This window comes from Triticum urartu, chromosome 2A, assembly GCF_056163025.1.
Source record: "Triticum urartu cultivar PI428250 chromosome 2A, HENAU_Tu73, whole genome shotgun sequence".
In the NCBI taxonomy this organism is placed as follows: domain Eukaryota; kingdom Viridiplantae; phylum Streptophyta; class Magnoliopsida; order Poales; family Poaceae; genus Triticum; species Triticum urartu.
Window position 1 is genome coordinate 423,395,589 of NC_141874.1, and position 72,089 is coordinate 423,467,677.

A 72,089-nucleotide genomic window follows, 5' to 3' on the forward strand; every position below is an offset into this window, starting at 1 on the left:
TAGAAGCCAAGTAAAATAAAATTTTGCATAAACCGATTAGAGGCGTCTAACTTGGTTTTGCAGGATGTGCATGTGATGTGGTATAGCAATGCTCATATTCAATTTGATTGTGTATGAGATGACTATATGATGTAATTAACATGACCTGCGTGTCATGATTCGGCATGATGGCTGGAGCCATATGATTGCACTTTAATGACCTGCGTGTCAACCTTAAGTAATGCATTTATTTTATTTGCTATGGAGATAGTGATATTATCTGGTGCATCGATAAGGTGGTGGCAATCTTCGCAAAGGTGAACACCGACACGAATGCTGAAGACGAAGAAATACTTAACTTCTCCGTCAGAAGAGGCTATACCATATCATGCTATTATGAATTGCCTGAGATGTTTATCCCTCTTGATACACCCTTCTTGATTGCGTGGTAGTCGCTTTTATTAGGGTGATCTCTCAAACTTAAAATATCAAAGTAGTTAGTGTTCACCCAAGTGTAGCACCGTTTGAAATTCGTATCTTTTCAGGGTGCGCCATGTACACATGAGCACGAACGAATCGAGAGGAATGAGGCGGGTGAGGTCAGACCTCATAGCAAGATCACTTGGTTGTCTTTGATGTTTAGGTAGGAGAGTCCTGAGCTCGGAACACGCCCATCGAAAGATGAACAAGAATCACATAGAGATATGATCGGCAAGTTGGCCTACCGATTGAAATTCGTGTCATCAGTGATGAACCCGTCAATGGCATCGAATAGAAATATGGATCTTGAATCACCCTAAATCAATTATGAGAGATATTGATTTGAGTGGGAGCGCACTTTAGAATAAAAATGTTTATTCAGTAGTGCAAATTTCATTATAAACAATGTCTAAGTGAAACTTGTATTTTTCGTTGTAGATCAAATGGCTCCCAACACCGCGTTCAACTTAGGCCCGATGTTAGAGAAAGAGAAGTTAGCTACGACTGGAAACAACTATGCGGACTGGGTCCGTAACCTGAGGATTGTCCTCCGGAGCGCTAAGAAATTGTATGTGCTTGAAACTGCTCTTCCAGCTAAACCGGTGGTAGAGACCCCGGAAGATGAACAAAATGTCTGGGCCACTAAGGATGATGATCACAACTTAGTGCAGTGCCTCATGCTAGCTTGCATGAGTCCAGGGCTTCAAAAACGTTTTGAATTCCATAAACCCCGTGATATGATCCGGGAATTGGATGCTCTGTACAAGGAAACCGCAAAGTCTGAACGATTTGATATCATGAAGGCTTTGATGGAATGCAAGATGGCTGAGGGTAGTTCAGTTGGTGAACATGTGGTCAAAATGATTGGCTATTCTGAAAGGCTTAAAGCCCTAGAATTTCCACTTCCACCTGGCCATATGATGGACATGTTGCTTTCTTCACTCCCCCCGTCTTACGACGGTTTTGTCATGAACTACAACATGACAGGGATGGAGAAGACATCGGAAGAGGTGCTCGCCATGCTGAAAACTACAGAAGGAGGACTGCGGAAAAATCGCAAGCAAGTGTTGCTTGTGAATAAAACTGCCATTTTCAAAAAGAAAGGCAAGCCAAAGAAGGGCAAGGGCGCCGGTAAGACCGGCTCCCAAAGCAACTCTAAGGGCGGAGCCAAGAATGAAACTGAGTGCTTCTACTGCAAGGGCACAGGACACTGGAAGAGAAACTGCAAGAAGTATCTGGAAGATAAGAAGACCGGGAAAACCGGAAAAGGTATAATTGTCATACAAGTTAATGTCATTGACGTTTTGCTTGCTAGCGAAAATTCTAAGTCTTGGGTATTTGATACCGGATCGGTTGCTCACATTTGCAACTCGATACAGGGGCTTCAGAAGGTGCGCAAGCTGGCAAAGAATGAAGTCGTGATGCGCGTCGGGAACGGCGCTGGGATCGCCGCTCAAGCCATCGACATTATGCCTCTACGTCTCCCTTCAGGATTTATCTTAGAACTAAGTAACTGTTATTTTGTTCCACTGTTGTGTAGAAACATTATCTCCGGATCATGTTTAGTACACGATGGGTATTTGTACAAGTCTGAGAACAATGGTTGTTCACTTTATTGTAAGGATATGTTTTATGGATTTGCACCCATTGTTGGGGTCCTTTTCATACTAAATCTTGAATGTGGAAATGATGTCTTTAACGTGAATGCTAAACGCCTTAAGAAGGCTAATACCACCACCACTTTCATGTGGCACTGTCAGCTTGGCCACATCGGAAAGAAACGCATGCAAAAACTCCATAAAGATGGAGTTTTACCGTCCTTTGATTTTGAGTCATTTGACACATGTGAAGCTTGCCTGAAGGGGAAACTGACCAAGACGCCGTTCACGGGTCATCCTGAACGGGCGGGTGAATTATTGGAAATAATACATAGTGATGTATGTGGTCCAATGAACACAGGCGCACGGGGTGGGTATTTCTACTTCGTGACTTTTACTGATGATTTGACTAGGTATGGCTATATCTACTTAATGAAGCATAAGTCGGAAACCTTTGAAAAGTTCAAAGAATTTCAGAATGAGGTAGAAAATCATCGTAACAAAAATATTACGTTTCTGCGGAATGATCGTGGAGGCGAATATCTTAGTCATGAGTTTGGCCAACATCTAAGTGTCCGTGGAATCGTTTCGCAGCTTACGCCTCCCGGAACTCCACAAAGAAATGGAGTATCAGAATGACGTAACCGAACCTTGTTGGACATGGTAAGGTCGATGATGTCTCTTACAAATCTTCCGATATCTTTTTGGGGTCACGCACTAGAAACTGCTGCTCACACACTTAACAGAGCACCGTCTAAATCAGTTGAGACAACACCATACGAGTTATGGAACGGGAAGAAACCTGGTTTGTCGCATCTCAGGATTTGGGGTTGTGAGGTATACGTAAAACGTTTACAACCTACCAAACTAGATCCCAGATCAGACAAATGTTACTTTGTAGGTTATCCCAAGGAAACAATTGGGTATTCCTTCTACCACCCGTCCGATAACAAAGTGTTTGTTGCCAGAAATGGACAATTTCTTGAGAAAGAGTTTCTCGCCAAACAATTAAGTGGGAGGACAGTACAACTTGATGAGATTAGTGAATCTTCGGCAACAGTTGATATGGCTAAGGAACCGGAAGAAATTCCGCTAATTATCCCTGCAATTGAGCCTGAAGTTGTCGCATATGATGCGGAGACTTCAGACAATGTTGTAACTGAACCGCGCAGATCGGGTAGGGCTATCCAGCCACCTGAGTGGTTTCATAATGAAATCTTCATTCTTGAAGACGATGAACCTGCGCACTACAAGGAAGCGATGGTGGGGCCCAGCTCAAAGGAATGGCACAAGGCCATGAAATCCGAAATGGAATCCATGTACGAAAACCAAGTTTGGAACTTGGAAGAACTTCCTGAAGGCGTAAAGCCGATTGGTTGTAAATGGATTTTCAAAAGGAAGACAGACGCGGATGGTAATATTACTATCCACAAAGCTAGACTTGTCGCGAAAGGGTTCACACAAGTTCCAGGAGTGGACTACAACGAGACTTTCTCGCCCGTAGCTATGCTTAGGTCTGTTCGGATATTACTAGCAATTGCTGCTTATTTCAATTATGAAATATGGCAGATGGATGTCAAAACGGCTTTCCTAAATGGAAACCTCAAAGAGGATGTATACATGATACAGCCAGAAGGTTTTGTCATTCATAAGGATGCTGGAAAGGTATGCAAACTTCAGAAAACCATTTATGGTCTGAAGCAAGCGTCAAGGAGCTGGAACATTCGTTTTGATGAAGTGGTCAAAGAATTTGGCTTCATTAGGAATGATGAAGAATCTTGTGTTTACAAGAAGTTTAGTGGGAGCGCAAAAGCATTTCTAATCTTGTATGTGGATGACATATTATTGATTGGAAATGACATGAATTTTCTTAGCAAAATAAAAGACTCATTGAAGAAAAGTTTTTCAATGAAAGACTTAGGCGAAGCGGCATATGTATTAGGCATCAGAATCTATAGAGATAGATCAAAACGCCTGATAGCGCTTAGCCAAAGCACGTACATTGACAAGGTGTTGAAAAGGTTCTACATGGAGAACTCCAAGAAGGGCCTTCTCCCCATGTCACCTGGCACAGTGCTTTGCAAGAATCAGTGTCCTCGGACTCTCGATGAGCGAGTGCAAATGAATGATGTTCCATATGCCTCGGCAGTTGGTTCTATTATGTATAACATGCTATGTACAAGACCGGACGTTTCCTATGCGCTAAGTGTTAGCGGCCAGTACCAAAGTGATCCAGGATTGGAACACTGAGCCGTAGTCAAGGGTATTCTTAAGTACCTCAGAAGGACCAAGGATTTACTCCTTTTGTACGGAGGTGATGAAGAGCTCATTGTAAGTGGTTACACTGATGCAGGCTTCATGACTGACCCAGATGACTTCAAATCTCAATCAGGCTATGTTTTCATATTGAACGGTGGCGCAGTTGATTGGAAAAGTTCCAAACAAAAGACTGTGGCGGATTCTACGACGGAGGCAGAATATGTTGCTGCTTCAGAAGCCTCCAAGGAGGCGGTATGGATCAAGCAATTTCTTGAAGACCTTGGTGTGGTTCCTAGTGCCCAGGACCCGGTGGAGATCTAATGTGATAATAGTGGCATCGTGGCTCGGGCAAGGGAGCCAAGTTCGCACCATAAGACAAGACATATTGAACGCAAATATAAACTCATTCGACATCATGTCGAAGCGGGTTTAGTGAAAGTACGCAAAGTTCACACGGATCTAAACATGTCAGACCCGATGACAAAGCCTCTACCACGAGCAAAGCATGAGCAGCACCGGATAGCCGTTGGTGTTAGGGAAGCCATGTAACTGGATTATGACTCTAGTGCAAGTGGGAGTCTGTAGGAGATATGCCCTAGAGGCAGTAATAACAGTTATTTTGTATCTCCAAAGTTTGTAATGAATGTTTAGCTTCCATACTATAACTGCAATGATTCTCGAGTCTGCAATATCCACGAGGCTCGGAGGGAAACTCATGTGCACGTGTGGTATACTGAACGGTAAAATGTATTCCTAGTCTTGCCTCTAAGACTGGCTCATGTATTGCATGATGATCCTGTTTTCCTCATCATGGGCATGTCTATGCTGGCAATTCTGAGGCCGCGATGTTGGTAGAACACTTGTGTTGAATCGACCCAAATTGATGTTATGCTATGAGATTCTTTTCATCACAAGTTTATGGTTAATAACACAGAGATAGTTAATGTTTGCATAATTCCTTAGACCATGAGAGTGTCGAGTTCCTTCGTACTTGCGCGTCATCCGTAACTGGGTGGCTATTACGGCAGCTTACGGGTTCACGGAAAAGTATGGCAAGTAACGAGATAGCTCAAGATTGGGATTTGCTCCTCCGACGTTGGAGAGATATTCTCGGGCCCTCTCGGTGTTACGGTATCCATAATCGTCTGGCCAGACACCTTGTGATTTGATCACTGGGATGCCGGAACACGGAAACGAGAAAAGAGAACAATGCCGGTAACGAGGTAACTAGCATAGTGGACAAGTTGTTGATCCACGGGAATGCCAACATGTCTCACCTCGGGTATTTGTAACATATCGCGAAGCAACAGGAATAGCACACAGCAACTGGAGGTTCACTCGAATATTCATTCGTGTGGGTATAGGGGTCAATATGGGTGTCCACGGCTCCGATGTTGATCATTGATCGGAAGGGGTTCCGGGTCATGTCTATACTTCACCGAACCTATAGGGTCACACGCTTAAGGGTCATATATCTGTTGAATACTAGACAAGGAGTCTGAGAGAAAATCACCGAAAAAGTTTCGGACAGCAGAAAAGGTTTCGCAGAGAGAGGTCATCGGATGAGTTTTGATGAAACTGAAAAGTTGTTTCAGGGGATACCATTAAGTCAAATTGGTTTTGGCACATGCCTGATAATTCTTGGAGGGTGCCAGAATCATTCTGAAAGCTTTCTGGAATTTTCCGGGATAATAACCGGATAAGCTTCGGAGCTGCCGGAACCACTTCAGATGCTTTTCGCAGATGAAAATCACTAAACCGGAATTGTTTTGGAACGCATTGAAAATAATTTTGGTGGGTATTGGAAATGTTCTAAGCCCACATAAATATTTCCAATTCGAACGGACGCTGAAAAATGTCATCATGAATAGTGAAATGCACTGATTGGTTGCTTTTGGGGAAAATATCTAAAGGGGATCTTTCCAAAAGATCTAGGGATGACATGGATGGATTGGGAGGCCCTCATGGGGGCCCCCCAAGGGGTGTGGCCGGCCACACTTGGGGATCCACCTTGGAGCCCCTCTTGTTCCTTGGTTTTCACTCTTATGCCCTTGAGGAAGGACTTCATTCATGTGCATTTTGGGTTTTTGTGTTAAACTACCCTACCCCTTGGGATTTCCTATAAATAGAGGTGGAGGGGCAGCCCTCCACGATCATCCCTTGCTCTCATACACATGCCATGCATTATCTGGCTTCTTCTCTCCCTCCCACGAAAAGAGTTTCGTAGAGCCGTAAGGCTGTCTGGGTTCCGGCAGGAACTAGTTCTGTACGACGAAGCCCTGCCGGATAGCTGACACCGTATGTGTGCAACCCCATAGAGAGGTCGTAGTTTCGGTCTTTTACCCGAGGGGCTGTTCGAGTGTCCTCCCGAAGGGCTGTCCGAGTCTCCGTTCGAGTTTCGAGGGTCCTCCCGAAGGGCTATCCGCGACATCGTCCGGGGGACTGTCCGACCACCTCCCGAAGGGCTGTCCGGCGAGGGAGTACATCCTCACGGTTGGGAGGTTGTAAATCCTAGCTACGGGGATCTGCACCAACGATCTCCACCGACTCTTCTTCTGCTGCGGTTCGAGTCGGTACGGAACAGATCAAACCTTGTATGCAGTCTCCATAGTGGTCCTGGGCGTGCTCGCTATACCGAAATTTTTGTTTTCTGTCGTGTTCCCCTACACCCTACATCATAGAGTATTCTAACAAATCAAAAAAATGTGTGTCCCTCTCAAAAAGGTGTGTCTAGCAAGGATGATTGTTACAAACTAAAAAGCATACAAAGACTCAGATAATACACGAAGCTCCAAGCAAAACTCGTATCATGTGATGAATAAAAATATAGCTCCAAGTAATATTACCGATGGTCGGTGGAAGAAAGACGGGATGCCTCCGGGACATCCCCAAGCTTAGATGCTTGGGAGTACTTGAATATTTCCTTGGGGGTGCCTCGGGCATCCCCAAGCTTAGGCTATTTCCACTCCTTATTCCTTCATCCATCGTGATCTCACTCAAAACTTGAAAACTTCAGCACACAAAACTCAACAAAACCTTCGTGAGATCCGTTAGTATAATAAAACAAATCACTACTTTAGGTATTGTTGAAAACCCATTCATATTTTATTATTGCATTATACCTACTGTATTCTAACTTCACCATGGCTTATACCCCCGATACAATCCATATATTCATCAAAACAAACGAACAATGCAACAAAAATAGAATATGTCAAAAATAGAATAATCTATAGTAATTCGAACAATGACCATACTTCTGTAACTCCAAAAATTCTAAAAATTTAGGGCAACATGGAAATTTGTATATCAATCCTGCGTAAAAAAATAAAGAATTTTATCACACTCCAGCAAATCTCAACAATTCTGCTATTGGATGCAAAAGCTTCTGTCTTTGCACAGAATCAAAGCAACTATCATCCAAACCATCCCAAAGGCTTTACTTGGCAAAAACACTAACTAAAACACAAAAACACAGCCATAACAGTAGCATAATTGTGTGCACACAAATAACCCAGAAAAATATACAAGAAAATTAAGATAACTATTGGGTTGCCTCCCAACTAGCGCTATTGTTTTACTCCCCTAGCTAGGTGTAATGCATAGTTTCACGTGTTGTCATCCTTCAAATACTTTTCTAAGGACGTGTTCTTATTATGAGGCTTTTCAAAGACAATGAAACACATCATCCATGGGAATTTTAGCATTACTAAGTTGACCATCCTCGAATCCCTCTTGATTCCCTTTTACAATCCAAGAATATTGTTTATTAATACCATTGGTAACTTGTTGGATTATGTGTAAGGGAGGGACATCCTTTTTGGTATTCTCATAAAAAGTGTGATCATCGCGAAATAAATATCTCAACAAGTAATCACTATTGTATAAAATCTCATCTATCACTGGTTTTTCACGATTCATAACATACAAATCAAAGATCTCTCTAGCTTCTCGCACTATGTAATCAAATTCATTCATGAGGACAAGGGTAGCTATGTTCTTAGCTCTAGGATTTTTTATAACCGACAACTCATAAAATAATCTTTGCAACATAGGATGGATATAGATAAATCTTCTCTCGAGTTTAAGAATAACTGCAGAAATAGCTTCGGCATAATTTTTGGTTCTTTTAAGTATAGGAGCATCATCACAAGCCATAGTTCCAGTGCAATTAAAGAATTATTGGATAACAATTTTTCCTATACTATTCCCATGTCCCATCACAAAAGTTTTAGCATCTAAATTTCTATGAATTTCAATTTTAGGAGTTTTACCATCCTCACTTCTTTCCATACCAAAATCAGCCATGATAGCAGCTTCAAGCAAAAAGTAAACAAGCAAAAAAAGGCAAACAGAAAATATTTTTGTATTTTTGTAAAAACATTTTAGAAGTGGGGGAGATGAAAACAAGAGTCAAATGGCAAATAATGTAAATGCAAGGAGATGAAAGTTTATGTGTAGGTACTTGATAGATGTTGATGATATCTCCCCGACAACGGCGCCAGAAACTGTCCCTGCTACTTGTGAGCTGCGTTGGGATTTCCCTGAAGAGGAGAGGATGACGCGGTAAAGTAGGGATAAGTATTTCCCTTAGTTAAGAACCAAGGTTATCAATCCAGTAGGAGAACCACGCAACACCTCGTTAGCAGTACCTGCACAAAATAATAAATACTTGCACCCAACGTGAACAAGGGGTTGTCAATCCCTTGGCGGTTATTTGCAAAGATTAAATTTTGTAGTGATAGATAGATAAATAAAACACAAAATAAATAAAGTAAAGAAAAAAAATCAGCAAGGTATTTTTGGATTTTAATATAAGAGAAAAGTAGACCTGGGGGGCATAGTTTTCACTAGAGGCTTCTCTCTCAAAAATAACATACGGTGGATAAACAAAATACTTTTGGGCAATTGATAAAAAAGCAAATAATCATGACGATATCCAAGGCAATGATCATGTATACATGCATCACATCCGAGACAAGTAGACTGACTCCTGCTTGCATCTACTACTATAACTCCACACATTGACCCCTTTGCAGCATGCATCTAGAGTTTTAAGTTCATAAAGAACGGAGTAACGCCTTAAGCAACATGACATGATGTAGACAAAGTAAACTCACGCATGAATAAACCCCATCTTTTTATCCTTAATGGAGACGACACAAATACGTGTCATGTCCCTTTCTTTCATCAAGATTGGGCGCCGCAAGATCGAACCCATAACAAAGCACATCTCCCAATGCATGAAAAATCAATCTAGTTGGCGAAACCAAATCAATAGATCCGAGAGAAATACAAAGCTATAATAATAATGCATAAAAGAGTTCAGAGAAGACTCAAATAATATTCATGGATAATTTGATCATCAACTCACAATTCATCGGATCCCAACAAACACACCGCAAGAAGTGATTACATCGAATAGAACTCCAGGAACATCAAGGAGAACATTGTATTGAAGATCAAAGAGAGAGAAGAGGCCATCCAGCTACTAACTATGGACCCATAGGTCTGTGGTAAACTACACTCACACATCATCGGAAGGGTAGCAAGGTTGATGTAGAGCCCCTCCATGATTGATTCCCCCTCCGGTAAAGTGCCGGAAAAGGCCTCCATACGGGATCTCTCTAGAAGAGGAACTTGCGTGCCAAAAAAAGTATTTTGGGTGGCTCTCTGTTGGTTTCCCGATTTTAGAGAATTTATAGAGGTAGAATTAGGTCAAACGGGTGAACATGGGCCCCACGAGCCACCATGGCACGCCCACCTCCCTAGGCACGCTGTGGTGCCTCGTGGGCCACTCCTTCATCTTCTGGCCCTCTCCTAAAGTTTCTAGGGTCTCTTTTCTCCAGAAAAAATCTCCAAAAAGTTTTGTGGCATTTGGACTTCGTTTAGTACTGATATTCTGAAAAAACAAAAATAGGCAAAAAAAATAACAACTAGCACTGGGCACTAAGTTAATAGGTTAGTCCCAAAAAATGATATATAATTGCTTGTAATTGCATATAAAACATCCAAGATTGATACTATAATAGCATGGAACAATAAAAAATTATAGATACATTGGAGACATATCAGGGGCCAACAAGTGCTGGTGGCGCCCCTGGGCACGTCCCTCAAGCTTGTGGTGCCCTCGTGTATCTTCTGGTCTCTCCTCGAAGCTTCTAGGGTCTCTTTTGGTCCATAAAAAATCACCGTAAAGTTTCATTGTGGTTGGACTTTGTTTGGTATGGGTTTTTCGTGAAACAAAGAAATAGATAAAAGAATCAGGAACTGATACTGGGCACCAAGTTAATAGGTTAGTCCACAAAAATAATATAAAATGACATATAAAGCATACAAGAATGATAATATAATAGCATGAAATAATCAAACATTGGAGATACGTTGGAGACGTATCAGTGGACCCACACAGTCTAGGGGCGCACCCTACCCATAGGGCCTTGTGGAGTGACCATGTGGCTCCCTGTAGATGTTGGGAAATGTAGTAGAAAACAAAAAATTCGCCCTACAATCACCCAGGAACAATATGAAGATGCATATAAGGTTTCGATCAACGGTCGTTACCGACTTCAGAGTGCAATAGAACTAGATGAGTCAGTGTAGATTGTACTTGGAGTCCCTCGAACCATTGATGACGATCCCGCGAACCTCCCTTGAAGGATCCCTTAAACGGAAGACCGAAAGCACGACCTCTCTACTTGGTTGCAAGCGTACGGTATTCACGATCCGGCAGTGCTTCACCGTCCAGAGCTAATCATCGCCGGAGAATTAGAGTTAGGAGATTAGAATCACATCAGGCTTCTAATTATGAGGATTAGAGGAACTGGGTCTAGCTCTAATTAGTCATCCAGGACCAACTAGAACTAGAACTAGATGAATTAGAGGAGCCTCCAAAACTTGTGTAGAAATTAGGGCCAATAGCTCAAGAATATATAGGTTAGAGGGGGAATGAGGGGCTACCACCAAGGAGGGAAAGACCCTCCTTGGGGTGCCGGCCAGGGGAGAGGAGACTCCCCCCCCTCCAATTCGGCCTCCCCCTATGGAAAGGGGGTGCCTCCTCCACTTGGGCCCTTGTGGCCCAAATTGCCTTCCACCTCTTGGCCTTCTATGTCCCGTTGATATTTAATTATTTATAAAAGCTATCTCACAATTACTAGAGCCTTTTATATATAATTTAACATCACCAGAAATATTTTTCACCTATATATGAATTATCGGGAATACCCGGTATTGCCCGACAAACCCCAAAACCCATCCGATGACCCCGAAACGCTTCTGGTTCCTCTCGAAACTACTCTGAACATTAATGAAACAATTCCACAAATAAATCCTTGATACTCTCATCCTACTAACACTCAACATATCATGATTATCTTAAGCTTGTGACCCTGTAGGTTCGTAAATCACATACATGAACGAAACTCCTTCATTCAATGACCGATAACGGAACCATGGATGTCCATATGAATCCCTATGATTACACCAATGACATTCGAGTGAACCTTTGGTTATTTTGTGATGTTCCCTTTGTTTCGCGATAATTTACAAAACCCAAGGTCCATCGGTATCCTCTCGATTCATGCTCATGCTCACTATACTGTTGATCTCGTTGCTGGTTTTGTTCTTCTTTCTCGTTGAAGTGTTCTGGCATCCCCGTGACATAGTAACTTATGTCTGGCCAGAGGATGCTGGATGCTGTCATACCAAGAGGGCCCTAAGAATATCTCTCCATCGTCGGAGCAGCAAATCCCACTCTCGAGCTATCTAGTCCCTTGTCAAACTTTCTGATGAATCTGTAAGTTGTCGTTATGATCACCGTGTTATAGATGACGTTCGAGCAACCCCAAGTCCATCATATGGTAGGAAGTGAAGGAAATATGCCCTATAAGCAATAATAAAGTTGTTATTTTATATTTCCTTATATCATGATAAATGTTTATTATTCATGCTAGAATTGTATTAATCGGAAACTTGATACATGTGTGGACACATAGACAAAACACTATGTCCCTAGTAAGCCTCTACTAGACTAGCTCATTAATCAAAGATGGTTAAGTTTCCTAACCATAGACATGTGTTGTCATTTGATGAACGGGATCACATCATTGGGATAATGATGTGATGGACAAGACCCATCCGTTAGCTTAGCATATTGATTGTTCAGTTTTATTGCTATTGCTTTCTTCATGTCAAATACATATTCCTTCGACTAGGAGATTATGTAACTCCCGGATACCGGAGGAATACCTTGTGTGCTATCAAACATCACAACGTAACTAGGTGATTATAAAGATGCTATACAGGTATCTCCAAAGGTATTTGTTGGGTTGGTATAGATCAAGATTAGGATTTGTCGCTCCGAGTATCGGAGAGGTATCTCTAGGCTCTCTCGGTAATACACATCATAAGAAGCCTTGCAAGCAAAGTGACTAATGAGTTAGTTGCGGGATGATGTATTGTGGAACGAGCAAAGAAAATTGCTGGTAATGAGATTGAACTAGGTATGTAGATACCAACGATCGAATCTCGGGCAAGTAACATACCGATGGACAAAGGGAATAACATATGTTGTCATAACGGTTCGACCGATAAAGATCTTCGTAGAATATGTAGGATCCAATATGAGCATCCAGGTTCCGCTATTGGTTATTGACCAGAGAAGTGTCTCGGTCATGTCTACATAGTTATCGAACTCGTAGGGTCCCCACGCTTAACGTTCGATGACGATATAATATTATATGAGTTTTGTGATTTGGTGACCGAATGTTGTTTGGAGTCCCGGATGAGATCACGGACATGACGAGGAGTGTCAAAATGGTTGAGAGGTCAAGATTGATATATAGGACAATGGTATTCGGACACAGAAGTGTTCCGGAGGGTATCGGGTACTTATCGGGTCACTGGAAGGTGTTTCGGGTACCCTCGGCAATCCTATGGGCCGTATGGGCCTTGTGAAGGAACACACCAGCCCACAAGGGGCTGGTGCGCCCTATAAGGCTATAGGAGTAGGAAAGGAAAAGGGGGAAGGGAAAGGAAAGTGTGGATTAGGATTCCCACTTCCTTCCCTCACCCCCCCCCCCTCTTTCCTTCCCCTTCATGCATACATGGAAAGGGGACGCAGGGCAAGGCAGGGCCCCTAGGGGGCGGCGGCCAGCCCTAGGGTGCCCTTGGCTGCCTCTCCTCCCCCTCCCATCTATATATATGTGGGGAGGGGCGCCTAGAACACAGACCAACAATTGTTAGCCGTGTGCGGCACCCCCCTCCATAGTTTACACCCCAGTCATAGTTTTGAGGTGCTTAGGCGAAGCCCTGCGAGAATCACTTTGCCATCACCATCACCACGCCATCGTGCTGACGGAACTCATCTACTTCCTTGACACCTTTGCTAGATTAAGCAGGCGAGGGACGTCATCACGCTGAACGTGTGCAGAACTCGGAGGTGTCATACGTTCGGTACTTGATCGGTGGGAGCTAGAAGAAGTTTGACTACATCAACCGCGTTGTCAAACGCTTCCGCTTTCGGTCTACGAGGGTACGTGGACACACTCTCCCCCTCTCGTTGCTATGCATCTCCTAGATAGATCTTACATGAGCGTAAGGATTTTTTTGAAATTGCATGCTATGTTCCCCAACAGTGGCATCCGATCCAGGTCTATGCGTAGATGATATGCACGAGTAGAACACAAAGAGTTGTGGGCGGTGATCATCACACTACTTACCACCAATGTCTTATTTTGATTCGACGGTATTGTTGGATGAAGCGGCCCGAACCAACCTTACATGACCACGTTCATGAGACCGGTTCCACCGACAGAGATGCAACTAGTTTTGCATAAAGGTGGCTGGCGGGTGTCTGTTTCTCCTACTTTAGTTGAATCGAATTTGACTGCGGCCGGTCCTTGTTGAAGGTTAAAACAGCAAACTTGATAAATCACCGTTGTGGTTTTGATGCGTAGGTAAGAACGCTTCTTGCTAGAAGCCTGTAGCAACCACGCAAAACTTGCAACAACAAAGTAGAGGACGTCTAACTTGTTTTTGCAGGGCATGCTGTTATGTGATATGGTCAAGACATGATGTGATATACGTTATTGTATGAGATGATCATGTTTTGTAAAATTTATCGGCAACCGGCAGGAGCCTTATGGTTGTCTCTTTATTGTATGAAATGCAAACGTCATGTAATTGCTTTACTTTATCACTATGCGTTAGCGATAGTTGTGGAAGCAGTAGTTGGCGAGACGACCACGACGCTACGATGGAGATCAAGGTGTTGAGCCGGTGACAATGGAGATCATGACGATTCTTTGGAGATGGAGATCAAAGCACAAGATGATGATGGCCATATCATGTCACATATTTTGATTGCATGTGATGTTTATCTTTTATGCATCTTATTTTGCTTGGTATGGCGGTAGCATTATAAGATGATCCCTTAACTAAAATTTGAAGGTATGGGTGTTCTCCCTGAGTATGCACCGTTGCGAAAGTTCGTCGTGTTGAGACACCACGTGATGAACGGGTGTGATAGACACTACGTTCACATACAACGGGTGCAAGATAGTTTTTCACATACGGAATACTCGGGTTAAACTTGACGAGCCTGGCATGTACAAACATGGCCTTGGAACACTGGAGACCGAAAGGTCGAACGTGAATCATATAGTAGATATGATCAACATAGAGATGTTCACCATTGATGACTACTCCATCTCGCGTGATGATCGGACATGGTTTAGTTGATTTGGATCACGTACCATTTAGATGACTTGAGGGATGTCTATCTAAGTGGGAGTTCTTAAGTAATTTGATTAATTGAACTTAATTTATCATGAACTTAGTCCTGCTAGTATTTGCATATCTATGTTGTAGATCAATAGCTCGCGTTTAGCTCCCTTGTTTTATTTTTTGATATGTTCCTAGAGAAAACTAAGTTGAAATATGATAGTAGCAATGATGTAGACTGGGTCTATGATCTAAGGATTATCCTCATTGCTGCACAGAAGTATTATGTCCTTGATGCACCTCTAGGTGACATACCTGTTGCGGGAGTAGATGCATATGATATGAACGCCTGGCAAGCTCGGTATGATGACTACTTAATAGTTTAGTGCACCATGCTTTACGACTTAGAACCGGGACTTCAAAAATGTTTTGAACGTCACAGAGCATATGAGATGTTCCAAGATCTGAAATTGGTATTTCAGACTCATGCCCGTATTAAAGAGGTATGGGACCTCTAACAAGTACTTTGCCTACAAGATGGAGGAGAATGGCTCAGCCAGTGAGCATGTGCTCAGAACGTCTGGGTACTACAATCGCTTGAATCAAGTGGGAGTTAATCTTCCAGATAAGATAGTGATTGACAAAGTTCTCTAGTCACTATCACCAAGCTACTAGAACTTCGTGATGAACTATAATATGCAAGGGATGATGAAAAAAATTCCCAAGCTCTTCGCGATGCTAAAATTAACGAAGGTAGAAATCAAGAAAGAGCATCAAGTGTTGATGGTTGACAAAACCACTAGTTTCAAGAAAAAGGGCGAGGGACAGAAAGGGAACTTCAAGAAGAAGAACAAACAAGTTACCGCTCCCATGAAGAAGCCCAAAGCTAGACCCAAGCCTGAAACTGAGTGCTTCTACTGCAAAGGAAATAGTCACTGGAAGCGAAACTGCCCCAAATAATTGATGACCCACAAGTATAGGGGATCTATCTATTGGGGAACGCGGTAATTTCAAAAAAAATCCTATGCACATGCAAGATCATGGTGATGCATAGAAACGAGAGGGGAGAGTATCATCTACGTACCCTCGTAGACCGTAAGCGGAAGCGTTATGACAATGCGGTTGATGTAGTCGTACGTCTTCACGATAGACTGATCCTCAGTACCAAACGTACGACACCTCCGCGTTCAGCACACGTTCAACTCGGTGACGTCCCGCGAACTCACGATCCAGTAGAGCTTCGTCAGCACGACGGCGTGGTGACGGTGTTGATGAAGCTACCGACGCAGGGCTTCGCCTAACCACCGCTACAATATGACCGAGGTGGATTATGGTGGAGGGGGGGCACCGCACACGGCTAAAAGATCAATGATCAATTGTTGTGTCTCCAAGGGGTGCCCTCCTCCCCGTATATAAAGGAGTGGAGGAGGGGAGGGGCCGGCCTCCTATGGCGCACCCCATGAGGAGTCCTACTCCCACCGGGAGTAGGACTCCCCTTCCAAGTAGGAGTAGGAGTAGGAGAGGAAGGGAGAGAAGAAGAGAAGGAAAGGGGAGCGCCGCCCCCCCCTCCTTGTCCAATTCGGACTAGAGGGGGAGGGGGGCCACGGCTGCCCTGGCCGCCCCTCCTCTTCTCCCACTAAGGCCCATTAGGCCCAATATACTCCCCGGGGGGTTCCGGTAACCCACCGGTACTCCGGTATATGTCCGAAACCTCCTGAAACACTTCCGATGTCCGAACATAGTCGTCCAATATATCGATCTTTACGTCTCGACCATTTTGAGAATCCTCATCATGTCCGTGATCATATCCAGGACTCAGAACTACCTTCGGTACATCAAAACACAAAAACTCATAATACCGATCGTCACAGAACTTTAAGTGTGCGGACCCTATGGGTTCAAGAACTATGTAGACATGACCGAGACTCGTCTCCGGTCAATAACCAATAGCGGAACCTGGATGATCATATGGGCTCCTACATATTCTACGAAGATCTTTATCAGTCAAACCGCATAACAACATACGTTGTTCCCTTTGTCATCGGTATGTTACTTGCCCGAGATTCGATCGTCGGTATCTCAATACCTAGTTCAATCTCGTTATCGGAAAGTCTCTTGACTCATTCCGTAATGCATCATCCCGCAACTAACTCATTAGTTACATTGCTTGCAAGGCTTATAGTGATGTGTATTACCGAGAGGGCCTAGAGATACCTCTCCGACAATCGGAGTGACAAATCCTAATCTTGATCTATGCCAACTCAACAAGTACCATCGGAGACACCTGTAGAGCACCTTTATAATCACCCAGTTACGTTGTGACGTTTGGTAGCACACAAAGTGTTCCTCCGGTATTCGGGAGTTGCATGATCTCATAGTCATAGGAGCATGTATCAGTCATGAAGAAAGCAATAGCAATATACTAAACGATCAAATGCTAAGCTAACGGAATGGGTCAAGTCAATCACATCATTCTCTAATGATGTGATCCCGTTAATCAAATGACAACTCATGTCTATGGTTAGGAAACATAACCATCATTGATTCAATGAGCTAGTCAAGTAGATGCAAACTAGTGACACTCTGTTTGTCTATGTATTCCCGCATGTACTAAGTTTTCGGTTAATACAATTCTAGCATGAATAATAAGCATTTATCATGATATAAGGAAATAAATAATATTGCCTCTAGGGCATATTTCCTTCAGTCTCCCACTTGCACTAGAGTCAATAATCTAGTTTACATCTTTATGTGATTAGTTCACATCTCCATGTGACTAATACCCAAAAGGGTTTACTAGAGTCAATAATCTAGTTCACATCGCTATGTGATTAACACCCCAAGAGTGATCATGTTTTGCTTGTGAGAGAAGTTTAGTCTATGGGTCTGCAACATTTAGATCCATATGTATTTCGCAAAGTTATATGTCTACAATGCTCTGCACAGAGCTACTCTAGCTAATTGCTCCCATTTTCAATATGTATCCAGATCGAGACTTAGAGTCATCTAGATCGATGTAAAAAGCTTGCATCGACATAACTCTTTATGCCGAACTCTTTTTATCACCTCCATAATCGAGAAATATTTCCTTGGTCCTCTAAGGATAATTTTGACCGTTGTCCAGTGATCTACTCCTAGATTACTATTGTACTCCCTTGCCAGAATCATGCTAAGGTATACAATAGGACTGGTAAACAGCATAGCATACTTTATAGAACCTATGACTGAGGCATAGGGAATGACTTTTCATTCTCTTTCTATTTTCTGCTGTGGTCGGGTTTTTGATTCTTTACTCAACTTCACACCTTGCAACACATGCAAGAACTCCTTCTTTGAATGTTCCATTTTGGACTACTTCAAAATCTTGTCAAGGTATGTACTCATTGAAAATATATCAAGCGTCTTGATCTATCTCTATAGATCTTGATGCTCAATATGTAAGTAACTTCATCGAGGTCTTTCTGTGAAAAACTCTTTTCAAACACTCCTTTATGCTTTCTAGAAAATTCTACATTATTTCCGATCAACAATATGTCATTCACATATACTTATCAGAAATGTTGTAGTGCTCCCACTCACTTTCTTGTAAATATAGGCTTCACCGCAAGTCTGTATAAAAACATATGCTTTGATCACTTTATCAAAGCATATATTCCAAATCCGAGATGCTTGCACCAGTCCATAGATGGATCGCTGGAGCTTGCTCACTTTGTTAGCACCTTTGGTGTTGGCAAAACCTTCTAGTTGCATCATATACAACTTCTTCTTTAAGAAATCCATTAAGGAATACAGTTTTGACATCCATTTGCCAGATTTCATAAAATGCGGCAACTACTAACATGATTCGGACAAACTTTTAAGCATCGATACGAGTGAGAAAATCTCATCGTAGTTAAGACCTTGAACTTGTCGAAAACATTTTGCGACAATTCGAGCTTTGTAGATAGTAACACTACTATCAATGTCCGTCTTCCTCTTGAAGATCAATTTATTCTTAATAACTCACCGATCATCGGGCAAGTCAATCAAAGTCCATACTTTGTTCTCATACATGGATCCCATCTCAGATTTCATGGCCTCAAGCCATTTCGTGGAATCTGGGCTCATCATCGCTTCCTCATAGTTCGTAGGTTCGTCATGGTCTAGTAACATGACTTCCAGAAAGGATTACTGTACCACTCTGGTGCGGACCATACTTTGGTTGTCCTACGAGGTTTGGTAGTAACTTGATCTGAAGTTTCATGATCATCATCATTAGCTTCCTCACTAATTGGTGTAGAGATCACTAGAACTGATTTATGTGATGAACTACTTTCCAATTCAGGAGAAGGTACAATTACCTCATCAAGTTCTACATTCCTCCCACTCACTTCTTTCGAGAGAAACTTCTTCTCTAGAAAGGATCCATTCTTAGCAACGAATATCTTGCCTTCAGGTCTGTGATAGAAGGTGTACCCAACAGTTTCCTTTGGGTATCCTATGAAGACGAATTTCTCCGATTTGGGTTTGAGCTTATCAGGTTGAAACTTTTCACATAAGCATCATAGCCCCAAACTTTAAGAAACGACAACTTTGGTTTCTTGCCAAACCACAGTTCATATGGCGTCGTCTTAACGGATTTAGATGGTGCCCTATTTAACGTGAATGCAAATGTCTCTAATGCATAACCCCAAAACGATAGTGGTAAATCGGTTAGAGACATCATAGATTGCACCATATCTAATAAAGTATGGTTACGATGATCAGACACACCATTCCGCTGTGGTGTTCCAGGTGGCGTGAGTTGCGAAACTATTCCGCATTGTTTCAAATGAAGACCAAACTCGTAACTCAAATATTCTCCTCCATGATCAGATCGTAGAAACTTTATTTTCTTATTACGATGATTTTCCACTTCACTCTGAAATTATTTGAACTTTTCAAATGTTTCAGATTTATGTTTCATCAAGAAGATATACCCATATCGTACTCAAATCATCTGTGAAGGTCAGAAAATAACGATACCCGCCGCGAGCCTCAACACTCATCGGACTGCATACATCAGTATGTATTATTTCCAACAAGTCTGTTGCTCGCTCCATTGTTCCGGAGAAAGGAGTCTTAGTCATCTTGCCCATGAGGCATAGTTCGCAAGCATCAGCTGATTCATAATCAAGTGATTCCAAAAGCCCATCAGCATGGATTTCTTCATGCGCTTTCCACCAATATGACCTAAACGGCAGTGCCACAAATAAGTTGCACTATCATTATTAACTTTGCATCTTTTGGCTTCAATATTATGAATATGTGTATCGCTACGATCGAGATTCAATAAACCATTCACCTTGGGTGTATGACCATTGAAGGTTTTATTCATGTAAACAGAACAATAATTATTCTCTGACTTTAAATGAATAACCGTATTGCAATAAACATGATCAAATCATATTCGTGCTTAACGCAAACACCAAATAACATTTATTTAGGTTCAACACTAATCCCGAAAGTATAGGGAGTGTGCGATGATGATCATATCAATCTTGGAACCACTTCCAACACACATCGTCACTTCACCCTTAACTAGTCTTTGTTCATTCTGCAACTCCCGTTTCGAGTTACTAATCTCAGCAACTGAACTAGTATCAAATACTGAGGGGTTGATATAAACACTAGTAAAGTACACATCAATAACATGTATATCAAATATACCATTGTTCACTTTGCCATCCTTCTTACCCGCCAAATACTTGGGGCAGTTCTGCTTCCAGTGACCAGTCCCTTTGCAGTAGAAGCACTTAGTCTCAGGCTTAGGTCTAGACTTAGGCTTCTTCACTTGAGCAGCAACTTGCTTGTCGTTCTTCTTGAAGTTCCCCTTCTTCCTTTTGCCCTTTTCTTGAAACTAGTGGTCTTGTCAACCATCAACACTTGATGCTTTTCTTGATTTCTACCTTCGTTGATTTCAGCATCACGAAGAGCTTGGGGATCGTTTCCGTTATCCCTTGCATATTATAGTTCATCACGAAGTTCTAGTAACTTAGTGATAGTGACTAGAGAACTCTGTCAATCACTATCTTATCTCGAAGATTAACTCCCACTTGATTCAAGTGATTGTAGTACTCAGACATTCTGAGCACATGCTCACTAGCTGAGCTATTCTCCTCCATCTTGTAGGAAAAGTGCTTGTCAGAGGTCTCATACCTCTCGACACGGGTATGAGTATGAAATACCAATTTCAACTCTTAGAACATCTTATATGTTTCGTGGGGTTCAAAACGTTTTTGAAGTCCCGGTTCTAAGACATAAAGCATGGTGCACTAAACTATCAAGTAGTCATCATACCGAGCTTTACCAAACGTTCATAACGTCTGCATCTGCTCCTGCAATAGACCCGTCACCTAGCGGTGCATCAAGGACATAATTCTTCTGTGCAGCAACGAGGATAATCCTCAGATCATGGGTCCAATCCGCATCATTGCTACTATCATCTTTCAATATAGTTTTCTCTAGGAACATATCATAAATAAAACGAGGAGCTACATCGCGAGCTATTGATCTACAACATAGTTATGCAAATACTATCAGGACTAAGTTCGTGATAAATTAAAGTTCAATTAATCATATTTAAGAACTCCCACTTAGATAGATATCCCTCTAATCATCTAAGTGATCGCGTGATCCAAATCAACTAAACCATAACCGATCATCACGTGAAATGGAGTAGTTTTCAATGGCGAACATCACTATGTTGATCATATCTACTATATGATTCATGCTCGACCTTTCGGTCTCAGCGTTCTGAGGCCATATCCGTATATGCTAGGTTCGTCAAGTTTAACCTGAGTATTCTGCGTGTGCAAAACTGGCTTGCACCCGTTGTATAAGAACGTTGAGCTTACCACACCCGATCATCACGTGGTGTCTCGGCACGGCGAACTTTTGCAATGGTGCATACTCAGGGAGAACACTTGTACCTTGAAATTTTATTGAGAGATCATCTTATAATGCTACCGCCGAACTAAGCAAAATAAGATGCATAAAGGATAAACATCACATGCAATCAAAATATGTGACATGATATGGCCATGATCATCTTGCGCCTTTGATCTCCATCTCCAAAGTACTGTCATGATCTCCATTGTTACCGGCATGACACCATGATATCCATCATCTTGATCTTTTATCAATGTGTCGTCACATGGTCGTCTCACCAGCTATTGCTTTTGCAACTATTGCTATCGCATAGCGATAAAGTAAAGCAATTATTTGGCGCTTGCATCTTATGCAATAAAGAGACAACCATAAGGTTTCTGCCAATTGCCGATAACTTCAACAAAACATGATCATCTCATACAACAACTTATATCTCATCACGTCTTGACCATATCACATCACAACATGCCCTGCAAAAACAAGTTAGACGTCCTCTACTTTGTTGTTGCAAGTTTTACGTGGCTGCTACGGGCTGAGCAAGAACTGTTCTTATCTACGCATCAAAAACCACAACGCGGTATAGTGATTGCTTTTTGATCTTCAGAAAGAACCCTGTTCATTGAATCCGATTCAACTAAAGCAGGAGAAACAGACACCCACTAGCCACCTATGTGCGAAGCACGTCGGTAGAACCAGTCTCGCGTAAGCGTACGCGTAATGTCGGTCTGGGCCGCTTCATCCAACAATGCCATTGAATCAAGAATCAACTAGTGACGACAAGCAATATGTATATACCCACGCCCACAACTCCTTTGTGTTCTACTCGTGCATATAACATCTACGCATACACCTGGCTCGGATGCCACTGTTGGGGAACGTAGTAATTTCAAAAAAATTCTTACGCACACGCAAGATCATGGCGATGCATAGCAACAAGAGGGGAGAGTATCATATACGTACCCTCGTAGACTGTAAGCGGAAGCGTTATGACAACGCGGTTGATGTAGTCGTACGTCTTCACGATCGATCGATACTCAGTACCGAACGTACGGCACCTCCGTGTTCAGCACATGTTCAGCTCGGTGACGTCCCGCGAACTCATGATCCAGTAAAGCTTCCGGGAAGAGCTTCGTCAGCACGACGGCGTGGTGACGGTGTTGATGAAGCTACCGACGTAGGGCTTCGCCTAAGCATCGCTACGATATGACCGAGGTGGATTATGGTGGAGGGGGGCACCGCACACGGCTAAAAGATCAATGATCAATTGTTGTGTCTCCAAGGGGTGCCCCCCTCCCCGTATATAAAGGAGTGGAGGAGGGGGAGGGGGCCGGCCTCCTATGGTGCACCCCATGAGCAGTCCTACTCCCATTGGGAGTAGGACTCCCCCTTCCAAGTAGGAGCAGGAGTAGGACAGGAAGGGAGAGAAGAAGAGAAGGAAAGGGGGGCGCCCCCCTCCTTGTCCAATTCGGACTCGAGAGGGAGGGGGCACGCGGCTGCCTTGGCTGCCCCTCCTCTTCTCCCACTAAGGCCCATTAGGCCCAATATATTCCCGGGGGGGTTTCCGGTAACCCCCCGGTACTCCGGTATATGTCCGAAACCTCCCGAAACACTTCCAGTGTCCGAACGTAGTCGTCCAATATATTGATCTTTACGTCTCGACCATTTCGAGACTCCTCGTCATGTTCGTGATCATATCCAAGACTCCGAACTACCTTCAGTACATCAAAACACAAAAACTCATAATACCGATCGTCACAGAACTTTAAGCGTGCGGACCCTACGGGTTTGAGAACTATGTAGACATGACCGAGACTCATCTCCGGTCAATAACCAATAGCAGAACCTGGATGCTCGTATTGGCTCCTACATATTCTACGAAGATCTTTATCTGTCAAACCGCATAACAACATACGTTGTTCCCTTTGTCATCGGTATGTTACTTGCCCGAGATTCGATCGTCGGTATCTCAATACCTATTTCAATCTCGTTAACGGCAAGTCTCTTTACTCGTTCCTTAATGCATCATCCCGCAACTAACTCATTAGTTACATTGCTTGCAAGGCTTATAGTGATGTGTATTACCGAGAGGGCCCAGAGATACCTCTCCGACAATCGGAGTGACAAATCCTAATCTTGATCTATGCCAACTCAACAAGTACCATCGGAGACACCTGTAGAGCACCTTTATAATCACCCAGTTACGTTGTGACATTTGGTAGCACACAAAGTGTTCCTCCGGTATTCGGGAGTTGCGTGATCTCATAGTCATAGGAACATGTATAAGTCAAGAAGAAAGCAATAGCAATATACTAAACGATCAAATGCTAAGCTAACGGAATGGGTCAAGTCAATCACATCATTCTCTAATGATGTGATCCCATTAATCAAATGACAACTCATGTCTATAGTTAGGAAACATGACCATCATTGATTCAACGAGCTAGTCAAGTAGAGGCAAACTAGTGACACTCTGTTTGTCTATGTATTCCACATGTACTAAGTTTCCGGTTAATACAATTCTAGCATGAATAATAAATATTTATCATGATATGAGGAAATAAATAATAACTTTATTATTGCCTCTAGGGCATATTTCCTTCACTATCGTAGTCCTATCAATAAGTAAGAGTGTCGAACCCAACGAGGAGCAGAAGGAAATGACAAGCGGTTTTCAGTAAGGTATTCTCTGCAAGCACTGAAATTATCGGTAATAAATAGTTTTGTGATAAGGTAATTTGTAACGGGTAAGAAGTAATAAAAGTAAATAAGGTGCAACAAGATAGCCCAATCCTTTTTGTAGCAAAGGACAAGCCTGGACAAACTCTTATATAAAGGAAAGAGCTCCCGAGGACACATGGGAATTATCGTCAAGCTAGTTTTCATCACGCTCATATGATTTGCGTTCGTTACTTTGATAAGTTGACATGTGGGTGGACCGGTTCTTGGGTACTGCCCTTCCTTGGACAAGCATCCCACTTATGATTAACCCCTCTTGCAATCATCCACAACTACAAAATAAGTATTAAGGTAAACCTAACCATAGCATGAAACATATGGATCCAAATCAGCCCCTTACGAAGCAACGCATAAACTAGGGTTTAAGCTACTATCACTCTAGCAACCCATCATCTACTTATTACTTCCCAATGCCTTCCCCTAGGCCCAAACAGTGGTGAAGTGTCATGTAGTCGACGTTCACATGACACCACTAGAGGAGAGACAACATACATCTCCTCAAAATATCGAACGAATACCAAATTCACATGACTACTTATAGCAAGACTTCTCCCATGTCCTCAGGAACAAACGTAACTACTCACAAATCATATTCATGTTCATAATCAGAGGGGTATTAATATGCACAAAGGATCTGAACATGTAATCTTCCACCAAATAAACCAACTAGCATCAACTACAAGGAGTAATCAACACTACTAGCAACCCATAGGTACCAATCTGAGGTTTTGGGACAAAGATTGGATACAAGAGATGAACTAGGGTTTGAGATGAGATGGTGCTGGTGAAGATGTTGATGAAGATTGACCCCCTCCCGACGAGAGGATCGCTGGTGATGACGATGGTGATGATTTTCCCCTCCCGGAGGGATGTTTCCTCGGCAGAACAGCTCCGCCGGAGCCCTAGATTGGTTCCGCCAAGGTTCCGCCTCATGGCGGCGAAGTTTCGTCCCGAAAGCTTGCTTATGATTTTTTGCAGGGCGAAAGAGTTCATATAGCCAAAGATGGGCACCGGAGGCCTGCCAGGGGGGCCACGAGGCAGGGGGCACGCCCAGGGGGTAGGGCGCGCCCCCCACCCTTGTGGATGGTGGGTGGGCCCCCTACGGTGCTTTCTTAGCCCAATTTTTTTATATATTCCAAAACTGTCTTCCGTGAAGTTTCAAGACTTTTGGAGTTGTACAGAATAGGTCTCTAATATTTGCTCCTTTTCCAGCCCAGAATTCCAGCTGCCAGCATTCTCCCTCTTCATGCAAACCTTGTAAAATAAGAGAGAATAGCCATAAGTATTGTGACATAATGTGTAATAACAGCCCATAATGCAATAAATATCGATATAAAAGAATGATGCAAAATGGACGTAACAATACTTGGCGGATAAGAAGGATGGCAAAGTGAACAAAAGTATATTTGATATATATGTTATTGATGTGTACCTTACTAGTGTTCGTAGTAGCACTTGGGGATTCGATACCGGTTCGGTTGCTAATATTAGTAACTCGAAACAGGAGTTGCAGAGACTAGTTAAGTGTGAGGTGACAATATGTGTTGGAAGTGATTCCAAGGTTGATACGATCACCATCGCACACTCCCTCTACATTCAGGATTAGTGTTGAACCTAAATAAATTTTATTTGGTGTTTGCGTTGAGTATGAATATGATTAGATCATGTTTATTATAATGGTTATTCATTTAAGTTAGAGAACAAATGTTGTTCTACTTATATGAATAAAACCTTCTATGGTCATACACCCAGTGTGAATGGTTTATTGAATCTCGATCGTAGTGATACACATATTCATAATATTGATGCCAAAAGATGCAAAGTTGATAACGACAGTGCAACATATTTGTGGCACTGCCGTTTAGGTCATATTGGTATAAAGCACATAAAGAAACTCCATGCAGATGGGCTTTTGGAATCACTTGATTATGAATCATCGGATACTTGTGAACCATGCCTCATGGGCAAGATGACTAAAACTCCATTCTCCGGAACAATGGAGGGAGCTAATGACTTATTGGAAATAATACATACCGATGTGTGCGGTCCAATGAGTGTTGAGGCATGCGGCAGGTATCATTATTTTCTGACCTTCACAGATGATTTGAGCAGATATGGGTATATCTACTTAATGAAACATAAGTCTGGAATATTTGAAAAGTTCAAATAATTTTAGAGTGAAGTGGAGAATCATCGTAGTAAGAAAATAAAGTTTCTACGTTCTGATCATGGAGGCGAATATTTGAGCTATGAGTTTGGCCTTCATTTAAAACAATTTGAAATAGTTTCACAACTCACTCCATCTGGAACACCACAGTGTAATGGTGTGTCCGAACATCGTAACCGTACTATATTAGATATGGTGCATTCTATGATGTCTCTTACCGATTTACCACTGTTTTTTGGGGTTTGTATTAGAGACAGCCACATTCACGTTAAATAGGGCACCGTCTAAATCCGTTGAGATGACACCGTATGAACTGTGGTTTGGCAAGAAACCTAAGCTGTCATTTCTTAAAAGTTTGGGGATGTGACGTTTATGTCAAAAGGCTTCGGCCTGATAAGCTCGAACCCAAAGCGGAGAAGTGCGCCTTCATAGGATACCCAAAAGAAACTATTGGGTATAGCTTCTACCATAGATCCAAAGGCAAAATCTTTGTTGCTAAGAATGGGTCCTTTCTGGAGAAGGAGTTTCTCTCGAAAGAAGTGAGTGGGAGGAAAGTAGAACTTGATGAGGTAACTGTACCTTATCTCAATCTGGAAAGTAGCACGTCAGAGAAATCCGTTCTCGTGATGCCTACACTAACTAGAGAGGAAGCTAATTATGATGATCGTGAAACTTCAGATCAAGTTACTACTAGACCTCGTAGGTCGAACAGAGCACGTTTCGCACCAGAGTGGTATGGTAATCCTGTTCTGGAAGTCATGTTACTAGACCATGACGAACCTACGAACTATGAAGAAGCTATGATGAGCCCAGATTCCGATAAATGGCTTGAGGTCATGAAATCTGAGATAGGATCCATGTATGAGAACAAAGTGTGGACTTTGGTGGACTTGCCCGATGATCGGCGAGCCATAAAGAATAAATGGATCTTCAAGAAGAAGACTGACGCTGATGGTAATGTTACTGTCTACAAAGCTCGACTTGTCGCAAAAGGTTTTCGACAAGTTCAGGGAGTTGACTACGATGAGACTTTCTCACCTGTAGCGATGCTTAAGTCTGTCCGAATCATGTTAGCAATTGTCGTATTTTATGATTATGAAATTTGGCAAATGGATGTCAAAACTGCATTCCTAAATGGACTTCTTAAAGAAGAATTGTATATGATGCAACCAGAATGTTTTGTCGATCCTAAAGGTGCTAACAAAGTGTGCAAGCTCCAGCGATCCATCTATGGACTGGTGCAAGCATCTCGGAGTTGGAATATACATTTTGATGAGGTGATCAAAGCATATGGTTTTATACAGACTTTCGGAGAAGCCTGTATTTACAAGAAAGTGAGTGGGAGCTCTGTAGCATTTCTAATATTATATGTGGATGACATATTGTTGATTGGAAATGATGTAGAATTTTTGGATAGCATAAAATGATACTTGAATAAGAGTTTTTCAATGAAAGACCTCGGTGAAGCTGCTTATATATTAGGCATCAAGATCTATAGAGATAGATCAAGATGCTTAATAGGACTTCCACAAAGCACATACCTTGACAAAGTTTTGAAGAAGTTCAAAATGGACCAGTCAAAGAAAGGGTTCCTGCCTGTGTTACAAGGTGTGAAGTTGAGTCAGACTCAATGCCCGACCAATGCAGAAGATAGAGAGAGAATGAAAGTCATTCCCTATGCCTCAGCCATAGGTTCTATAAAGTATGTCATGTTGTGTACCAGACATATTGTGTACCTTGCCATGAGTTTGGCAAGGGGGTACAATAGTGATCCAGGAGTAGATCACTGGACAGCGGTCAAAATTATCCTTAGTTACCTAAGAGGACTAAGGAACTATTTCTCGGTTATGGAGGTGACAAAGAGTTCGTCGTAAATGGTTACGTCGATACAGGCTTTGATACTAATCTGGATGACTCTGAGTCTGAATCTAAATACATATTGAAAGTGGGAGCAATTAGCTAGAGTAGCTCCATGGAGAGCATTGTAGACATAGAAATTTGCAAAATACATACAGATCTGAATGTAGCAGACCCATTGACTAAACATCTCTCACAAGCAAAACATGATCACACCTTAGTACTCTTTGGGTGTTAATCACATGGCGATGTTGTTGGAAATATGTCCTAGAGGCAATAATAAATTAGTTATTATTATATTACATTTCATTGTTCATGATAATCGTTTATTATCCATGCTAGAATTGTATTGATAGGAAACTCAGATATATGTGTGGATACATAGACAACACCATGTCCCTAGTAAGCCTCTAGTTGACTAGCTCGTTGATCAATAGATGGTTACGGTTTCCTGACCATGGACATTGGATGTTGTTGATAACGGGATCACATCATTAGGAGAATGATGTGATGGACAAGACCCAATCCTAAGCCTAGCACAAGATCGTGTAGTTCGTATGCTAAAGCTTTTCTAATGTCAAGTATCATTTCCTTAGACCATGAGATTGTGCAACTCCCGGATACCGTAGGAGTGCTTTGGGTGTGCCAAACGTCACAACGTAACTGGGTGGCTATAAAGGTGCACTACGGGTATCTTCGAAAGTGTCTGTTGGGTTGGCACGAATCGAGACTGGGATTTGTCACTCCGTGTGACGGAGAGGTATCTCTAGGCCCACTCGGTAGGACATCATCATAATGTGCACAATGTGACCAAGGAGTTGATCACGTGATGATGTGTTATGGAACGAGTAAATAGACTTGCCGGTAACGAGATTGAACAAGGTATCGGGATATCGACGATCGAATCTCGGGCAAGTAATATACCGGTAGACAAAGGGAATTGTATACGGGATTGATTGAATCCTTGGCATCGTGGTTCATCGGATGAGATCATCGTGGAGCATGTGGGAGCCAACATGGGTATCCAGATCCCGCTGTTGGTTATTGACCGGAGAGTTGTCTCGGCCATGTCTGCATGACTCCCGAGCCTGTAGGGTCTACACACTTAAGGTTCGATGACGCTAGGGTTATAGGGAATAGATGTACGTGGTTACCGAATGTTTTTCGGAGTCCCAGATGAGATCCCGGACGTCACAAGGAGTTACAGAATGGTCCGGAGGTAAAGATTTATATATGGGAAGTCCCGTTTTGGTCACCGGAAAAGTTTCGGGTGCTATCGGTAACGTACCGGGACCACCGGGAGGGTCCCGGGGGTCCACCAGGTGGGGCCACCAGCCCTAGAAGGCTGCGTGGGCCAAGTGTGGGAGGGGACCAGCCCCAGGTGGGCTGGTGCGCCCCCCACCAAGGCCCAAGGCGCAAGGGAGAGTGGGAGGGGGCAAACCCTAGGTCCAGATGGGCCTTAAGGCCCACCCTAGGTGCGCCCACCTCTCTCCCCCCTTGGGCGCCACCCTAGATGGGTTTTGGGGCTGCCGCCACCCCTAGGGAGGGAACCCTAGATGGGGGCGCAGCCCCTCCCCTTCCCCTATATATACTTGAGGTATTGGGGGTTGCAAGAGACACGAGATCATCTCCCTCTTGGCGCAGCCCTACCTCTCTCCCTCCTCATCTCTCGTAGTGCTTGGCGAAGCCCTGCTGGAGTTCCGCGCTCCTCCACCACCACCACGTCGTCGTGCTACTGCTGGACGGAGTCTTCCCAACCTCTCCTTCTCCCCTTGCTGGATCAAGGCGTGGGAGACGTCACCAGGCTGCACGTGTGTTGAACGCGGAGGCGTCGTTGTTCGGCGCTTAGATCGGAATCAACCGCGATCTAAATCGCTGCGAGTACGACTCCTTCATCCGCGTTCTTGCAACGCTTCCGCTTAGCGATCTACAAGGGTATGTAGATGCACTCTCCTTCCCCTCGTTGCTAGATTACTCCATAGATTGATCTTGGTGATGCGTAGAAAATTTTAAATTTTTGCTACGATCCCCAACAGATGTGAACTAGATTATTGACTCTAGTAAACCCTTTGGGTGTTGGTCACATGGCGATGTCAACTATGGGTGTTGATCACATGATGATGTGAACTATTGGTGTTAAAACACATGGCAATGTGAACTAGATTATTGACTCTAGTGCAATTGGGAGACTGAAGGAAATATTCCCTAGAGGCAATAATAAAGTTGTTATTTTATATTTCCTTATATCATGGAAAATGTTTATTATTCATGCTAGAGTTGTATTAACCGAAAACTTCATACATGTGTGGATACATAGACAAAAAACCGTGTCCCTAGTAAGCCTCTACTAGACTAGCTCGTTAATCAAAGATGGTTAAGTTTCCTAAGTCCTAACCATAGACATGTGTTGTCATTTGATGAACGGGATCACATCATTAGGAGAATGATGTGATGGACAAGACCCATCCGTTAGCTTAGCATATTGATCATTCGGTTTTATTGATATTGCTTTCTTCATGTCAAATACATATTCCTTCGACTATGTGATTATGCAACTCCCGGATACCGGAGGAATACCTTGTGTGCTATCAAATGTCACAACATAACTGGGTGATTATAAAGATGCTCTATAGGTATCTCCGAAGGTATTTGTTGGGTTGGCATAGATCGAGATTAGGATTTGTCGCTCCGAGTATCGGAGAGGTATCTCTGGGCCCTCTCGGTAATACACATCATAAGAAGCCTTGCAAGCAAAGTGACTAATGAGTTAGTTGCGGGATGATGTATTATGGAACGAGTAAAGATACTTGCCGGTAATGAGATTGAACTAGGTATGTAGATACCGACGATAGAATCTCGGGCAAGTAACATACCGATGGACAAAGGGAATAACGTATGTTGTCATAACGGTTCGATCGATAAATATCTTCGTATAATATGTAGGAGCCAATATGAGCATCCAGGTTCTGCTATTGGTTATTGACCAAAGAAGTGTCTCGGTCATGTCTACATAGTTCTCGAACCCGTAGGGTCCGCACGCTTAACGTTCGATGACGATATAATATTATATGAGTTTTGTGCTTTGGTGACCGAATGTTATTCAGAGTCCCGGATGAGATCATGGACATGACAAGGAGTCTTGAAATGGTCAAGAGGTAAATATTTGTATATAGGATGATGGTATTCAGACACCGGAAGTGTTTCAGAGGGTATCGAGTACTTATCGGGTCACCGGAAGGTGTTTCGGGTACCCCCGGCAATCCTATGGGCCATATGGACCTTGTGAAGGAACACACCAGCCCACAAGGGACTAGTGCACCCTATAAGGCTATAGGAGGAGGAGAAGGAAAGGAGGAAGGGAAAGGAAAGTGTGGATTAGATTCCCACTTCCTTCCCTCACCCCCTCTTTCCTTCCCCTTCATGCATACATGGAAAGGGGGGGCACAGGGCAAGGTAGGGCCCCTAGGGTGCGGCGCCAACCCTAGGGCACCCCTGGCTGCCTCTCCTCCCCATCCCACATATATATATATATATATATGTGAGGAGGGGGCGTCTAGAACACAGACCAACAATTGTTAGCCGTGTGCGGCACCCCGCTCCATAGTTTACACCCCGGTCATAGTTTTGCGGTGCTTAGGCAAATCCCTGCGAGAATCACTTCACCATCACCATCACCACGCCGTCGTGCTGACGGAACTCATCTACTTCCTCGACACCTTGCTGGATCAAGAAGGCGAGGGACATCATCGCGCTGAATAGGTGCAGAACTCAGAGGTGTCGTACGTTCGGTACTTGATCATTCAGAGCTGGAAGAAGTTCGACTACATCAACCGTGTTGTCAAACGCTTCCGCTTTCGGTCTACGAGGGTACATGGACACACTCTCCCCCTCTTGTTGCTATGCATCTCATAGATAGATCTTGCGTGAGCGTAGGAATTTTTTTGAAATTGCATGCTACGTTCCCCAACAGGAAGTGACCACAGTACTCTCATGGTCTGAGGAACTAAAACACAAGCTAACACTCTGTGTTATAACAATTGATTTCAGACGACATTATCTCACAGTATAACAAACAAGATTGGGTCGATTCAATATGATTGTTCTTCTAACGTCACATTCTCAATGTTGTTTTAGGAATATCATTACACTTAACAATATCTTAATATCCGGAAAACATTAGCACTAACAACACTTGAGCCAGTCTCATAGGCAAGATGGGGAACCTATTCTTTACCGTACATAACTCCACACGTGCATATGAGTTTTCCGCTGAATGCATATTCCAGGATCATAGCAGTTATAACATGAAATACAAACATTTAATTACAAAAATGGAAATATAATCATACAATATTATTTCCTTTAGGGCATATTTCCAACAGCAGGTCCTCTTGACCTCTTCCGAAGCTTCCAGGGTTTCTTGTTGCCCAAAAAATCGTATTAAATTGGCAAGTGATTTTGATCTCCATAAATATTGATTGATCGCAAAACCAAAAATGAGCAGAAAACATGAAACTGACACTAGACACTAAATTAATATGTTAGTCTAGAAAAATAATATAAATCACTTCAAAAGTATATAAAAGGAATAATATAATAGCATGAACAATAAAAAAATACGTTTGAGACATATCTGTATCCTACCCTACATATGCAAGGGACATACAAGGTGAAAGTCGAGATCCCAAGTTTTAATGAAAATGTTGATATTGAAGGCTGCCTTGATTGGTTATATGAAGTGGAGACTTTCTTTGAGGTCATTGAGGTTCCGGAAGATCGTAGAGTTCCTTTGGTCACATACAAGCTGAAAGGAGGAGCCGGTGCATGGTGTCATCGCTTTCAAGAAGAAGGCGAGCTGAGAGGAGGACCTCATATGAGAACTTGGCGGCAAATGAAAAGTCTTTTAAAAGGGCGATTTTTGCCCGCTGATTATGACCAGGTCCTATTTATCCAATTTCAAAATTGTGCTAAGGAAATATGACTGCCTCAGATTACATGAAGGAGTTTCTAAGGCTACAAGTGAGGTGCAACCCTGCTGAAACTGAAGGTTGATGAGTCATATTTTTGCGCTCAACACACCGTTATTTGAACTGGATAATCCCGAAATTTCTGAGAAAATCACTTTGATATTGCTAATAATGACTAATGAATGCGAGAGATCGCGAAATCATTTCTTTAATGTGTTTTCGCAGGAAAATGGCCTAAACATAGAAATGACTAAATGAATCCTTTCTTTAACGCGAGAGATCACCAGAACCATCTTCCAACCCTGGCCTTTGTCATTTCCCATCTCATCTCCATAGCTGCCGCCACCATCATCACCGCAACATATTATCTCCAAGTTAGTCATACTTGTAGTCGTGTATTGCATCCGACAAATATTGTAAGACATGGTATAAATCAATCATTCATTTTTATGTCTTTTTCAATGAGTTCATCTTGTGATCCGATAGCCATGTGTGATTAATTCTGTAAGGTAATGGGTTAAGGCAAGGCCTTGCAACCCGATGTATTTTTGGAAGGGATTGTTGGAATGACTTTGAATGTTTAACGTGTCTGATTGCAATGAGGTTGTCTCTTGTCTTCTTCTCAATCTAAGTCACTGCAGGTACCGAAGACCCCGTAGGTCGATCCAGGAGGAGGTAAGGAGCAAGAAGGACACGGAACGCTATCCCGAACAACATTGAGATAAGGGGTTACTACGGTAGCGGAAAGCAATTTCTTGGGGACGAATGAGGTGTGGTCATTAAATGTCCACTATATTTGTCCGAATATTTATCCTTAATAACCGAGGTAACCCTGCGAGATGGCAAGGGTCCGCGATTGGACAATTGACTCTTAGTGTAGGTCGCTTACCAGTCAAGATGTATTTCAGACACATCCCCCACATTCTCGCGTCGCAAATACATCATAGTTGTTGTCTTCCAGAACACAAATTAATATCATTAAGGTCCTCAACGCAAGTTTAAGGTTGTGAGAGTAAGACCTCATACTCATGCATGTTTTTAATACCATTTTTACACCCCTGAGGTTGTTAAATGTCCGGTTGGAAAACAGGAATTTAATTCATTAAAAAAAGACTTGTTAGAGACTTTGTCGTAGTGCACATCCTCTTGTGGGTTCGATAACTTAGGGTCACTCCTTGAGGAAGGCAGAGAACCTTCACTATTCAAATTGGATCACAAAGGCCATCATGTTCGTATCTAGTTGTTGCTGTTTTTCATTGACATAAAAGTTGGATGCCTTGATCACTAGAGCAATGAATAAGAAAATGCTCCATCTATTTGTCTGTGGACACAATCTAGATAGTAATCTGCTCCTTAATCCGTGAGAAGCATTTTTTTAATTCACGAGAAAATATCCCCTTTGCTGTCTCCATTTTATAATATAAACTTTATAAGTATGTTTCATCTTTCTGGTTCATGCACAATTCAAGCACACTTTATCTGAGGTATTGTGGCCATGTCGACACCATCGAGCAACTGGTAGTGTCACAAAAGTAGGGCAAGATGAGCACTCTAGTTCCGGCGATGGACACGTCGATGTTCCCTAGTGTTTGCGTAGGTGTCGCTCCCTTGAAACTTCTCTCCTCTGACAGTGGCACCTTCACTTTCGACACCATTAATTGTTGGATGATGATCCTAGAGATTGACAAACGGGCCAGTCTCTAAGCATCAGTTTAAAACATACATCAAAATGCTTAGCCACAAAGGACATTCCCCTCTAGCGAACATCACACGCATGCAGTAGCATAGTGAATGATAGGCTACTCAAACGGATTTGTCCTTCGATGCCGCCCATCCTTCTGTGCTGGCGTGGTTCAATGACAGGTGTGTCGCGCGATGACCGGCCACAACACCTTAGGATTGACCATGTTTCAACATGTTGTGATCAGGTGAACATGCGGCCCACCGACGAGGGAGGAAACAACGATAAGTGACAACATGACTGTAGGCTTATTTACGTTATGTCATGTGATAATCTTGTTCTCTTGTTACAACACACGTCATATGTGCTAGCCTTTTCTAAAGCAAGTATCATAACTCTATCACTTAGTAAGCATGGTGAGTCCATGCGTACGATGTTATGCCTTGGTTTTCTAGAGAAAAAATAGGTATGTTTGTGAGTAAACATGATGAATTCAAGCGTACGATGGTATGTTTGGTTTGCTTGGTGCTTTTACAATATAAGTCTTTTTTTTACCACGTGATAGATGTGGTAAGCAATTCAAACTATTAAAAAAAGATTTTTTTAACACGATTTTACAGGAAAAGCTTACTTTCACATTTTTATTCGAGGAAAAGCCTAGTTTTACAGGACACCAAACCCTAACTTTATCTTTTGAGACAACCGAACCCTAACTTGCAAGCTCGTCTTTCACCTTTTCGGGTCCCAACGCCGAGCCCAGTCCAGCCCACGGTGCACCCAGAATCCCCCAAACCCACCTAGCTCTCCTTCCTTTCCGTTCTTCTATCGCTTTCCCTCGAATGGAAGCTGCGCCACGCCCGCGGCAGCAGGAACAGCACCACCGGCGGGGCCGGCATCCCTAAATGCGCCGCCCTCTCGCCGCCGCCGCCGCCCTCCGCCTCCGCCTCCTCTCATCCTCGTCCCGCCCCCTCGTCCCCTCGCCCTTTCCACTCCACCACCTCCTCCGCCGCGACGACGACCGCGAGGATCGACACCCAACGCCCCCGCCTCCGCCATTCTCGCCCCGCCCGCTCCTCGGCTCCGCATCCGGTGCCCCCGGCCTCCTTGGCCTCCGCGGGTGGCGGACGTTACCCCCGGCAGCGTCACCGCCACGAAGCACCGTCGCGGACGCGCCCCCTGTCCTGCTCACCATCTCCCGCAGTAAGATCAGTGCCCCCTTCCCTTTTCCTGTCCGTGTCCTCATTCTGGGGTTTATGAGGCATCTTACGTTTGGTATTGTTGCTGTTCCTGTTGGGCCGCAGGTTATTCTTTGCGTGTCGCCAAGACCAAGAAGCAGACACACTTCGACGATGAGCACAGGTAATTCGAATGATCCTTTTTGTTCTAAAAACTGCGTGATTGGCACACTGCTATTAATCAATCAATTGATGGATTTGTGTGTTTCGGCCATGCTTTTCTTAAGGAACCATTTTAATTGCTCTTGGAATATACTTGTGTGCTATGATGGGACAGAAGTGCTATTGCCTCTATATTGTTACTGGACAGAAATGTTATTCCATTTACAATGATGGAAGAGTAATGATTGTGATGGGAGTGATGATGCTATCTATGCTTGAGAGTAGGTACCTTTTCCATTTTAGAGGACAGATGGAAGCTATTCCTCCATCCAAACCGAGGAAGAAGATCCACTCTGAATATTTTTTTCATTTATGATGAAGTATGAATTATGATGGTCTTTCTCTATGAAATACTCATTGCACTGTCATTAAGGGTATTCAGTTTTGTGTATTATCATATGAGTTATTTAATATTTGCATTAGCAATTATTTGCAAAATAGTGACCATTAATTTATTATTGCATGCTTGAATTATTTCTCAAGGTTCTGTATTGATATACACTTCGTTTCATGCAACTCCTGTTGGTTTGATCTCAGCCATCGAGCGGTTAACACGGCACTTTGGTGTAATTTCCTTGTCTTCACGCTGAAGTTTGGTGTGTGGTTTTCAACATCTAGTCATGTTATGCTAGCTGAGCTAGTACATTCGGTGGCAGACTTTGCTAACCAGGTAACTTTACCCTTTGCAACTTAAGTTTGTGTTTCTTTTTTTCTTGTCTATTTCTTGACCTGGAGTGAAGTATCATACCCAGAGACTAACTGCCTATCAAAATTCAGGCTCTTCTTGCATATGGTCTGAGAAGTTCAAGACGTGCTCCAGATGCTCTACACCCGTATGTATAACTCTTTGATTTTCAATGCATGCTTTGTCAACAAAGATCTCCTTTTTTTACTGGAATATTAGTGATAAGGAAGAACCCTGGTATTAATCACTGTATAATAAATAATAGTCTCTAGAGAACCAGTGATAAGACTGTCTATATATGACATAAATTGATGTGGTGCCCTGTGTCTTGACTTAATGATTGCTTACCCTAGCTTAATCTCTTTTGCAGCTATGGTTATTCAAAAGAAAGATTTGTATGGTCTTTGATATCCGCAGTTGGAATATTTTGCTTGGGTTCAGGTGCTACTATTGTGAATGGAGTTCAGAACTTGTGGAGTTCTCAAGTATGATGCGAGTGTATCATTTGGTTCAGTAGAGAATTTTGCATGTACATTCCATTTTATCATCAAATCTTATCCCAAGTACAGTTTTCATATCTTATACTTATATTACACAGCCTCCCGAGAACATTCACTATGCTGCATTAGTGATTGGTGGGTCGATCCTAATTGAAGGTGTTATTCACGAAAACCTGTTCTCTTTATTTGCTTTAGTTATTTAGTATGGTTTTAGTTGACAGATGCTGTTGTCTCTCTAGGTGCTTCACTTCTTGTTGCTATAAAGGCTGTTAAGAAAGGTGCAGCAGCAGAAGGAATGAGTATCAGAGACTACATCTGGCGTGGTCATGATCCAACTTCAGTTGCTGTTATGACTGAAGTGAGTAATGTGTTCTAAACTACCTTAGTACCTCTCTCTTCTAGTCCAATCACTTCCTGCAACTGAAATCCTGAACTTGCATCTGTGCCCTTTTTTTATGATTAATTTAGTTGCCCGCATTTGCTGTCTTAATCATATTTCTTCTTTACTTACCAGTTACCATTTATTCCTTCTTAACTCCCTTGATTCCTTCTCATATCCCAATAATTGTCCGACAGGATGGTGCTGCTGTTACAGGTCTTGCTATTGCAGCAGCATCTTTGGTGGCTGTTCAAATGACAGGAAACCCCATCTATGATCCAATTGGTTCCATCATTGTTGGTAACTTACTTGGAATGGTATGCTAATTTTTCCGTTTCATGTTTTTCTGTTTTGCTTCTGTCAGCTTATATTTGCTCTGTTTGTACAAACGTACTCCCTCCGTCCGGTGAAAAGTGTACGTTTGGGTTTAAAATTTGTCCACCAAAGAGTGTACTTCTACCTTCCCAATGCACTTTAAACTATTTTCTCTCATCACACGGTAATCAAGACCAATAGCATTCTATACATAATCTTCTTAATTTCTACATGCACTTAGCTCATTGGGGGTTGGGTAATTAAAGAGGAGAGAGATGGTGGCTTGCATCTTCCCAATGCATTTTTTACTTCACTTCATAATTTGTCCTAAAATTTCTAGATGTACATTTTTCACCGGACGGAGGGAGTAGAGTCAATACAAATGTATTTGTGCTCTGTACTTGAATTATGCTGCCCTACTGACAATTTTGCCATATTTTCTGTACACATTTTCATGAGAATCTGAAACAAATTGAAATGAATATCGTCATGTTTTCGCATTGAAGCAAAGCCACACATTCTGCCATTTGAACTCTCTACCCAATTATATGTCCTTATTGAAATTATCTTTATTAGAACCATGAGTTGGTTGCGAGATCTTATTGGTTTCAGCTCTACCCTACCCCAACTTGTTTGGGACTAAAGGCTTTGTTGTTGTTGTTGTATCGAAATTATCTTTGTTCTGGCATGGACTCATCGTGGTATGTTATCAGATTGTAGAATTTTCTCATCTCTTTATTGTTTTTATGATCTGTTAGCTTCAATCTATTGCCAGAAAGTGTCAAATGATGCTATGTTCATCTGTGTGCCAGATAGAACAGTATCTTGGCTGTTATAACACTCATACAAGCAATATGCGCTATCTGTTGAAGTGGCACGCTGCATAGACTGCATTTGTTTGATTTGTGAAGCTCTAAGGCCAAAAGTTTCATAACTGCCACCGCTAGTCTGCTATAGCGGTGTTATGTTTCTTGATGTATATCTTTTTGTTAATTGCGTTAAGTCTGAAGTATGTTCTATTAAACTTTTATTTGATTGCTGGTTTATTCAGTTTTTTTTGTATAACTTGCCTCACACATCCTGCATTTGGTTTCATAGTGAAGCTGTGTATGCTATCCATGCTCTAGTGTTAGGTAAACTAAGGAGAATTGGTACTGTGAGGCAACACTTCCTATTTATTACTCCCTCCGTTCACTATTAAGTGAACAAACACACTATGTATTTCAATATGGACTACATACGGAATGAAATAAGTGAACAAACACACTAAAATGCGTCTATATACATCTGATTCAGAAGAAAGTTAGAACATCGTGAACGGAGTGAGTACCTGTGAATAACCCATGAGAAAGTTATGCCAGATTAACATGTTTGTTAGCCTAACATTATAAAACCTAGTTTGGTTAGTATGGGATAAAACTAGGATAACTACAATCAGTTTCACTTGAAAATAAACTTGTAAGCTTTAAAAACCACAATTTCCTTTTTTTTATGCAGAACTATAAATAGACTATTACAATGACTGTCGACAGGCTTCAACCAATTAATGTTTTCACTAAATGCTATTGGAACTGAATAAGGGCTTCAAGTATACCCATAATTCTCACACAAATGGTTTCTGCAAAATCCATCGGCCATACTTAAAATGACCACTATATGTTTTCATCTGGGTTATCTTTGCTCTGATGGTTTGTTCAGGATTTGCATCTGTTTGTTCATTCCTGCCCATGCCTTGTTTCAAAGCAAGATTCAACATTTGTGCTATCTCTGTAGGTTGCGATTTTTCTCATCCAGAGGAACAGGCATGCTTTAATTGGTAGGGCCATTGATGATCATGACATGCAGCGAGTTCTTGAATTTCTGAAATCTGATCCGGTAACTTCCGGATGACTTTATTTCATAGTACAATGCTCAGAAGCTTTGTTATGAAGCTGATGTTATTACATCTTGCAGGTTGTAGATTCTCTTTATGATTGCAAAAGTGAGGTGATTGGGCCAGGGTTCTTTAGATTCAAAGCAGAAATTGGTATAACTCTAATCATGTGCCATATTCCAGCTTACAATTATTCTAATTTATTGACACTTTTAGTTCATAGTTTTTAGTCTAGCATGCCTCTTTTTTGAATTAATAACTATGGAGCACTTCTTTTTTGTTAATCTTGTTGTTTCTATTTGTTGAATTGGCACATCGTTCCTTTTAGTATTTGACGTTTCTTTCTGGAAGTTAATAGTTACAGAGCACTCTTTTTAGTTAGCCTTGGTTGTTTCTATTTGATGAATTGAATTTGCTGTAAATGACCGAGTTGATATTATTTATCTGCAATGGATGGCCCTATCATCTATTAACTTTTTAATCTTGAACCTATTGCTTTACAAGCATCTTTCTGTATGGCTATTGTATGACCATTAAGAAGGAATACACTTTAGTGAGCTAACTCCATAAATTTGCAGTTGGCACCAACTCATAATTTACTGTTATGTTACCTGAGGGAATTAATGTCCGACATCCCCACGGGACGATGACTTGCCTGCAAAGGATTTTCCCCTTGGGGTTCGTATGACTTTGCAGTTGGCACTAACTCATAATTTACTGTTATGTTACCTGAGGGAATTAATGTCTGAAATCCCCACGAGACGATGACTTGCCTGCAAAAGATTTTCCCTTGGGGTTCGTATGAGAGGAAGAGTGCTGTATAGAGTTATGGGTGCAGGGAGAGGCAGTGGGTGGAGTGCCAGTGAATACTAAGAGGGTGCCAAACTACTGCATGTGTATTCATCCGTTATCACGAAATAAAAAACAAGCATTATGGTATGCAAAACATGTATGCATACCAAGGATATTTCAAGGGGTAGCCCTTACAATTTGCTAATTTGTTGACTCTTCCCATCCATATTTGCTAACATGTTGGGCTCATCTATACTTGCGTGTTGAAATTCCTCTTACATTTCTGATCTTGTCTTAACAATTTATTGACGTAATCATCCCACAGATTTCAATGGAGTAGTCTTGGTGCAAAATTATCTTGAAAGGACTGGACGTGGAGTATGGGCAAAACAGGTGTCTTTTCTACTTTAACGTAACGTAGTTATTTTGCTCTCTTTTATGAGTATATTGGTATTGCTCTGTTGCCAGGTTAGTGAATAATTGCTAATTTATGTGCCTATTATCTTAAACTGAAGCAATCACTCAATTTCTTTGTCGAAATTCTAGGTAGTCTTTCTATTGCTCTTCTCTCTAGTATAGTCAAGCTTTGGCTAGAGTGTCAGCAGTCAGTCAGTGATTGATGTTTAGTGGATTGTTAAGACACCGACTTTAACTTAACATCTACCTTTATTGAGAGTTGTGTAATTAATATTTCACTCATGCTAGCTAGGCGTGATAAAAAATTGAATTAACTGCATGTCCTTGTTGTAAGCTGTGGAAATATCAATTGGAAGCCCTCAATTCAATGTCAATTTTGTGCACTTTGCATAATAGGTCTCAATAATCCTCCCAAAAATACAAGGTGTAGATGAAAAAAGGATTTATAATTTTATAGTGAAAACTTTCATCCAAATTGCTTGGTATCGCAGCATGAGCTGCATCTTTGCACTGCCCATCTTTATATCTCTGATTCACACATTTGGACGAGAGGAGGGGTTGCACTAGATGCATTCCTTTCTGAGATGATTGTATTCGAGCAGTTCAAAAAACATGTTCACGTTGTAAGATGGGAAAATTTCAAGTGCAAACTCCCGTTTGATGTATAATTGTACTCTCAGCATGTAAGCATCTCAATAATCCTCCATAAAAAGTAAGGTAGGGTATAGATGAAAGGAGGATTTATAGCTAAAGTTTCATCCAAGTTGGTTTGAAGTACGAGTTGCATCTTTGCACTGCGATGGCTAATATTGGCTATTCCTTTTTCAAACATCCTCTCTTGGTCACCAATCTCAATAGATCATCGATATCATTTCTCTATAACCTTTTATCGATTCATTTTTACAGTTCCGGGAGGCCTCGTTGAGTAAGGATGATGCGGAGCTACGAAGGGTTATGGCCGAGTATGGTATGCACTATGTTGCTCTAGTCGCAATTTTTATGCCTGTTATCATGTTCTGACAAGCCATGCGTTACTGCTGCCTGTACAGGTGAGGGTGTGGTGGATGCTCTGGGATATGAAGTGGATCGGCTGGAGTCAGAGATACAGAAGATTGTGCCGGGAATCAGACATGTTGACATCGAGGCGCACAACCCAGACGGTCTTTCAGTTTAGAGTAGCATTTTTTGTACATTTTTATGGATATATTCGGTTGATTGATCACGCTTGCTGATCAACGCCAATCTGATTTGTTCTATGACCTCTTGATACTTTTTACCCCTCAGTAATTCAGGCCATTGTCTCCCATGTAAGAACGAGATGCCCTACAGAAAGTCAGTGGGCACATAATCTTGGTGCTCACGTGTTGAATATGTTCTGTGGCGCGGCAAAGATAGTGTGCTGTCAAGATTTATTGCAATCCATTAACCTCCAACCCAACTGCTGATAGGGTGGCAATTAAACACGACCGCATATTTTTTGCGAAACAGGCTCTCAGATCTATTGTTAAACCCAGTCAGATACAAGTAGTACCCCTTTAAGATAGAAAAATACAACGAAGTCCCTGAGGAACCACAGAACCGCTGCATCCGCCGGAATGAGTCCGAGGACGCGTCGCCGCTCTGCTTGTTCGCCGGCGAATCTCCATGGCAGACGGGATCGCGTCCTCAGAACGTTGAAATCCTTCGGCTCGGCCCGTTTTTAGGCACGGCGATCGCATGCCGAACCCAGCGCATTGGGGGGGGGGGGGGGGGGGGGGGGGGCGCTCGAGGGCTTCGGCGCAAGGGAAAAGCATGTCTGACCCACATCGTCAGGTGAAAAGTCAAGTCTATCTTCTGGATTCGCCTCCCCCCCCCCCCCCCCCACGCTCGGCCGCCAACCGGCTGATCCCGGCGTCGTCCACCGCCCACCACCGCTAGATAGCCCATTCCTCGCTGGAAAAAGAGCAGAGGTTTCGCCGAGGCAGCCTCTCCACCATCGGCTAGGCGATTTTTCCGGCGTTCCGGCCGCAGAGGGGCAATTTAGCGGCAGGTGCGCGCCCACCACGTCCATAAGATGTTTGGCGATTTGCCTGCCTCGGCAATGGACTCGAACTATGAGGAAGCACTCGCTGTGCTGCTGGAGGAGGAAGCCGAGGCTGACGTCCAGGAAGAGAAACATCTCATGGTCCTCGCCGCTGAGCAATTAAAAGCCGCGGCGAGGTGGCTCGGCGTCGGGGCGGATGAAAGCAAAGAACCGCCATCGTCTCGAAGGCTACTGCATGCTCTACTCCGACTACTTCGCCGACGCTCCACTGCACGGCGACAAAACATTTTGGCGCCGTTATCGGATGAGCCGAAAGCTTTTCCTCAGGATTGTGAACTCCATCCGGGAGTTCGACAGCTACTTCAAGTGCAAGAAAGATTGCACCGGAAAACTTGGATTCACCTCAATCCAGAAGTGCACGACAACGATGAGGATGCTTGCATACGGAGCTCCCAGTGATTCACTTGACGACTATGGGCGCATGTCCGGGTCCACCACCATTGAGTGTTTCTACAAGTTCTGTCGGGCAGTGGTGGCAGTGTTTGGACCGCAATACTTGCGAACACCCAATGCGGAAGACACTGCTCGGATCCTAGCACAGAATGCAACAAGAGGATTTCCTGGGATGCTTGGAAGTATCGACTGCATGCATTGGAAATGGAAGAACTGTCCATTCGCTTGGCAGGGGATGTACAAAGGCGCCAAAGACGGTTGTAGTGTGATACTTGAGGCGGTAGCCACACATGACCTCTAGATTTGGCACTCCTTTGATATGCTAGGAACTCACAATGACATCAACGTGCTGCAGTGCTCTCCTGTCTTTGCCAAGCTTGTTGAAGGTCATTCTCCTCCAGTGAACTTCGAGGTCAATGGGCGGCACTACAACAAGGGGTGCTACCTAGCTGATGACATCTATCCGAGATGGTCTACATTTTTGAAGACTATCTCAAATGCTGTGCCAGGAGGCAAGAAGTCCCACTTTGCCAAGGTGCAGGAGGCTTGCAGGAAGGATGTCAAGCGGGCATTTGGTGTGCTCCAATCTCGATTTGCTGTTGTCTGGTACCCTGCTCAGGCTGGGTCGAAATATCAAATGTGGGAGATCATGACTTGCTGTGTCATCTTGCACAACATGATCATCAAGAGCGAGCAGGAAGAGCCAGTGTTTGACACTGAACCATACTACATGCAGGGTCCTCTAGCCGAAGTTGATCACCAGCTACCGGCAACCTGGACTGCCTACCTCAGTATGCGTCAGGAGATCCGAGACCCACAGGTGCATCCTCAACTGCAGCAGGATCTGATGGAGCACCTATCGAGGATCAAGGGCGACGCCGGGCTCGACGTGTGATGAAATATGAGTTTTAATTTATTGAACTATATAATTTGTATTGAACTATTTGTTGTTGCACTATTTTGTTGAATTATTTTATTTTTCTGTGATGAACTATGATAAAAAATTTATTTATGTTGAGAATTCAACGCCGAACCATGCCGAATATGGGCCGTTTCTCACCGATATCGGGACATTTTTCTATTTATCTGGGCCGAAAAGCGGCCACGAATGGCCCGATATCGGCGCCTCGGGGCGACATGGGGGCGACGGCTGGATGCCCAACCGCCCCCAGCGCCGATTCTGCCGCCGGCTCGCCCCCAGACGGCGATTTTTATGCCTCCTGAGGGGGCCAATTGCTGGAGATGACAGGCCCCGAGGCGATTTTTTAGCGCCGACGGGCGAAAATCGGCCCAATCGCGCCCCACGATCTCGTTTAGCACCGGTTTGGGCCGAAATAATAGCCGGCGCACCCGAGCCGAACTCGGCGCGCTGGGGGCGCCTGGGGGCGCCGGCACAAGCGAAAAGGGGCGTGGGGACGCTCCATCGGCGAGAGGAGGGCCTTTTCCCGCCGTTTCTTCCCGCTTTCCCCCTCGGCTTCCCTCTCATTCTCCTCCTTTTGCCAATCTCCTCCTCCTCTCCCCTCCTAGTCGGCTGCCATGCCGCCGAAGAAGTACGTGGTCCCCCACGCTGCGACGGATGCGACCACCGCCGTCGCCTAGCCGAAGTAGAGGAAGCCGAGGGCGCCACCGTCCAAGCCCCCGGGCATGTCCAACGCCGACTGGAGGGCGGAAGTTCAGCGCAGGGAGGCAGTCACCACCGACCGGCGGAACAGGGCCAACGCCAAGAAGGCTCGGGACAACGCAGCGATCGTGGCTGCGGCGGCGGCCGAGCAGGTGGAGCGCTCGGGCGAACAAGCCGAGGCGGCTCGCGTGGCGATGATGAACCCACCCTGCGGCCACTATGCACCCTGGAGCCAGCAAAGCGTTGGTTCTCCGGCCGGCTTCTCGTCGTCGCTGCAACCGTGGGGCTGCACGCCATCGCCGGGCTACGCCGACGATGATGCGCACGGCGGGTTCAACCCCAACATCACCTTCCCCCATGGTTACCCGGCCCAGCGCACGCCCTCGCCCGCCTTCGCCGGCGTGCAGTACCCTCCGTACACCTACTCACCGGCGGCCTACGCGTCCTCCTCGATGCCCCCTCTCCGCCGTGGCGCGCTGCCCTTCTCACAAGCCTCCACTTCGCATCTCGACGACACCGACGCGACCGAGGCCGACATGGGCGACATCATCACGGCCGGCTCAGCAGCCGCCACCGCGTCCCCCAGGTTCACCGCCCATGACAACATAATGGACCTCGACGGCGACATGGACGGTAGACCTGCGTGAAGAGAACACCGAGGCGCGGTGATCGGCGTTGATGACGAACAGCGCCGTCAAGCTCGACCTACTCCGGACCAACTTCGCCATGAAGAAGAGGAACACCGACTTGGCTTTCCTAATGGGCGGGGCGGACATGCTCTAGAGCAACGACGAGCAGCTCAAGGCATGGTACCTGGCGGAGCGTGGCCTCATCCTGAATCAGCTGCCGTCGACGGCGCCGCCAACTCCCACGCCCACGCCCACGCCGCCGCCAAGCCTGAACGACGATGCCTCCACGACGCCCAGCAGCACCAAAGCCGCGCTAACGCCGCCCAGCACAGAAGCAGCTCCGACGCCGCCAAGCCCACGCACGCCGACACCGGAGGCCAACCCAGCCGTTTGATGCGTTGCCCACGCGTCCTTTCTTTTTTTTTCGTACGCTGAACTTTTCATTTGATCGCTGAACTGTGGCAAGGTGATCGCCAAACTGGGCCGCTAATCGCTGGACTTGTGGTGTTTTTTTTGGAGAGGGAATGACCAAGTTTGAATTTGCCGCGACTTGGGGGCCGGCGCCTGGGGGCGTGGCTAGGAGCTAGATCGCCCCCAGGGCCTAAAAGGCACCGGGCGGGCGCTCAAAATAGCGTCGGCCTACGCGCTGGGGGGCCGAACGAGTGAAGATGCTCTTAGAGCATCTCCAGCCGTTGAGCCCCCCATGAGGCATTTTTTCGCCGCTTGGGGGGCTGCCGGCGAAAATTTTGTCCTGGGAATGAAAAAAATCTCCAGCCGTTTCCACCCCCAAGCGAGGCCGTCGTCCTCGCCGCGCCGCCCTGTCCGAGGCCGCGGGGTCGTCGAATGCCGCTTCGCTTTCTAGCAGCGCGTTGCTACCTCTTGAGCACTGCGTTGGTTTTCCCTTGAAGAGGAAAGGGTGATGCAGCAAAGTAGCGTAAGTATTTCCCTCAGTTTTTGAGAACTAAGGTATCAATCCAGTAGGAGACTACATGCAAGTCCCTCGTACCTACACAAACAAATAAGAACCTCGCAACCAACACGATAAAGGGGTTGTCAATCCCTTCACGGTCACTTACGAGAGTGAGATCTGATAAAGGTAATAAGATAACTATTTTTGGTATTTTTATGATATAGATAGGAAAATAAAGATTGCAAAATAAAATAGATTGGAAATTTATATGATAAAGATAGACCCGGGGGCCATAGGTTTCACTAGTGGCTTCTCTCAAGATAACATAAGTATTACAGTGGGTGAACAAATTACTATCGACCAATTGATAGAAAAGTGCATAATTATGAGAATATCCAGGCATGATCATGTATATAGGCATCACGTCCGCGACAAGTAGACCGAAACGATTTTGCATCTACTACTATTACTCCACACATCAACCGCTATCCAGCATGCATCTAGAGTATTAAGTTCATAAGAACAGAGTAACGCGTTAGGCAAGATGACATGATGTAGAGGGATAAACTCAAGCAATATGATATAAACCCCATCTTTTTATCCTCGATGGCAACAATACAATACGTGCCTTGCTGCCCCTGCCATCACTGGGAAATGACACCGCAAGATTGAACCCAAAGCTAAGCACTTCTCCCATTGCAAGAAATATCAATCTAGTAGGCCAAACCAACTGATAATTCAAAGAGACTTGCAAAGATAACCAATCATACATAAAAGATTTCAGAGAAGAATCAAATATTGTTCATAGATAAACTTGACCATAAACCCACAATTCATTGGATCTCGACAAACACACCGCAAAAAGAGTTACATCAAATAGATCTCCAAGAAGATCGAGGAGAACATTGTATTGAGATCCAAAGAGAGAGAAGAAGCCATCTAGCTAATAACTATGGACCCGAAGGTCTGTGGTTAACTACTCACACATCATCGGAGAGGCTATGGTGTTGATGTAGAAGCCCTCTGTGATCGATTCCCCCCGCGGCGGAGCTCCGGAAAAGTCCCCAAGATGGGATCCCTTGGGTACATAAGGTTGCAGCGGTGGAAATAGGGTTTCGTGGTGCTCCTGGATGTTTTCAGGGTATATGGATATATATATATATATATCCCTGTTCAAGAATTCATCCGATTAACCAGTTAACTTGCCGATTAATCCCTACTCATAGGGTCCCCGAGTAGCCGATTACCCGATAAATCGTCCGATTAACTTGCCGATTAGCCTATTAATCCCCTACTCACCAGTCGACCGAGCAGCTACCAGTTAACGATTTCCTCAACAATGATATATATATATATATATATATATATATATATAGGAGGAAGAAGTAGGTCGGTGGAGTTGCGAGAGGCCCACGAGGGTGGGGGCGCGCCTAGGGGGCAGGCATGCCTCCCTGGCTCGTGGCCACCTCGTTTCTTTCTTGACGTCTACTCCAAGTCCCTTGGATCATGTTTGTTCCAAAAATAACTCTCCCGAAGGTTTCATTCCGTTTGGATTCTGTTTGATATTACTTTTCTGCGAAACACTGAAATAGGCAAAAAAACAACAATTTGCACTGGGCCTTGGGTTAGTAGGTTAGTCCCAAAAATAATATAAATGTGTATAAATAAGCCCATTAACATCCAAAACAGATAATATAATAGCATGGAACAATCAAAAATTATAGATACGTTGGAGACGTATCACGCGTCCATGCCGCCCGTAGTCCCGCTCCTCACCTCCGCTGGCCCCGCCCGCGCCTGGCCGTTGGCATGCAGAAAGGCCGTCGTCGCATCGCGGCCACCGCGCCGCCCGAGGACGACCACCTGAGCATGAGTGGCAACAGCCTCCCCTACGCTCCCCTGCGCGTGTGAGCGCTGCCAGGACCGGCACGGCAGCCCAACCACCTCCTCGTGCCCTGGACCAGCCGTCCGGTGCTGGCCATGTCCCCGTCCACATCGCCATGTCACCGTCCCCGTCGCCCAAGGCTGGTGCTCTCCAACTCCACGTGGGAGCCGGCCAGGGTGGGACAGCGAGGCGAGGGCGGTGATGTCTACTCCAAAACCATCTTCTTTTAGACGTTGTTGGGTCTCCAAGTGCAGAGGTTTGTAGGACAGTAGCACGGGGTGAAATTGAGAAATACTTGTGTTGAGGTTTGCGAGTCCCGTAGCATGCACGTATGGTAAACATTGTGTGAGAAATTTGAAGAATGAGGTGTTCTTTGATTGCTTTCCTTATGCTTGATACGTCTCCAACGTATCTATAATTTTTGATTGTTCCATGATATTATATTATCCATCTAGGATGTTTTATATGCATTCATATGCTATTTTATATGATTTTTGGGACTAACCTATTAACCTAGAGCCTAGTGTCAGTTTCTGTTTTTTACTTGTTTTTGAGTTTTACAGAAAAGGAATACCAAATGGAGTCCAATTGACGTGCCAATTTTTGATGTTTTCTTATGGACCAAAAGAAGCCCCTGGAGTAAAAGAGTTGGACCAGAAGAGTCTCGGGCCGTCCACGAGGGTGGGGGGTGCGCCCTACCCCCCGGGCGCGCCGCCCTATCTCATGGACGACTCGGGGACCCCCATGACTTGTTCCCGATGCCAAAAATTCCTATAAATACAGAAACGTCCAGAAAATAACCTAGATCGGGAGTTCCGCCGCGACAAGCCTTCGTAGCCACCGAAAACCAATCTAGACCCGTTCCGACACCCTGCTGGAGGGGGGGATCCCTCTCCGGTGGCCATCTTCATCATCCCGGCGCTCTCCATGACGAGGAGGGAGTAGTTCACCCTCGGGGCTGAGGGTATGTACCAGTAGCTATGTGTTTGATCTCTCTCTCTCTCTCTCGTGTTCTTAATTTGGCATGATCTTGATGTATCACGAGCTTTGCTTTTATAGTTGGATCTTATGATGTTTCTCCCCCTCTACTCTCTTGTAATGGATTGAGTTTTCCCTTTGAAGTTATCTTATTGGACTGAGTCTTTAAAGATTTGAGAACACTTGATGTATGCCTTGCATGTGTTTATCTGTGGTGACAATGGGATATTCACGTGATCTACTTGATGTATGTTTTGGTGATCAACTTGCAGGTTCCATGACCTCATGAACTTATGCATAGGGGTTGGCACACATTTTCGTCTTGACTCTCTGGTAGAAACTTTGGGGCACTCTTTGAAGTTCTTTGTGTTGGTTGAATAGATGAATCTGAGATTGTGTGATGCATATCGTATAATCATACCCACGGATACTTGAGGTGACATTGGAGTATCTAGGTGACATTAGGGTTTTGGTTGATTTGTGTCTTAAGGTGTTATTCTAGTACAAACTCTAGGATAGATTGAACGGAAAGAATAGCTTCGTGTTATTTTACTATGGACTCTTGAATAGATCGATCAGAAAGGATAACTTTGAGGTGGTTTCGTACCCTACAATAATCTCTTCGTTTGTTCTCCGCTATTAGTGACTTTGGAGTGACTCTTTGTTGCATGTTGAGGGATAGTTATATGATCCAATTATGTTATCATTGTTGAGAGAACTTGCACTAGTGAATGTATGAACCCTAGGCCTTGTTTCAACGCATTGCAATACTGTCTTCGCTTACTTTTATCATTAGTTACCTTGCTGTTTTTATATTTTCAGATTACAAAAACCTATATCTACCATCCATATTGCACTTGTATCACCATCTCTTCGTCGAACTAGTGCACCTATACAATTTACCATTGTATTGGGTGTGTTGGGGACACAAGAGACTCTTTGTTATTTGGTTGCAGGGTTGATTGAGAGAGACCATCTTCATCCTATGCCTCCCACGGATTGATAAACCTTAGGTCATCCACTTGAGGAAATTTGCTACTGTCCTACAAACCTCTGCACTTGGAGGCCCAACAACGTCTACAAGAAGAAGGTTGTGTAGTAGACATCACTAAGCACTTCTCCCATTGCAAGAAAGATCAATCTAGTAGGCCAAACAAAACCGATAATTCGAAGAGACTTGCAAAGATATCAAATCATGCATATAAGAATTCAAAAAAGAACCAAATATTGTTCATAGATAAACTTGATCATAAACCCACAATTCATCGGATCTCGGCAAACACACCGCAAAAGAATATTACATCGAATAGATCTCCAAGAACATAGAGGAGAACTTTGTATTGAGAAGCAAAGAGAGAGAAGAAGACAACTAGCTAATAACTATGGACCCGAAGGTCTGCGGTAAACTACTCACACATCATCCGAGAGGCTATGGTGTTGATGTAGAAGTCCTCCGTGATCGATTCCCCCTCTGGCAGATCGCCGGAAAAGGTCCCCAGATGGGATCTCACGGGTACACAAGGTTGCGGCGGTGGAAAAGTGGTTTCCTGGCTCTCCTGGATGTTTTTAGGGTATAAGAGTATATATAGGCGAAAGAAGTACGACGGTGGAGCTACGAGGGGCCCACGAGGGTGGGGGGCGCGCCCTCCTGCCTCATGGCCGCCTCGTTGCGTCTCTGACTTCCACTCCAAGTCTCCTAGATGACGTTTGTTCCAAGAAAGATCCTCGCGAAGGTTTCGTTCCGTTTGGATTCCTCTTGATATTCCTTTTCTGCGAAACACTAAAATAGGCAAAAACAGAAACTAGCACTGGGCCTCCGGTTAATAGGCTAGTCCCAAAAATAATATAAAAGTGCATATTAAAGCCCATTAAACATCCAAAACAGATAATATAATAGCATGGAACAATAAAAAATTATAGATATGTTGGAGATGTATCACCTACCTTCGCTGTGCTACATCATCCCTTCCTCTTTGGGGAAATACTGACGTAGTCCTAGCAGACAGGAGTTTTCTGGCGCTATAGTCAGGGAGCAATCAATGGTATATACCCTCCTTGGTGCACATTTGTCAAGAGCATCAAAGATCCCAAAACTACAAAACATTGTGAATTTGCAAGGGTGCAAGAGGTAGCCCGAAAAGACATTGAAAGAGCATTCGGTGTTTTGCAATCTAGGTTTTCCATTGTCCGTAGTCCTGCTCGTTTTGGGATAAGAGAACCTTGAAAAATATTATGACATGTTGTGTTATCCTTCACAATGTGATTCTTGAAGATGAGAGAGAAATGAACTTGGAATTCTTCTACGACAATGTGGGTAGCCGTGTCAAAGCAGCTAGAGACCCTAACCACATTAGAGCTTTTCTTCAGACATACAAGGAGGTTGAAAATGCAAACACACACTTTCAACTTCAGGAGGATCTCATTGAGCACCATTGGCAAAGGGCTGGACAGTGACTCATTTTTGTATTCATAACAAGTTTTGTATTGCATTAATTAAGTTAGCTTCGGTGATTTGAATAATTATTTGTAATGTGGATGATTGTTGTATTATGTTGGATTTGAATAATTATTTAGTTTGCTTCCGTTTGTTGTATTATGTTGGATTTGATATTTGCGGGCCGATGAGATGCGGGATGCAGTGGTGCAAGAGCAGACACCGCAAAGCCGACCCGTAAAAAAACATATTCCACGAATATACTTTTATACAGGTCTGTTTGGGGGGGGGGGTCTGCGTCTGCGGCCATCCTTGCCGGCCCGCAAAGTCCGTTTTTTGCGAACTGCAAATGTGTTTTGCGGGCCGGCGGGATGCGGGGTCTGCTAGAATTGCTCTTAGAGAGGTAATATCATGCACTAGTATCATATGCATGATACTAGTATATGATACTTCCGATTACAACCAGCCTTATGACTGCATGCATGCAAGTATTAAAATTTTTACTAGTACAAGAAAACATCATTAATTTTTTCCTCGATTACTGTTGGTGGCCTTGTATAGATGCAAAATGTATATTTCATAGTGACCTTGTATAAGTAAATTGAGGGAGTATTACTTTTAATTTTACAATTCACACCGGGTGTAGAATAGCCGCTTCCTAAGCTAGACCACCTTTATAAGGGAGAGTATCCATCCTCCCTTCAGGCCGATATTTTGGAAGAAAGAGAGCTCTCCATTTTTGGCTTGCTTGATGCACCCGGGAAAGGTCCGAACGTATGCTGATGGACCAGGAACTAGGTCTAGGTTGCTAACAAACACTCAGTTCTCCATTGTTAACTCAAGCACCCATGACAGCGAATGCATCAAGTCCTCTCCCTTGCCCCCCCCCAAAAAAATCAAGTCCTCTCCTAGTCTCCAAATCCCATGTATGGTCCAAAGTGTTACTCAATTCCGAACAGAAATGCAACGCCGAGCAGCTTATATAGTACGCCCTCTGTCCAAAAAAGTTTGTCCCTCGAATGGACGTATCTAGTATAAAGTTAGTGCTACATACATCCATTTGAGGAACAAGCTTGGGACAAGCTTTTTCGGACGGAGGGAGTATAGATGGTTCAATAGCATCCGTTGTTTTGAGTTGCTACTCGAGCTCATCTAAAACGCGGCGGGCAACCAACATGTAAATATATGGTAGAAAATGCGGTCGTGTTAGAGCATCTCCAACAGGCGCATAAAAGTTTCATGCACTAAAATAGTTTTAGCGCCACTGTAGCATTTTTACCGCGTTGGACCCAACATTAGTTTAGAAGATGCCCAAAAATGCGTGCCAAAAAAATACGCAGTGCAAATTATGAAGCGCGCGCAATCTGGCACCCCAAATTTGCAGCTTATGATAGCGTTTTTTAGCACATGCCCAATCCATTTTTGCGCGTCCACTATTTTACAGCTTTTGCTGGAGCTGTCTGACGCCTAAAAAATTCGAATTTTTGCGCGCGGAGCAGTTTTTGTGCGCCTGTTGGAGATGCTGCACTCCCTATTGAGAGTCTAGGAGTCGTGCGGCGGTGCTGCAGTGGTCTTCGTTGACAGGTACTGCTGCATGTGTAGGAGTTCGTGGCTCTCAGATCTTTTGAAAACCTTGCCAAAGACAGCCTTTTCGTTGGGGTGCTGGTCCTCAAGGCCTAAGAGCATCTCCACTCGTGCCCCCAGGAGCCCTTTTTTAGCACCAGCGATCAAAAAACATCCCAACCGCACCCCCATGAGCTAGTTTTGCTACGGATTTGCTAAAAGTTACGACCGGCGCACACAAGGCGAATCCAGGGTGCCGAGGAGCAGCTGGAGGCGCCGACGCTATAATTTAACTTCAAAAGGCACACTATCAGCCTCTTTAGTCTCTATCTCCTCCTTTTTCCTGGCTAGGCCCACCACATTGTGCATGCAACAGAAGACAAAGTTCTCTCCTCTCTCTCCCGCATGCCCCGCCGCCCCCTGCTCCTCGCTTCTCTACTCTCTCTCCTCTCTCCCCTGCTCCTCGCTCAGGCGAGCCGCCCCTTCCACGCCGCCCTGGCTCCCGGAGGCGTCGGAGGCTTGCGCGTCCGCGGCCGGCTCCTGGCTGACCGCCTTGGGCTTGCGGCAAGACGACATCGTGGGCGCCCAGGGAGGGGAAAATCTCGACGTCCAGGGGCAGCGGCGCGACCACCTAACCATCTTCGTCCCAGACGGGGCGAGGAGAGGCTTGCTCGGGGGTGTGGACGAGCTCCTCCTCCTCCTCCGCCCAAGCTCCTCCTCCACTATGCGTCCTTCTCCAACACCACGCCCTCGCCTTGCCACGCCCGGCACGCCGCCGTGATGACCCACAAGTATAGGGGATCTATCATAGTCCTTTCGATAAGTAAGAGTGTCGAACCCAACAAGGAGTAGAAGGAAATGATAAGCGGTTTTCAGCAAGGTATTCTCTGCAAGCACTGAAATTAGAGGTAATAGATAGTTTTGTGATAAGATAATTTGTAACGAGCAACAAGTAACAAAAGTAAATAAAGTGCAGCAAGGTGGACCAATCCTTTTTGTAACAAAGGACAAGCCTGGACAAACTCTTATATAGAAGAAAGCGCTCCCGAGGACACATGAGAATTATCGTCAAGCTAGTTTTCATCACATTCATATGATTCACGTTCGGTACTTTGATAATTTGATATGTGGGTGGACCGGTGCTTGGGTGCTGTCCTTACTTGGACAAACATCCCACTTATGATTAACCCCCATTGCAAGCATCCACAACTACCACAGAAGTATTAAGGTAAACCTAACCATAGCATGAAACATATGGATCCAAATCAGCCCCTTACGAAGCAACGCATAAACTAGGGTTTAAGCTTCTATCACTCTAGCAACCCATCATCTACTTATTACTTCCCAATGCCTTCCTCTAGGCCCAAATAATGGTGAAGTGTCATGTAGTCGACGTTCACATAACACCACTAGAGGAGAGACAACATACATCTCATCAAAATATCAAACGAATACCAAATTCACATGACTACTAATAGCAAGACTTCTCCCATGTCCTCAGGAACAAACGTAACTACTCACAAAGCATATTCATGTTCATAATCAGAGGGGTATTAATATGCATATAGGATCTAAACATATGATCTTCCACCAAATAAACCAACTAGCATCAATTACGAGGAGTAATCAACACTACTAGCAACCTACAGGTACCAAACCCAGACTTAGAGACAAGAATTGGATACAAGAGATGAACTAGGATTTGAGAGGAGACGGTGCTGGTGAAGATGTTGATGGAGATTGGCCCCCTCCCGATGAGAGGAGCGTTGGTGATGACGATGGTGATGATTTCCCCCTCCCAGAGGGAAGTTTCCCCGACAGAACAGCTCCTCTAGAGCCCTAGATTGGTTCCGCCAAGGTTCCGCCTCGTGGCGGCGGAGTCTCGTCCCGAAAGCTTGCTTATGATTTTTTCCTCAACTAAAGACTCCATATAGCATAATATGGGCATCGGAGGGCCACCAGGGGGCCCACGAGGCAGGGGGCGCGCCCAGGGGGTAGGGCGCGTCCCCCACCCTCGTGGCTGGTGAGTGGCCCCCCTCTGGTACTTCCTGCGCTCAGTATTTTTTATATATTCTGGAAATAACTTCCGTGAAGTTTCAGGACTTTTGGAGTTGTGCAGAATAGGTCTCTAATATTTGCTCCTTTTCCATCCCAGAATCCCAGCTGCCGGTATTCTCCCTCTTTATGTAAACCTTGTAAAATAAGAGAGAATAGGCATAAGTATTGTGAGATAATGTGTAATAACAGCCCATAATGCAATAAATATCGATATAAAAGCATGATGCAAAATGGACGTATCAACTCCCCCAAGCTTAGACCTTGCTTGTCCTCAAGCGAAAGCCGAAATCGAAAAATATGTCCACATGTTTAGAGATAGAGGTGTCGATAAAAATAAAATACAGACACGAGGGCATCATGATCATTCTTAGAACAACAACATATATATATATTGTCATATGATATCTTATGCTAAAGTAACAATTCAATCACAATTTCAAGTATGAATCATAAACTTCATTGAGAACCAACAAACTCTAATCTCGGTCATTGAGGCAATTGCAATTTATCATAACATAGGAAAGAGTCAATATAAGAGCTTTTCAGCAAGTCCACATACTCAACCATCTTTTAGTCTTTCACAATTGCTAACACTCACGCAATATTTATGGGTATGAAGTTTTAATCGGACACAGAGAAAGATAGGGGCTTATAGTTTTTCCTCCCAACGTTTTACCTCAAGGGTAATGTCAACAATAATTGTTCATGAAGACTCACATCCAATTAGCTATATATATCAGGATCTTTCCAACATATTGTGCTTGCCAAAAGATAAAATGTAAAAAGGAAAGGTGAAGATCACCATGACTCTTATGTAAGGTAGGAGATAAAAGTAAAAGATAGGCCCTTCGCAGAGGGAAGCAGAGGTTGTCATATGCTTTTATGGTTGGATGCACAAAATCTTAATGCGAAAGAACATCACTTTATATTGCCACTTGTGATATGGACCTTTATTATGCAGTCCGTCGCTTTTATTTCTTCCATATCACAAGATCGTATAAAGCTTATTTTCTCCCACACTAATAAGTCATACATATTTAGAGAGCAATTTTTATTGCTTGCACTGATGACAACTTACTTGAAGGATCTTACTCAATCCATAGGTAGATATGGTGGACTCTCATGGCAAAACTGGGTTTAAGGGTTTTTGGAAGCACAAGTAGTATCTCTACTTGGTGCAAAGAATTTGGCTAGCATGAGGGGGAAAGGCAAGCTCAATCATGTTGGATGATCCATGACAATATAATTTATCTCAGATGTAAGAAAACATAACCCATTACGTTGTCTTCCTTGTCCAACGTCAACTCTTTAGCATGTCATATTTTAATGAGTGCTCACAATCATAAAAGATGTCCAAGATAGTGTATTTATATGTGAACCACTCTTTCTTTATTACTTCCTATTAATTGCAACGGTGACCAAAACTATGTTTGTCAACTCTCAACAACTTTTAATCATCATACTCTTTATATGTGAGCTCATTACTCTCCATAAGATCCATATGATCTCTTTTATTTCTTTTATTCTTTCTCTTTTCTTTTATTCACTCAAGATCATGGCAAAATAATCAAACCCTTGACTCAACACTAATCTTTATTATATAGCTCACGGACTCAATTACATAAAGGGATCTAAAGCAAAACTCGAAACTAGATCATACCAAAAACTTTATTCTACTAGATCAGGATATTACTAAAAGGATCGAACTAAGAAAAACGATAAAGATAGAGATGTGATGGTGATACGATACCGGGGCACCTCCCCCAAGCTTGGTAGTTCCCAAGGGGAGTGCCCATACCCATATGATTATGTCTCCTTTGTTGGTGAAGAAGATGGTGGTGATGATGAAGTAGGCTTGTCGTCCATCTTCCAAGGCATAGGCTCACCATCATAGAAGGATGAACGAGTCTCCGGGATCCTCAAATCTGCATCCAAACTCATCCTCTTGAATCTATATTCATACTCACAGTTTTGGTTTTGCAGGTCATAGATTTGGGCTTGGAGGTGCTCGATCTTCTCGTGAAGCTTGAAGATGGTCTCCCCAATGTTCTTGGCATCCAGCTTGTGGTTCTTGGTGAACTCCGCGATCATCATATGGTTGGCCTTGAGCCCGCGTTCCGCCATCTCCTGGCACTTGAAAACTTGTTGCTCCATTGCCTCAAGCCTTGTCTCCACGCTTCTAGTCCTCCTTGGTCCCTCAACATCGTGGATGTGCAGCACCCCCTCATGCATCTCAATGGTTTGAGGGTTTTCCAGCACTTCCGCAAGGTAGGGGTTGATGACCTTCTCGAAAAACTTGTCCTTGGGGGCACTTGGAGACGTCACGATGATCTAGATCTGTCAGAAAAACAACTCGAAATAAGAACAGAGGACAATTGCGTGATACAGGAGTCAAAACCTTCGGAGATTATATAATGAATTTTTACCGACCAAAATACGTAACGTGCAAGAAAACGGAGTCCGGAGAGCACACGAGGTGCCCACGAGGCAGGGGGCACGCCCAGGGGGGGTAGGGCGCGCCGTCCACCCTCATGGAGTTCTCGTGTCCTTCCCGGACTGCTTCTAATTTTTCTATTTTTCTAAATATTCCAAAACGGAGAAAAAAATGCCATTAGAACTGTTTTGGAGTCGGTTTACTTACCGTACCACATACCTATTCCTTTTCGGAGTCTGAAACGTTCCAGAAAGTGTCGCTTATGTATTCCTCCGGGGTCACGGTTTCAATAACATTGGTTTCAACATTTATAGGATTACCTGAGATATAATGTTTGATTCTTTGACCGTGCACCACCTTCGGATTTGTGCCTTCGAAGTTGTTGATTTTTATGGCACCGGAATGATAGACCTCCTCGATAACATAAGGACCTTCCCATTTAGAGAGAAGTTTTCCTGCAAAAAATCTTAAACAAGAGTTGTATAGCAATACATAATCACCTACATTAAACTCACTCTTTTGTATCCTTTTGTCATGCCATCTTTTGACTTTTTCTTTAAATTTTTTGGCATTCTCATAGGCTTGGGTTCTCCATTCATCAAGTGAGCTAATGTCAAATAACCTTTTCTCACCGACAAGATTGAAATCATAATTGAGCTCTTTAATAGCCCAATAGGCCTTATGTTCTAGTTTGAGAGGTAAGTGACATGCTTTTCCATAAACCATTTTATACAGAGACATACCCATAGGATTTTTATATGCAGTTCTATAGGCCCATAATGCATCATCAAGTTTCTTGGACCAATTCTTTCTATATCTATTAACAGTCTTCTGCAAAATTAATTTGAGTTCTCTATTACTCAATTCTACTTGACCACTATACTGTGGGTGATAAGGAGATGCAATTCTATGATTAACATCATACTTAGTAAGCATTTTACGGAAAGCGCCATGAATAAAATGTGAACCACCATCAGTCATTAAATATCTAGGGACTCCAAACCTCGAAAATATAACTTCTTTAAGCATCTTAATAGAGGTGTTATGATCAGCACTACTAGTTGGAATAGCTTCTACCCACTTAGTAACATAATCAACAACAACTAAAATATGTGTATATCCATTAGAGACAGGAAACGGTCCCATATAATCAAAGCCCCAAACATCAAATGGTTCAATAACAAGTGAATAATTCATAGGCATTTCTTGACGTCTACTAATATTACCAATTCTTTGACATTCATCACAAGATAAGACAAACTTACGGGCATCCTTGAAGAGAGTAGGCCAATAAAAACCGGATTGCAATACCTTATGTGCAGTTCTATCTCCAGCGTGGTGTCCTCCATAAGCTTCGGAGTGACACTTGCATAGGATATGTTCCCATTCATGCTCAGGTACGCAACGCCTAATAACACCATCTACTCCCTCTTTATAGAGATGTGGGTCATCCCAAAAGTAATGTCTTAAATCATAGAAAAACCTTTTCTTTTGCTGGTATGTGAAACTAGGTGGTATAAATTTAGCAACAATGTAATTAGCATAATCAACATACCATGGAGCAGTATGAGAAGTGTTTATGACATTTAATTGTTCATCAGGAAAGCTATCATCAATAGGTAGTGGGTCATCAAGAACATTTTCTAACCTAGACAAGTTAACTGCAACGGGGTTCTTAGCTCCCTTTCTATCAATAATATGCAAATCAAATTCTTGTAGCAAGAGAACCCATCTAATAAGTCTAGGTTTAGCATCTTTCTTTTCCATATGATATTTAATAGCAGCATGATCCGCGTGAATAGTTACTTTAGAATCGACAATATAAGGTATGAACTTATCACAAGCAAATGCAATTGCTAAGAATTCTTTTTCAGTAGTAGCATAATTTCTCTGGGCATTGTCTAGAGTTTTACTAGCATATTGAATAACATTTAATTTCTTATCAACTCTTTTCCCTAGAACAACACCTACAGCATAATCACTAGCATCACACATAATTTCAAAAGGTAAATTCCAATCAGGTGGCTGAACAATAGGTGCAGAGATCAATGTTTTCTTAAGTATTTCAAATGCTTCTACACAATCATCATCAAAGACGAATGGTATATCTTTTTGTAATAACTTAGTCAGAGGCCGAGAAATTTTTGAGAAGTCCTTAATGAACCTCCTATAAAAGCCGGCATGGGCAAGGAAACTTCTTATACCTTTGATGTCCTTGGGACACGATATTTTTTCAATAGCATCAATTTTAGCTTTATCAACTTCAATGCCCCTTTCAGAAATTTTGTGCCCCAAGACAATACCTTCATTAACCATAAAGTGGCACTTCTCCCAATTCAAGACAAGGTGTAACGCCCTCGATGCGGCTATATCTCCCACGTGTCGAAGCACGACTTAGAGGCATAACTGCATTGAAAGCAATGTCGCAAGTGGGGTAATCTTCACACAACCCATGTAATACATAAGGGAAAGAGATACTTAGTTGGCTTACAATCGCCACTTCACAAAAATACATGAATAAAGCATTACATCATCCAAATACAATCAAGGTCCGACTACGGAACCAAAATAAAAGAAGAACCCCAAATGCGACAAAGGTCCCCGATCGACCCCAACTGGGCTCCACTACTGATCAACTAGAACGAAACAACACAAAGGACAAGATCTTCATCGAGCTCCTCCTTGAGCTTAGTTGCGTCAACTGCACGAACTCATCGGCACCTGCAAACTGGTTTTGGAAGTATCTGTGAGCCACAGGGACTCAGCAATCTCACACCCTCGCGATCTAGACTATTTAAGCTTATAGGTAAGGCAAAGGTATGATGTGGAGCTGCAGCAAGCGACTAGCATATATGGCGGCTAACATACGCAAATGAGAGCGAGAAGAGAAGGCAAAGCACGGTCGAGAAACTATGATCAAGAAGTGATCCTAGAACAACCTACGTCAAGCATAACTCCAACACCGTGTTCACTTCCCGGACCCCGCCGAGAAGAGACCATCACGGTTACACACGCGGTTGATGTATTTTAATTAAGGTCAACTTCAGGTTTTCTACAACCGGACGTTAACAAATTCCCATCTTCCCATAACCGCGGGCACGGCTTTCGAAAGTTCAAATCCCTGCAGGGGTGTCCCAACTTAGCCCATCACAAGCTCTCACGGTCAATGAAGGATATTCCTTCTCCCAGGAAGACCCGATCAGGCTCGGAATCCCGGTTACAAGACATTCTCGACAATGGTAAAACAAGTCCAGCAAGACCGCCCGATGCGCCGACATCCTGATAGGAGCTGCACATATCTCGTTCTCAGGGCAACACCGGATGAACACTACGTACAGCTAAAACCAGCCCTCAAGTTTCCCCGAGGTGGCGCCGCAAGTGGCTCTAGTTTGGACCAACACTTAGACAAGCACTGGCCCGGGGGGATTAAAATAAAGATGACCCTTGGGATGCGCGACTCCCAAGGGAAAAAGGCTAGGTGGTGAATGGTAAAACCAAGGTTGGGCCTTGCTGGAGGAGTTTTATTCAAGGCGAACTGTCAAGGGGTTCCCATTATAACCCAACCGCGTAAGGAATGCAAAATCCGGGAACATAACACCGATATGACGGAAACTAGGGCGGCAAGAGTGGAACAAAACACCAGGCATAAGGCCGAGCCTTCCACCCTTTACCAAGTATATAGATGCATTAATTAAAAAAGAGATATTGTGATATCCCAACAAAATAACCATGTTCCAACATGGAACAAACTCCAATCTTCACCTGCAACTAACAACGCTATAAGAGGGGCTGAGCAAAGCGGTAACATAGCTAAACAACCGTTTGCTAGGACATGGTGGGTTAGAGGCTTGGCTTAACAATATGGGAGGCATGATAAGCAAGTGGTAGGTATCGCAGCATAGGCATAGCAAAAGAGCGAGCAACTAAGCAAGCAAAGATAGAAGTGATTTCGAGGGTATGGTCATCTTGCCTGAAATCCCGCAAGGAAGAAGAACGAGTCCATGAAGAAGACAAACGGGCGTAGTCGAACGGGTCCTCACAAACGCGACGTTATCGGAACCAACCCGAAGAAGCACACACCGGAAAGAAGCACACAACATAGTAAACAACCATCACATAAACATGGCATGATGCACAATTAAGTATGATGCATGTCCGGTTTAAATATGCATGGCATGGCAAAGAGCACAAACAATCCTACAAATTAAGTGGAGATCAGTATGCAACGAGTTGCATATTGACGAAACACCACATGACTTATTTAGTTCTCTCTCGGTTATGTACCCAACAATATTAAATGTTGTTAAACATGGCAAGAGGTGAGGCATAACAAAACTACACCATCTAAACAATTTAAATGGGTCTGGATATAACAAATAACGAATCCGGTAAATCCCCATATGCATTTAGCAATTTGGTGCAACAACAATTTTTAAACATTTAAATGTTATTATCATGATGCGAATGACATGAACAAGTTTTATGCAAGTCTTATGAAAATATTGATAAGAGCATTATGAAGCATTTGTCACCGTGGTGGAAAGGAAAGGGGGTGCCACGACAACGATGACGAAAACGGTGCCACGGCAACGTTCCGGTTCCAGTAACTCGATTGAGATACCGATGCAAAGGAGAAGTGTGCGGATGCGTGCAAAAGATGGAGGGGCGCTCCCGGATACCGGGTGTCCCATGAGTCGATGGCATGGAAGCGAGAGACACTACGGACACGGAGCAACACACAGGCATCTCATACATCACACAAACATTCGTCCACGGGCGGTCGTCTCAGGGTTATACCTTCGAAGCGTGCGTTATCGGAACGGTTTGGGTCAAGCGGTGTAGTCGTTCACAATCGTCGTGGGAAGTAGTGGTACTTGGCGATGGTAGTCGTTCACATTCTTAGTCTCACAAGTTTCCGTAGATGTTCATGGGTATGGCGAGAACTTGATGTCCACGGAGTCTTCGAGGGTCGACGGTAGTGGTACTTGGCAAAATGCACGTCGACGGTAGTTGTTCTCGTATCGCCGTGGTACTTGGCGATTTCGGAGACGGCAGAAGACGAACTTGGGGTCCTCGTTGACCTAGTACTTGGCGTTATTTCTGGTTCGGTGATCGTTTTAGGCGTCGGGCATCGAGGTCTCCGGCTGTAGTGGTACTTGGTGAATCCCGAAACGGTCTTGGCGTCTTCGCGCATAGGGGTACTTGGTCGTTTACTCCACGGTCTTGGCGGATCCACGCGATGGTAGTGGTACTCGCGAAGAGGTACTCGGCGGTAGTCGTGTAGATGTTCACGTGTCTTCGGCGACACCAGGATGCATCTTGGCGGTCTCGTCTCGGTCTTCAATCCAAAATGAAGCAAGGCAAAAACTCGGGGCGGTGGTACTTGACTCGGGCAGGGGCAGCGCTGGAGATGACGAGTTGCTGCTGAGCAGGGGAAGTCGACGCGGGGCTGCAGCAGAGGGACTCCAGTGAACTTGCCGGGTCAAGGCGAGGTCGCCGGCAGCAGGGGCTGCGACACGAGCGGCAGCCTCCTGCTGGTCGCGGACAGCGGTGTTGCAGAAGGGGCAGCGGCAGCAGGGCTCGGTTGTGGGCAGGAGGAGAGGAAGACGGCGCGACGCTCTTCGGTGACGAGGAAGCAGGGCGATGGAAGTGGGGGGCGTCGGGAGGAGCGAAGCAGAGGAGACCGAGGCAGACGAGCTCGATGCGGCGCTGGATGAGAAGGCAGCTGGGCGAGGGGATGCCACGGTGCATGCAAATCATGGGGAGGTTCGGAGGAGGCGCAAGGAATCCATGGCGAGGAGCTCAGGGGCGGCGCTCGCCCGGGCGGTGGCGGCGGGGCCAGCTTCGAGGAGGACGAGGGGTCGAGGGAGAGAAGATGCTGCGAGGGAGCACTAGGTCATCGGCAAGAGAGCGATCGGGATCGAGGGGATAGATCAGGGGAGAGGGACGAAGGGAGAGGCGGCGGTGCGGGAAGGGGTCGAGGGAGAGATGGGATTGAGAGAGAGATGAGCGCGAGGGATCGGGCTAAGGCAGAGCTAGGGTTAGGGGGAGGTGGCCTTGGGGCCGGCCCAGGTGTTGGAGGAGTTAGATGGGCCGGCTAAGCCTAGCAGGCCGACCTAGGCTGGGCTTCTCTTCCCCCCTCCAACTCTCTTTTAACAGCAGAAAAGAATTCCTCAAAAAAAGCAGAAAAGCAAAGAAAGAAAGGGAGAGAAAATAAATGAGTGGACAGCAATTTGGGCATGGGGATAATTTTACTGGACTCGCAAGAATGATCTTGATCCAAGAAAAATATAAATGGGCATGTGTACAAAGTTTGGATTGGAACTTGTTTGAATTAAATTCAAATGAGTTCGAAAAAGAAGTGGGCGTTAGAAAGGTCCCAAAATGTTGAGATTGTTGGTAGACCTCCGGAAAAAGATAAAAGAATTTATGAGCAAAGTTTGAGGAGCAAACTCGAAGCAGAAAAGACATGTGATTATTTGCAAGTGTGTTCATGGGTGATTCCGAAAATGGAATATTCAATATAGCTCCCTAATATCGGGAGGATATGTTATAAAGAGAATCACCATGTGAATTCCCTCGATTTAAATGGATCCAAGATCCATGCCATTTATTTAGTTGAGTTAATAAAAGAAATGACATGATGCAAAGATGAAAACGATGAACCAAACAAATCACAGACGAAACCCGGAAACCCTGGAAGGCATCTGCAGCTCCGGTCTTGGGGCGTCACACAAGGTTAGTTTCTTCACATCTCCGCAAAACTCGATCAAGGTTGCTTAAGCAATCATCAAAAGAGGATCCATAAACGGAGAAATCGTCCATGAAACCTCACAAATCTTTTCACAAAAGTCAGAGAATATAGCCATCATGCATATTTGAAAGGTAGCAGGTGCATTACATAAACCAAAAGGCATACGTCTATAAGCAAAAGTACCGAAAGAGCAAGTAAAAGTGGTCTTTGATTGATCATCAACTGACACAGGTATTTGAGAGAAACCAGAATAACCATCTAGAAAGCAAAAATGTGTATGTTTGGACAATCTTTCTAGCATTTGATCAATAAAAGGTAAGGGGTAATGATTTTTTTAGTAGCCTTATTTAATTTGCGGAAATCAATTACCATCCTATAACCTGTAATAATTCTTTGCGGAATCAATTCATCTTTATCATTAGGAACGACAGTAATACCTCCCTTCTTAGGAACACAATGGACAAGACTTACCCACTGACTATCAGCAACGGGATAAATTATACCTGCCTCAAGGAGCTTTAGTATTTCTTTTCTTACCACTTCTTTCATCTTAGCATCCAGCCGTCGTTGATGATCAATAACTGGTTTGGCATCTTTCTCCAAATTTATTTTGTGTTGACATAGAGTGGGACTAATGCCCTTAAGATCATCAAGAGTATATCCAATAGCAACACGGTGCTTCTTCAGAGTTTTCAATAATTTTTCTTCCTCCTTCTCTGAAAGGTTAGCACTAATAATAATAGGATATATCTTCTTTTCATCAAGATAAGCATATTTAAGAGTATCAGGCAATGGTTTAAGCTCAAACATGGGATCACCCTTGGGTGGAGGAGGATCCCCTAAGATTTCAACAGGCAAGTTGTGTTTCAGAATAGGTCCCTGTTTAAAGAACACTTCATCTATTTCCCTTCTTTCATTCGTAAACATATCATTTTCATGGTCTAGCAAATATTGTTCTAAAGGATCACTAGGAGGTACGGCAATAGAAGCAAGACCAATAATTTCATCTTTACTAGGCAATTCCTCTTCACGGTGTTGTCTAAGAAATTTAGAAAAGTTGAACTCATGGGACATATCACCTAAACCAATAGTAACAACATCCTTTTCACAGTCTATCCTAGCATTAACAATGTTTAAGAAGGGTCTTCCAAATATAATGGGACAAAAGCTATCTTGTGGGGAACCAAGAACAAGAAAATTAGCAGGATATTTAGTTTTCCCACACAAGGCTTCAACATCTCTAACAATCCCAATTGGTGAAATAGTATCTCTATTGGCAAGTTTAATTGTGACATCAATATCTTCTAACTCAGCAGGTGCAATATCATGCATAATTTCTTTGTATAAGTCAATAGGTATTGCACTAGCACTAGCACCCATATCACACAAGCCATGATAACAATGATCTCCTATTTTAACAGAAATAACAGGCATGCCTACCACAGGTCTATGTTTATCTTTAGCACAAGGTTTAGCAATTCTACCAGTTTCATCACAGAAATAAATAACATGCCCATCAATATTATCAGCCAAGAGATCCTTAACAATAGCAATATTAGGTTCAACTTTAACTTGCTCAGGAGGTGTATAGGTTCTAATATTTCTTTTACGAACCACAGTTGAAGCTTTAGCATGATCTTTTATCCTAACAGGAAAAGGTGGTTTCTCAACATAAGCAGTAGGAATAATAGGATCATTATAAGTGATAGTCTTTTCTTCAACTTTAATAGGTGCAACTACTTTTACTTCTATGGGAGGATGATATTTAAACCACTTCTCCTTAGGGAGATTAACATGAGTAGCAAAAGATTCACAGAAAGAAGCTACTATATCAGAGTCAAGTCCATATTTAGTGCTAAATTTACAGAAAACATCGGTATCCATAAAAGATTTAACACAATCAAACTTAGGTGTCATACCTTACTACTTACCTTCGTCGGGATCCCAATCTTCAGAGTTGCGTTTAATTCTTTCCAATAAATCCCATTTGAATTCAATAGTCTTCATCATAAAAGAGCCAGCACAAGAAGTATCGAGCATGGTGCGATTGTTATCAGAAAGCCGAGAATAAAATTTTGAATAATCATTTCTCTTGAGAGTTGCTACCTCTTGAGCTTGCGTTGGATTTCCCCGAAGAGGAAGGGATGATGCAGCAGAGTAGCGTAAGTATTTCCCTCGGTTTTTGAGAACCAAGGTATCAATCCAGTAGGAGGCCACGCTCAAGTCCCTCGTACCTGCACAAAACGATAGCTACTCGCAACCAACGCGATTAGGGGTTGTCAATCCCTTCAGGCCACTTACGAGAGTGAGATCTGATAGATATAATATTTTTGGTATTTTTGGTATAGAGATGCAAAGTGAAAAGTAAAAGGCAAAGTAAAAAGCAAAGCAAGATTAAAGTGATGGAGATTGATATGATGAGAATAGACTCGGGGGCCATAGGTTTCACTAGTGTCTTCTCTCAAGAGCATAAGTATTCTACGGTGGGTGCACAAATTACTGTTGAGCAATTAACAGAATTGAGCATAGTTATGAGAATATCTAGGCATGATCATGTATATAGGCATCACGTCCGTGACAAGTAGACCGAAATGATTCTGCATCTACTACTATTACTCCACTCATCGACCGCTATCCAGCATGCATCTAGAGTATTAAGTTAAAAACAGAGTAACGCTTTAAGCAAGATGACATGATGCAGAGAGATAAATTCATGCAATATGAAATAAACCCCATCTTGTTATCCTCGATGGCAACGATGCAATATGTGCCTTGCTGCCCCTTCTGTCACTGGGAAAGGACACCGCAAGATCGAACCCAAAGCTAAGCACTTCTCCCATGGCAAGAACTACCAATCTAGTTGGCCAACCAAATGGATAATTCGAAGAGACTTGCAAAGATAACCAATCATACATAAAAGAATTCAGAGAAGATTCAAATATTATTCATAGATAGACTTGATCATAAACCCACAATTCATCGGTCTCAACAAACACACCGCAAAAAGAAGAAGATTACATCGAATAGATCTCCACGAGAGAGGGGGAGAACTTTGTATTGAGATCCAAGAAGAAAGAAGAAGCCATCTAGCTAATAACCATGGACCCGAAGGTCTGAGGTAAACTACTCACACTTCATCGGAGAGGCTATGATGATGTAGAAGCCCTCCGTGATGACGGCCCTCTCCAGCGGAGCTCCGAAACAGGCCCCAAGATGGGATCTCGTGGAAACAGAAAGTTGCGGCGGTGGAATTAGGTTTTTGGCTCCGTATCTGTTCGTTTGGGGGTACGTAGAGATATATATAGGAGGAAGAAGTATGTTGGTGGAGCTTCGGTGGGCCCACGAGGGTGGGGGCGCGCCTGGGGGTATAGGGCGCACCCCCTACCTCGTGCCCACCTCGAAGCTTCCTTGGCGTAGGGTCCATGTCTCCTGGGTCATATTCGGGAAGAAAATCACGTTCCAGAAAGGTTTATTCCGTTTGGACTCTGTTTGATATTCCGTTTCTTCGAAACACTGAAATAGGCAAAAAAACATCAATTCTGGGCTGGGCCTCCGGTTAATAGGTTAGTCCCAAAAATAATATAGAAGTGGAAAATAAAGCCCAATATAGTCCAAAACAGTAGATAATATAGCATGGAGCAATCAAAAATTATAGATACGTTGGAGACGTATCAAGAGCTCATGATTGGGGCATGAATATAACATTGATTTAAGCCTCCCCCAAGCTTGAGCGATGCTTTCTCCATCGCGAGGCCAAATATATAATTACGATCACGATGACCAAGATGCATAGGATAAAACTTCTGATGAAATTCCAATTTCAATCATTTGTAGTTCCATGATCCTATATCATCACATAGCCTATACCATGTCAATGCATCTACCTTCAAAGATAAAGGGAAGACCTTCTTCTTGATAACATCATCGGGCATACCTACAAGCTTAAATAATCCACAAACTTCATCCACATATATTAGGTGCTCATCAGGATGTAATGTTCCATCTCCTGCAAAAGGATTAGCTAGCAGTTTTTCTATCATACCCGAAGGAATTTCAAAGTAGACATTTTCATTTTCAGCAGGTTCAGTAGGTTGAGGAGCAACTCTTTGCTCTGCTGGTCGGGGTGAAGATAGCCCGAACAAGCCCCTCAGAGGATTACTTTCCATAGTAACAAGTGACAGTAAATTTCAGCACACTATATAAATTTTTCCTTACCAAATTCCACCTACCAAAGGCGCTTCACTCCCCGGCATCGGCGCCAGAAAAGAGTCTTGATGACCCACAAGTATATGGGATCTATCATAGTCCTTTCGATAAGTAAGAGTGTCGAACCGAACAAGGAGCGGAAGTAAATGATAAGCGGTTTTCAGCAAGGTATTCTCTGCAAGCACTGAAATTAAGGGTAATAGATAGTTTTGTGATAAGATAATTTGTAACAAGCAACAAGTAACAAAAGTAAATAAAGTTCAGCAAGGTGGCCCAATCCTTTTTGTAGCAAAGGACAAGCCTGGACAAACTCTTATATAGAACAAAGCGCTCCCGATGACACATGGGAATTATCATCAAGCTAGTTTTCATCACGTTCATATGATTCGCGTTCGGTACTTTGATAATTTGATATGTGGGTGGACCGGTGCGTGGGTGCTGTCATTACTTGGACAAACATCCCACTTATGATTAACCCCCATCGCAAGCATCCACAACTACAACAGAAGTATTAAGGTAAACCTAACCATAGCATGAAACATATGGATCCAAATCAGCCCCTTACGAAGCAACGCATAAACTAGGGTTTAAGCTTCTGTCACTCTAGCAAACAACCATCTACTTATTACTTCCCAATGCCTTCCTCTAGGCCCAAATAATTGTGAAGTGTCATGTAGTCGATGTTCACATAACACCACTAGAGGAGAGACAACATACATCTCATCAAAATATCGAACGAATACCAAATTCACATGACTACTAATAGCAAGACTTCTCCCATGTCCTCAGGAACAAACGTAACTACTCACAAAGAATATTCATGTTCATAATCAGAGGGGTATTAATATGCATATAGGATCTAAACATATGATCTTCCACCAAATAAACCAACTAGCATCAACTACGAGGAGTAATCAACACTACTAGCAACCTACAGGTACCAAACCCAGACTTAGAGACAAGAATTGGATACAAGAGATGAACTAGGATTTGAGAGGAGACGGTGCTGGTGAAGATGTTGATGGAGATTGGCCCCTTCCCGATGAGAGGAGCATTGGTGATGACGATGGTGATGATTTCCCCCTCCCGGAGGGAAGTGTCCCTGACAGAACAGCTCCTCCAAAGCCCTAGATTGGTTCCGCCAAGGTTCCGCCTCGTGGCGGCGGAGTCTCGTCCCAAAAGCTTGCTTATGATTTTTTCCTCAACTAAAGACTCCATATAGCATAATATGGGCATCGGAGGGCCACCAGGGGGCCCACGAGGCAGGGGGCGCGCCCAGGGGGTAGGGCACGTCCCCCACCCTCATGGCTGGTGAGTGGCCCCCCTCTGGTACTTTCTGCGCTCAGTATTTTTTATATATTCTGGAAATAACTTCCGTGAAGTTTCAGGACTTTTGGAGCTGTGCAGAATAGGTCTCTAATATTTGCTCCTTTTCCATCCCAGAATCCCAGCTGCCGGTATTCTCCCTCTTTATGCAAACCTTGTAAAATAAGAGAGAATAGGCATAAGTATTGTGACATAATGTGTAATAACAGCCCATAATGCAATAAATATCGATATAAAAGCATGATGCAAAATGGACGTATCAACTCCCCCAAGCTTAGATCTCGCTTGTCCTCAAGCGAAAGCTGAAATCGAAAAATATGTCCACATGTTTAGAGATAGAGGTGTCGATAAAAATAAAATACGGACATGAGGGCATCATGATCATTCTTAGAACAACAACATATATATATTGTCATATGATATCTTATGCTAAAGTAACAATTCAATCACAATTTCAAGTATGAATCATAAACTTCATTGAGAACCAACAAACTCTAATCTCGGTCATTGAGGCAATTGCAATTTATCATAACATAGGAAAGAGTCAATATAAGAGCTTTTCAGCAAGTCCACATACTCAACCATCTTTTAGTCTTTCACAATTGCTAACACTCACGCAATATTTATGGGTATGAAGTTTTAATCGGACACAGAGAAAGATAGGGGCTTATAGTTTTGCCTCCCAACGTTTTACCTCAAGGGTAATGTCAACAATAATTGTTCATGAAGGCTCACATCCAATTAGCTATATATATCAGGATCTTTCCAACATATTGTGCTTGCCAAAAGATAAAATGTAAAAAGGAAAGGTGAAGATCACCATGACTCTTATGTAAGGTAGGAGATAAAAGTAAAAGATAGGCCCTTCGCAGAGGGAAGCAGAGGTTGTCATACGCTTTTTATGGTTGGATGCACAAAATCTTAATGCGAAAGAACATCACTTTATATTGCCACTTGTGATATGGACCTTTATTATGCAGTCCGTCGCTTTTATTTCTTCCATATCACAAGATCGTATAAAGCTTATTTTCTCCCACACTAATAAGTCATACATATTTAGAGAGCAATTTTTATTGCTTGCACCGATGACAACTTACTTGAA

At 43.5% G+C, this 72,089-nt stretch overlaps 2 protein-coding genes across 2 annotated transcripts; both read left to right on the top strand.

Annotated features, from left to right (window-relative positions):
- Window positions 1-902: 902 nt before the first annotated feature.
- Window positions 903-1,873, top strand: LOC147985328 (uncharacterized). The gene is made up of 2 exons (XM_087539871.1): window positions 903-1,728; window positions 1,839-1,873. The coding sequence occupies exons 1-2, from the start codon at window positions 903-905 to the stop codon at window positions 1,871-1,873; spliced, it is 861 nt and encodes a 286-aa protein (XP_087395997.1).
- Window positions 1,874-36,104: 34,231 nt separating this feature from the next.
- On the top strand, window positions 36,105-43,084 carry LOC125537580 (Cation efflux family protein). Its single transcript, XM_048700895.2, has 13 exons — window positions 36,105-36,555; window positions 36,657-36,714; window positions 37,290-37,422; window positions 37,530-37,585; window positions 37,808-37,922; window positions 38,036-38,093; window positions 38,177-38,295; window positions 38,514-38,633; window positions 40,405-40,506; window positions 40,585-40,657; window positions 41,622-41,689; window positions 42,620-42,680; window positions 42,763-43,084. The coding sequence occupies exons 1-13, from the start codon at window positions 36,258-36,260 to the stop codon at window positions 42,885-42,887; spliced, it is 1,386 nt and encodes a 461-aa protein (XP_048556852.1). The 5' UTR covers window positions 36,105-36,257; the 3' UTR covers window positions 42,888-43,084.
- Window positions 43,085-72,089: the final 29,005 nt, after the last annotated feature.

Excerpts from the sequence above, each read along its gene's own strand:
- LOC147985328 (XM_087539871.1), top strand. The coding sequence starts at position 903 with ATGGCTCCCAACACCGCGTTCAACTTAGGCCCGATGTTAGAGAAAGAG. Across the intron at positions 1,729-1,838 it reads GACCGGGAAAACCGGAAAAG|GGGCTTCAGAAGGTGCGCAA; the intron begins GTATAATTGTCA and ends AACTCGATACAG.
- LOC125537580 (XM_048700895.2), top strand. The coding sequence starts at position 36,258 with ATGCGCCGCCCTCTCGCCGCCGCCGCCGCCCTCCGCCTCCGCCTCCTC. Across the intron at positions 40,507-40,584 it reads AATTTCTGAAATCTGATCCG|GTTGTAGATTCTCTTTATGA; the intron begins GTAACTTCCGGA and ends TACATCTTGCAG. Across the intron at positions 42,681-42,762 it reads AAGGGTTATGGCCGAGTATG|GTGAGGGTGTGGTGGATGCT; the intron begins GTATGCACTATG and ends CTGCCTGTACAG.